Source organism: Siphateles boraxobius, unplaced genomic scaffold (genome assembly GCF_051911475.1).
Source record: "Siphateles boraxobius isolate OS27281-9 unplaced genomic scaffold, OSU_SipBor_1 7, whole genome shotgun sequence".
NCBI lineage: Eukaryota > Metazoa > Chordata > Actinopteri > Cypriniformes > Leuciscidae > Siphateles > Siphateles boraxobius.
The window spans coordinates 14303668-14364615 of record NW_027509197.1 but is presented as its reverse complement, the minus strand read 5'-3'; the positions used below and the strand labels follow the sequence as shown (position 1 = coordinate 14364615).

The window sequence follows — 60948 nt, the reverse complement described above, 5'->3', positions numbered from 1 at the left end:
CCATTTTATTGACAAAAAACATGGACAAAATTAAGTTTTATTTATATTTTTAATTATTCTTTTCATAAATTGAGTTTAGTTTTTATGAGTCATTGTTATTTGCTTTTGTCTTTTTTTAATTCATTTTATTTTTTTATATTACTATTTTGGTTTAATTTACTTTTATTTAGTTTCAGTTTTTCTTTACTTTGAAATTTCAGCTTTACTTCAATTGCTGTTTTTGAATAATTTTAAGTAATGGTAAATAACCCTGCTCAGAGAAGTCAAACAGGTTAGGTTTGGAAGTAAATTCAATTTAAGACTAAGTAAAATGTTCATTTTTGGGTGAACTATCCCTTTAACAATGTTGTCCACAGTTTTTATTTCAGTTACTTTAAGCCAGTGGATCACCTTCAAACATCTACTTTTCCTGCATTCCCAATAGTCTTCATCATACAGTACAATATTGTTTCTCTTCATTTTATTTCCCTTCAGGTTGTAGGCTAAATATTAATAATACAATTATCAAATCACAATGGAGCTGTTTTAGTGCACACTCAGGCTCTTCAAAATGCAAATTAACAGGTGAAACGTTACAAAAATAAAAGTGCTTATAATAAATAAAGTGACAATCAATTTTGTATAAGTATGAGCAACCTCTGTAGAGCAACATATTACACAACACAAAATACTGATAATAACAGTCAGTAGTGTTGAAGGTGATATTTGAGATTCGTGTGATTGAAAAAGTCAAGATAAGCTCAAAGAAATATCAGTCTCTGAAACAGAAACGATCAAATGCGTGTGTGCGTTTACTCAGAGCTCCCTGTGATGTGCAGGAGGAAGATAAAGATCTGGACGATATCAACGTATAGGGAAAGAGCTCCGAAGACATATTCCTCAGGGCTGATGGCATTCGCTCGGTTTCCAATGAGCAACTGAGTGTGGTAGGCCAAAAACTAGAAAAAGAAATCATCAGTTAGTATTCCCTTGTGTAAATGTACTAAATTGCAACTTCTTCATTACAAATGTCACATGGGTTCGGTTTCATTTTTAACAACCGGAAATAAAATCCTAAAACCCTGTTTTGTAAACTCACCAAGGTAAAGACAATTGCTCCACAAGCACCATACAGCATCTGCAGCCAGGGCACCTGAGACATCGATGGTATAGGTATATTATCATAGAACATGTATATTACAGGTTATTTATTCATTAGATGGGATATAGGCCTGACTTTGCAAAGACAAGTTTTGTAAGCAGCTCGGCTAGTTGGTGTAATGTATGCAAAATATGTAGCTGTTACACTGTTTTGAAAGAATAACTTGAACCCTTAAAGCAGTGGTTCTCTGAAAAAAAAAATTATTCCAAAGCCCCCGTTATAGAAAACAATATTCAAAGGCCCCCTAGCCTGAGTTCAAAACTTATTTTAATTTTGGGCACTCCTTGTTTCTGTAAATTCAAAAAAGTAGCCTAACAAAATAATTGTAATTAAAATAATTAAATTTCAGGATTTCAGAAGTTTTAGGATCTGAATGTTCTGGAGGGCTCCCTTTTTTTTTTTTTTTTTTTTACCAAGGATTTTACATGACGACTCCAGTCATTCATGATTTACTTGATAAGGATTTTTAAAACATATTTTTAAAAGAACTGGCACACTGATATTTCCAAAAGTATTTAATTAAGTGCAACATTTCGACCACAAGCGCACTTCATCAGGCCTCAAAACAATGCAATTTATTCAATGTCTTTGGGAGCATATATCAGTGTGCCGGTTCTTTTGCATTTCAGCAAAGTTTTCTTTTGATCGAGCACCTGCTTTAGTGATGTTTGGATGTGCACATACTACTTTGAATTTAAAAATGTTTTTAACTCCATTTCTACCTGATAAAATACTTAAGAGCTTGGACAACTGTTAAAATGTATATTAATTATAAAAATTCCCATGGAGTTTTAAGATTTGGATTAATTTACATTAATTTCCAAATTTATTAATGACACTTTTATAATTAGGCTACCTCATATATCCAGGTTTTTTTGTGGTTCATATCTGCAAACTCATTATTGTGATGGTCCTCCAACAGACACTCTACTGACTATAAGTAACTTTGCAACTACATGTCAACTTAATCTAACCCTAACCCTGCTAGTCTACTAATACTCTACTAATACTCTAATGAGAGTCAGTAGACATGAAGGAGCAATGTTACTTATAGACAAAAGGAATGTGTTAAAGGGACAATCAAAATAAAGTGAAACCCAGAAGACAATGGTGTCGTTATTCAATTTGAGTTATCAGGAGTCAATTTGTTGCAAAAATCGTCAATTATGAAACTAAGTCAATTCAGCTATAAAGCAATCCTGCAGAAAACAGTGATGTCATCATCCACCTCAATTCAGTTCAAATTTTGTTCTTAATCCCATCCAATAGTATTAGTGCAGTCAAATCAATAATATTACTGAATATTGAGGTGTCCCCAACTAAGCAAGCCAAAGGCGAACGTGGCAAGAAACCCAAACTCCATCAGGTGACAGAAATGGAGAAAAAAAACCTTAGAAGAAACCAGGCTTAGTCAGTTCTCCTCTGGCCAAAACTGTATGTTCTTTAATACAAGAACTTCCCTTAGAAGTTTGCTGAAGCCCCCTGGTTGAGAAACACTGCTTTAAACTGCAACATCATTCACAATGACTGAAAGTGCAAACCTGGCCATAACGGTCCCACTTACATACTGATAGGAGAGTACAATGGATGTGATAATGCCAGTCACCAGGACAACCACACAAAGAGCACAGAGAAGACCCGTACAGGAGGTGAAGTCAACCTGCACACACACACACACACACACAAAAAGACACTTCACTACAACTTGACAGCATGACTTGATTGAAAAACCTCAGTAGTCACAAATTTTAAAAGTTGTAGTAATAGAAATGGAGATAAAAAAAAATATTTCATAATTTGGAAAAAAAATATTACACATGTAGGCTATATCTACTGTATGAACCACAGCAAAAATCGATCCATTAAAAACCAGGGCACATTAAAAAAAAACTGTCTTTGTCTCTAGCAAGCATGAGACATTTACCAGTGAGCCATGAATGTTTAAAAAGAAACAGACGATCATTGTAATCAAATACAATAGGGTTATTTTACACACCCAACAAAGTGGCATTCACTGCCGGCCAGTCGATCAGAGCCTTGCCTTACCTTGGTCTGAAAACAGAAGACTGTGACGATTACACACACCATTGCTGTGATCCCCAGGGCCAGAAACACTGCTTTGGTGTCAAAATAACTGTAAATAATGCCAGACGGGGAAAAAAATTGAGCTTATCTGGTGTTTAAAACTAACCATGCAGTGTGTGAAACTCTAATCGAACCTTGATATTGTTCCTGTCATGTAAGACAATGCTAGGGTCTGTGGAGGACAGAAAACATGTTTTCATCAATTATAATGTAGGTGTCTAAGAAAGCATAGGTAAATGAAATCATCACTTACAAAAATGAACAGGAGAATTAAATTCCATGGATGACGTCTCCTAAAAAAGAGGCAGCGTTTCCATAATTAAATAGATGTTCTGGTACTCATAATGTAAATAATCAAAAAATGACTAAACTCACCTCGGCCCCTCACAGCAAACCAGCATAAGGTAAGTAACAAGATACACAGGGCTGTGAAAAACATTCCACTGTTACTTCAATATAATATTCATTTAAAAGTTTGGGGTCAGTAAGTTTAAAAGAAAAATAAATCAATACTTTGATTCAGCAAGGATATATTAAATTGATAAAAAAGGACAGTAAAGATATTTATAATGTTACACAAATTTTCTATTTCAAATAAATGTTCTATTGTTGAATTTTCTATTCTTCAAAGAATCCTGAATAAATTCTTGTTTCCTCAAAAATATGAAGCAGCACAACTGTTTTGAACATTGATAATAATAAGAAATGTTTCTTAAGCACCAAATCAGCATATTAGAATAATTTCTGAAGGATCATTTGACATTGAAGACTGGAGTAATGATGCTGAAAATTCAGCTTTACCATCACTGGAATATTAAAATTGAAAACAGTTATTTTAAATTGTAATAATATTTGACACTATTACTGTTTTAACTGTATTTTCGATCAAATAAATGCAGCCTTGGTGAGCATAAGAGAAATCTTTCAAAAATTATTCAGACCTCAAACTTTTGTGTATGATATTTGTTTTTGTCATTTATTTTTAGACTTGTTAGACATGACAGTAAAATAACTCACAATGATGCCCAATAAATGGCAGGATTTTGGACCACAAAAAGACGCACAGGCTCACTGTAAGTCAGAAGAGGAATGTATGCAAACACACCCATTTAATTACATTAGTATGCATAATGTATGAAATTCAGACAGCTGTTCATCAAAAATCAGTTGTGTGGATTTATTGTACTCACACAAACGCAAACACTGCAATGATTGAAGAAGTCATAAACAGCTGGGCGGCTAAAATAAGGTAAACCTGATACAAAAGTGCACACAAATCAGTTTTTCTACATGAAGCCGTTGCTTATTTTATGGCATTTGTAGATTGTTATATTTATAAATCTGTAGTTCAAGTTCGGACAAATAGTTGAAATACCTTTCTAATGAAAGCATGGCGAACACTCATGCTGTCCCATATGCCAGTCGATGAGATGCCCTCTGCATCTCCTACAACAAAACAATGAATACACACACACGCACACACACACACACACACACACACACACACACACACACACACACACACACACACACACACACAAAACATATCAAATGATAAACATCATACACAGTGGCCCAAAATTTTTCCAATATTGAAACACATAGGTCACATTTAAAAAATGTTCTGTACCAGATATATGCCGTACAGATTTAAAAACATTATAAGCAGTTCAGCTTTATTCATAAAGCAGACTGATGCATTTTAAGAGAGAGAGAGAGAGAGAGAGAGAGAGAGAGAGAGAGAGAGAGAGAGAGAGAGAGAGAGAGAGAGAGAGAGAGAGAGAGAGAGAGAGAGAGAGAGAATATGTGTATGTCATAACTAAATAGTACAAAGGTTGGCTGCACTATGCAACAGGTTGCTGGAATGAAACTTACATTTTCTAAACAAAACACATAAATACTGTATAGAAGTAATAGAGAACAGTTTTATTTGATTCTTACTTAGGTTGGAGGAGAATATTGCTGGTGTTATAAAGGATGGCATTGCTGAAGGGGAGTATCCAGGGCCCTGCCACAGCCCAGTCTGGGGGTGTATGCCTGGCTGTCGCGGGCCCGTGTACACTGCTGGCTGGGCTGGATATCCATAGGGAGGGTATGTGTAGTTTCCATGCTGCTGAGGGACATAAGGCTGCTGTCTTGACTCTTCGTAACTTGGAGGGGGGTCTGACTTTGACATTGTTATATCCCTGAAACACAAGACAATAATGATGTCTATATAAATACCCACCCCAGTCCAAGAAGTTCCGTAACAGTTAACGTTAGCCTACATAAATAATACAGTAACTTATTTACACTTTATTTTCATCTAAAAGTTTCTTAAACAACAAAAGTAATCTGTTCTTAGCTGTTAAATAAATGTAGTAATATTTGGCTTACCACGTTAGCTGTCACCTCAGCAACGGGACTGCAGAGAGAAGTCGTTCGGCTCTACGTAAATGACGCAGCGGGTGATGTTGTGAAGAGAGCGAGGTGCACATTCTGATTGGCTGGAACTAAGCAACGCAACTCGGAGGAGTTGTTGCGCTCATAGACATCATATGATGATGTCTATGGTTGCGCCGTCTCCAGTTTCCAGGGTAGACCTACTGTCCCATAGGGTACTGTCCTCGCTGGACTGCGCTCAGTATCTATTTACCGAATTAGTCTAGTCGTCATCTTACCAAAATACCGTATTGTGTGACCACTGTTTAGATTTTGAAAAAATATATATAAAAACATTTTTTTCTTTTGTTTTGATGACCTAAAAAGATTAGGCTACCTTCACATTACCATATTGCCTTATCTTAAAAAAAACCCCGAAAAAACAAAACAATGAACAGTTTTTTTTTTTTTTAATTTGTTGATGACCTGAAAAGATTATCTTCACATGACCACATACTCTTAAAACTTTGCGTTCAACAATTTCAGAAGGACTTGTTTACTTTAATGTAGGCTAATGATGATCATCATTAGTTAATGTTTTTGTAGTAAAACTTAACTAACAACAGACGGCGCTAAAACATAGCTGTTCGTTTGTTCATCATAGGCTACTTTTTAAAAAAGAAATATACGATCCAAGTTTGCAAATACCTCATTGACTTACATTGTCAGATTTTCCCCCATTCAGACAATAAAACACATTTTGGTCCCCATGAGGAAAACAGCGTATACATCTTTTTTGTCTTTCTTTCTTTCCTTCTTTCTTTTTCTTTCTTTTTTTGTATGTAAAAATGCAGAAAGTTTTCTCTGATGGGTAGTAGGTTTAGGGGTAGGGTTAACGTAAAGGGAAAGAATATACAGTACAATATAAAATCATTATGAAAAGTCCCCATAAAACAAGAAAACATAACATATGTATGTGTGTGTGTGTGTGTGTGTGTGTGTGTGTGTGTGTGTGTGTGTGTGTGTGTGTGTGTGTGTGTGTGTGTGTGTGTGTGTGTGTGTGTGCGTGTGCGTGTGTGTGTGTGTGTGTTTAGATTTTATTAATTGCAGGCAATGATCTACTTTAGGAAATGCAAATGTTTTTTTGTGTAATCCCTCGCTGCATGGCTCTAAATTATATGGGCAAAGGTAAAATATAATAGATCAGATTGATATATATATAGGCTATATTAGATTAGGAAAAAAAATCCAATATATTAGATTAGATACGTTATGTCTTAAAGCTCATTGTTTGAAGCATAACATTTTATTGATTGTAAATAAAAAAGGAAGAAAAAAATGCTGTGCATGCTGTGGATTGAAGAAATTAAGAAAATGAGTGTATTCAGTGTAACCCCTTATAATTCTGCACTGGCATGAAAGCGTCTGAAATTCACCGCAGAGGACCTGCTTATCAGAGTCCTGCAGGAGTCACAAACGGCCTCTATTCACAACTATGATGTACCCCTTTTTGAACCCTTTTCTGTCAGTTTACTGGACACAGCATTACAATTGAGCATTTATTTGCACATCATTCAGCATAATGCTTCTGATACTGCACACCACAGCACAATCAATTATTCAACCAGTTTTTGCATTATTTTCAACAAGCAGAAACATAACATAACTTTTAGAACTATTTGAGTAAGAGATAAGAATGAACAGGAACTCTCAACCATTAATAAAGAGCAGGAAAAATCAATACTGTGAACGGAAATTATTTTTGTATGTACAATTATGTAAAAAAAAAGAAAAAGAAATGAAATAAACTTAATGTATGCCAAACAATCACAAGTGATATAATTTTATTTTTTATAAATAATAATTAAAAAATTCAACTAGACAAGGCAAGGCACGTTTATTTATATAGCACATTTCATACACTATGATAATTCATAGTGCTTTACATAGAAAGGAATACAAATAATCACAAAATAAATGCAAGGATAAAACACTTATTCAAAATGCTTTGCATAGAAAGGAAATAACAATAATCATACTATGGGAATTCAAAGACCTTTGCATAGAAAATAAACAAAATAAAAGCAAGGGAACTTAAAACAGTTATAAAAAGAATTAAAAGAGAATTAGAGTGAAATTAATTAAAGTAGAAAAAAGTTGATACATAGAATAAACTTCTCATCTGGCAAAACACCGGTGTATCTTATTTTGCATATGGTTTACTCTGACACCGTGTCTCTGAACTATGTAATTCGGATGTCTTGTTTATCTGAATATTTGTTGTCCTTAATTATACAGGACAGTTAGGATTAGGATTACTTTTATTTTGAAAACCTCTTTAATTTTGAATCTCTGGCACTTCCGGAACTGTCGCTGTGTGTGATGTCTTTTGGTTTTACTATGCTGCCATGTTGATTACCTTGGAATTGGATAGATAAAATATTTTTATAGTATTTTTTCCACGTTGATGCCAATAATGTAATGACATTTATGCATCAAAGTTATTTTCTGGAGGAGCTTGAGAACTTACCTCTTGCTCAGCTACCCGTTTAACCCAGTCCAACGTCAACAATACATATATATATATATTTATAGCTTTTTGGTTTTGTCATATATATATATATAAATAAGAAGCAATTAAGCATGCTGAAGGCTGTCATTCTTATCGGAGGTCCTCAAAAAGGTGATGTCCCTCACACTCGAATCATTGAACATTGTATAACTACTAGACAAATATAAAACACACATTCAAAGGACTTATGCACAATTCACCTGGTATGTGTATGTCTAATAGCATAATCAGTGAATAGGTGGATGTTTTATTGATCTTACTGTTTATGACTATAATATATCCATAGAAGTAGCCTAGGACTCGTTCTATAATTGGAGGTACATTTCATATCAACAAAAAAAGTACCACAACAAAATGCTTTCTCAATAAAATGACTATTAGTTTCAGTTTATATATTTCATATATAAATATATCTGATAGTTTTCCCTGGTAAATTTGTCAAACTGTATGACACTACACAGTCTGATTAAGTGCTACTCTTCAAATATCGCATGTATTTAGGGCCTCTTTTATCTATTATATTACAGTGGTTGTTATGAAGAATTTGAAGAGTCATATTTTGTGCAGATACTGTCACTAAATACAGGGCATATTCTCTTTGTCTGAGACTATGCTTTCCCTTAATGCATAAAATATGATTTTTGTGAAGAAAATTGTTAGAAAAATATCATTGGACTTGAAATGTAACCTACATTAAAGAAGTAATTCATAAAGTATAGTGTATGATTTTGTGAATTATGTTTATTTTAGAGTATATGATTTTGTATTTTCCTGCTGTTCATACAGGGACCCGGTTTCGCCCTCTGTCTTTTGAGGTGCCCAAACCTCTGTTTCCAGTGGCTGGAGTGCCAATGCTGCAGCATCACATTGAGGCCTGTTCTAAGGTATATATGCTCAGTTCATATAGACTTAAATAGATGCTTTATTGAGTCCTGTAATGCACTTGTTAAATATTTCATATATTGTTTGACCTTTTTTTTTTTCTAAAGCTTCCGAATATGAAGGAGATCTTACTCATTGGCTTTTATCAGCCCAATGAAGAACTTAACAGATTTTTGTCATGCGCCCAACAAGATTACAAAATATCAATAAGGTAAGTTACTTAATTATATTATGTTTGTATTTATTGTTGGAAAATCAGAAAAGTTCCTTTAATCAAGTCTTTCATTTACATTGTCCTAAATCTTCCTCAGATACCTTCAGGAATATGCTGCTCTGGGCACTGGAGGAGGAATCTACCATTTCAGAGATCAGATCCTGTCTGGCGGTCCAGAGGCATTTTTTGTCATGAATGCTGACGTGTGCTCAGAGTTTCCTCTGCCAGAGATGCTTGACTTCCAGAAGGAACACGGAGACGCTTACAGTTTCATCATCCTCGGCACCACTGTAAGGAGTTCTAGTGTCTTGTATTTTTGTATCAAACCATTTACGTTTTATACTGCAGACTTTTCCTTGGCACAAGCCACAATCAAACAGGATTCTCACTTGAGTATTAGCTTGTTTTTAACTTAAGGTTTGGTAATCGATCCACGATATTATGTTATGATTTAGTGGTTCTTGAAAATCAAATGAATAAACTTAAATCTGATTGTTTTAGGCCAACAGAAAACAGTCCCTGAACTACGGCTGCATTGTTGAGAATGAAAAATCTGATGAGGTAATTGAGTTTTCAGTGTGGAAGGATACATTTGATATGTTAGGGATTTCAAACATTTTACTACAGTTAAGATTTAATTGATAATGAATAAAATATGTTTACATGATAACAAATGAGATCATAATTGTCTCATCATATCCCCCAGGTCTTGCATTATGTAGAGAAGCCCAGCACATTTGTGAGTGACATAATCAACTGTGGAATATACCTGTTCACTCCAGAGATATTCCAGCACATCGGAGAAGTTTTCCAGAAGAACCAACAGGACATGCTGTTGTGAGTGGGACAAATCCTGTAGGGTTCTTGAGTGGGAGTGCATGCATACTTAATCCATTTATTTTCCTTGGTTGTCTTCATTTGTCTTCCCCCCTCCAACTCCTTCCTGTCTGCCATCATTCTGTTTCCTGTTCCATCATCAGATATTCGTATGAGGGGTAAGTTTGAACGTGGGCTGCAGCTCTGGTTTGGCTATGATGTAGACTGATTAGGAGCAAGTGTGATGTAGGTTTTGTAGTGAGCGCACATGCTTGTATGATCTGTGAACTAGATTCATGTTAGCATGTTGTGGTGTGATGATAACGACACGACACGCACATTTTTTTTATACCATTATGAATAGGCTGTTTTTCAGGTTTGATCTCTGAAATCCACGTAGAAATGAATCCAGCAGAACCGCTGCCTGAAACACAGTTTGTTTTAATATTCTTTCATCCAAATTTAATTTTCTTTTTTTCTGAAACTACTTTTCTTTTTCTGTTGACTTAACCAAAGTCTGGTGGATGAGAATAATAATATTATAGCCTAACAATCAATATCCAGTCAAATCCTAATGGTTAAAACTAAGTCCTAACCTACATTATTTGCTTTATCAGCGGCCATGGTTACGAAAAAATTTGTTTTACCAAAGGGATTTAAAAAAAGTGTTTGGTAAAGCTAGGGTAGGCAATTTTGGCAATTGCAAGCTAGCTTTGAAAGCATTAGATCCCCCCCTCTCTTCAGAGCGTACTCTACAAAGCCACTCCTCCTTCAAAACTCATCAACACACAACCAGAGCTGAGTCTGCAAAGCGTCATGAGAATCACATGATGTTGACGCGTGATGTCTGTGCTGTAGGACAGTCAGGTAGGAGATCCGATTATTGCATCCAAATGCAATGATTGGACGAACCTTTCTTGGTCCTGAGACGTCCAGAGAAGATATATGTAAATATATATGCGCTTTTAACCAGTATAACAAAAAGTGTTCATGAAAAACATTGCCTACCATAGCTTTAAAGCATTATAAGTTATGAACCACGTGGTGAACCAAAACATTGCAAACTTTGATTTGAAGCAATAAAATAATTGAAAATCAGACAAAAACATAAAGGTACAAGACTGTGTACTTAACAGCTTTAGTAAATTACGTAACATTAAAAACGATTATTTAAAAGTGTTCATTATGTACATAGAAACAACTTATTTTAAGTTTATTGCAAAACATATATACATGTATATAAGGGGTGTAACAATATAATGTGTCACAATATATCATAATGCAAAAATGCAACAATATGCATTGTGAATGGTGACAATCTGTATTGTGAATATTTCACCCAAAATAAAAAATAACTGTGTAAGAAAAAAAAAGTGATTTACACTTCTGGAACCAGACTGTTGCACTCTACTAAATACTCTGATTTCCTCATAAATGTGACACGTTTTCATGTTGGTTTTAACACCCTGCATATGCAGCATTTACCTTTAATTTTCATTCATTTATTCATTCATTAATCCATTTGTACCCGTTTAAATGATCCTTCTTAATTATGACTGTCCATCATACTGTCATTTTATGTCATCCTCGGTCCTGGATATTAGAAAAAGTTTTTTGACATCAGCAGAGGGTGAAATGAAGACTTTCATTTACTACTATGCATTGTGTGCTGTTCTCAGAGAAGAGCAGTCCAACGGCTGGCATCGGGCAGAGGTGATCCGTCTGGAGCAGGACATCTTCACTGCACTGGCAGGACAGGGCAAGCTATATGTGTACAAAACAGACCGCTTCTGGAGCCAGATCAAATCTGCAGGGTTAGTTCTTGACATATGTTGTATCATTAGACTTATGCACTGATTATGTTCTCTGTAACCACATTTGATAATATTTGTATTATTATAGCTAATGTTATGCCCTCCCCTCTGCAGATCTGCGATCTATGCAAGCCGCTTGTATCTTAACCAGTATCATAAGACACATCCAGAGAGGTTAGCTACCAATACAGATGGAGGGCCGAAGACCAGAGGTAAAAGCTTTGTGGAAATATGAAATTTGTATGCCTATACTGTAAAAGCTCTTCATGCAGTCCTTCTAATGCATTTTTATTTTATTTTAGGAAATGTTTATATACATCCAACTGCCAACATTGATCCAACTGCTGTAGTAAGTGTTTATCTTTTATAGTTAAATTGATTAGAGTTTCTCAACACAATACATTTGCAATGTATTAAACATTTGCAACTTGCACTTCTGGGATGTTCAGCAGGAAATGTGCAAAATATTAGCAATAAGTATTTGATTGTATCTTAAGCATGTTTGATTTGATATTAACGCGCTGTCAAATCGATCAATTGTGATTAATCGCATCTAACATAAAAGTTTTTGTTTACATGTGTGTGTATATATTATTATATTTATATTATACATATGTCTCTGTGTGTGTATATAGACTGTATATATACAGTTCCTTCTCAAAAAATTAGCATATTGTGATAAAGTTCATTATTTTCCATAATGTAATAATAAAAATTTTACTTTCATATATTTTAGATTCATTGCACACCAACTGAAATATTTCAGGTCTTTTATTGTTTTAATACTGATGATTTTGGCATACAGCTCATGAAAACCCCAAATTCCTATCTCAAAAAATTAGCATATCATGAAAAGGGTCTCTAAACGAGCTATTAACCTAATCATCTGAACCAACTAATTAACTCTAAACACCTGCAAAAGATTCCTGAGGCTTTTAAAAACTCCCAGCCTGTTTCATTACTCAAAACCGCAATCATGGGTAAGACTGACGACCTGACTGCTGTCCAGAAGGTCATGATTGACACCCTCAAGCAAGAGGATAAGACACAGAAAGAAATTTCTGAACAAATAGGCTGTTCCCAGAGCGCTGTATCAAGGCACCTCAGTGGGAAGTCTGTGGGAAGGAAAAAGTGTGGCAAAAAACGCTGCACAACGAGAAGAGGTGACCGGACCCTGAGGAAGATTGTGGAGAAGGACCGATTCCAGACCTTGGGGGACCTGCGGAAGCAGTGGACTGAGTCTGGAGTAGAAACATCCAGAGCCAACTTGCACAGGCGTGTGCAGGAAATGGGCTACAGGTGCCGCATTCCCCAGGTCAAGCCACTTTTGAACCAGAAACAGCGGCAGAAGCGCCTGACATGGGCTACAGAGAAGCAGCACTGGACTGTTGCTCAGTGGTCCAAAGTACTTTTTTCGGATGAAAGCAAATTTTGCATGTCATTCGGAAATCAAGGTGCCAGATTCTGGAGGAAGACTGGGGAGAAGGAAATGCCAAAATGCCTGAAGTCCAGGGCTGCTTCTCTGTAGCCCAGGTCAGGCGCTTCTGCCGCTGTTTCTGGTTCAAAAGTGGCTTGACCTGGGGAATGCGGCACCTGTAGCCCATTTCCTGCACACGCCTGTGCACGGTGGCTCTGGATGTTTCTACTCCAGACTCAGTCCACTGCTTCCGCAGGTCCCCCAAGGTCTGGAATCGGTCTTTCTCCACAATCTTCCTCAGGGTCCGGTCACCTCTTCTCGTTGGGTAGCGTTTTTTTGCCACACTTTTTCCTTCCCACAGAGTTCCCACTGAGGTGCCTTGATACAGCACTCTGGGAACAGCCTATTTGTTCAGAAATTTCTTTCTGTGTCTTACCCTCTTGCTTGAGGGTGTCAATGATGGCCTTCTGGACAGCAGTCAGGTCGGCAGTCTTACCCATGATTGCGGTTTTGAGTAATGAAACAGGCTGGGAGTTTTTAAAAGCCTCAGGAATCTTTTGCAGGTGTTTATAATTAATTAGTTGATTCAGATGATTAGGTTAATAGCTCGTTTAGAGACCCTTTTCATGATATGCTAATTTTTGGAGATAGGAATTTGGGGTTTTAATGAGCTGTATGCCAAAATCATCAGTATTAAAACAATAAAAGACCTGATATATTTCAGTTGGTTTGCAATGAATCTAAAATATATGAAAGTTTAATTTTTATCATTACATTATGGAAAATAATGAACTTTATCACAATATGCTAATTTTTTGAGAAGGACATGTACATATATATACACACACAAACATATTTGTACATATATATAACCATATAGGGTCCATTTTTGGAGACGACGGGGGAAACTTGTTCATCATTATTTTTGCAATTTCACTTAGTGATGTTAGTGGCGCAGAGATTGTTGTGTGCAAAATATTTTTGCACAGTTGACTTGTTTTATCATTCGCATTATATATAACCTGTAATTCATGTTATAATGGTTTTTATTTTCCCTTCAGTTAGGTCCGAACGTGTCCATTGGTACAGGAGTAACCATTGGCGCAGGAGTTCGTGTGAGAGAGTCCATCATCCTCCATGGTGCTACTTTACAGGTGAGTTCATGCCACTTTCTCTCCATATTGCTTTGTCTGGCAATCGACCTTTGACTCATAGAAACACAATATACAGTATACTGACTGTCTTCTGTAGGATCACAGCTGTGTGTTAAACAGTATTGTGGGCTGGGGCAGCACTATTGGCAAATGGGCCAGAGTAGAAGGGACCCCTAGTGATCCGAATCCTAATGACCCATATGCCAAAATTGACAGCGAGACACTCTTCAGAGATGGAAAATTAACACCCTCCATTACAATTCTAGGTAATTTTATAGGACGCCATCATGAACATATTATGTTATTTGAGAGTGATTTTTCTAAACAAATACTTCTCCTTCTGTCTCATCAGGCTGCAATGTAAATATCCCATCTGAGGTCATCATACTTAACTCTATCGTCCTGCCACATAAAGACCTCAACAGAAGCTTCAAAAACCAGATCATACTGTAGTTTGAGTTTATGGCATTTGCATACAAATCTACAAAAAAAAGGATCTTTGAAATTAAACATTAATAATGGATGAATCATCTGAAGATTAAGTGGTATTCATGTAAAAACGTCTGGTGCTGTATTGTTCACATGGATTTACCACCAATGTCATGTCAAAGCTGGATAAAACAAATGCTAACATAATTCTGCTACAGAAAATCACTTTGTCAAACTGTTTCTGAAAAGACTTGAAATGTATTTTATTTACAGCTTGTTGGCTCCCACAGTGAAATGCCAAAGAAAGGTGCAAAAAAGGCAGTTTATTTGTGCACTCTGTTACCATTTCGTTACAGCATTTAACATGTCATGTAAAACAAAAAATTGTAAGACAAATGGTAAAATCTTGTAATTGGATACCAGTCGTGTTGGTAATTGTTTTGAATAATTGATGTTTCTGTGACTGCTCTCTGTATGAAAGCCGAGTGTAGTGCAATAGTTAGACGTCTGCAATAAATTACATTTTGATTAAGTCACATACGGTAATAAAGTAATTTACTGCTGCCCTTGCAGAAAATCACAATGTCTTTATCGTTAAAAAGCAACAAGACCATCAATTATCTTTCTTAACCTTGAAAGGCCAAGACAAATTATTCAATTACAGACATCACATTGAAAATATAAATAAAATGCCCCAAAACATTTTTGCAGTTTGGAATGAGTTAAAATCTCCCTGAGCTTTTTATATTAATTTATAATACTGCCTGATTTCTGAGGGCACTAATGCAGACATTGCCATCCATATGTGACTTATACAAAATACACAAGACATGAGTTCATCTAGTTTATTTCAAATCAATATTTCACTGTGTTTATACCACCTTTAGATATTTTTCAGGACATTATTTTTTATACATGATTATTACAAAAACATTTAAACCCTTTACAAAAACAATACAAAGAGTGCAGTCTCATGTTTCAAGGTTCTTTCTTTCTGGACGGATTTAAATTCATAAGAAAAGTTATTTTCCAAGATAGGATATAAAGTGCTAAAGAGTTTCATTTCGTGTGGTGGAAAAAAACAACTATCTGGTACACAAAATACACATTTATACACACACATAAATCATTTGGGGGATGTGAAGAATTTCTTTTTTCCTGGTTCATTTTTTGGTTTGCTTCTAGAAAGGAGAGAATGGTTATGAAAGCATGCAATACTAAGCTCAAGACCAATACAATAAAAGCTGCATGAGGATTAGTAGCTTACGGGTTATTGAAAGTGCCACCAAAGTGCTTGATCCGACCCTTGATTGAGCCGGCGGATGTAGTTTTAGAATATTTACCCATCTCAGGAGAGGTCAGAGGTTTGAATATCTTATCTGAAAGACACATTCAGGAACAAAGGTAATGATTAAAGCTAAAATGTACAAACTACATCTTAAAAATCCAATTATATAAGATCACAAGAACAATTTAAATGGCATGAAATTTGCAATAAGTGAGCAGTTTAACTTTAACCGACTGACTTTTAACTCAACACATTGTGTATACTAATGCATGTACCTCTGCTAGTGCTTGGACCGACATTGCTGATGTTGGAATCACCCACAGGAGGGACAAGTGGATCCTTCTCAGCTAGCAGGCCTTCCCAGAAATCTGAGGGGAACGACAGTAACCGAGCCACTACCTGTTTCAAAGTAGTAAGAATAGGTTTATTTCTTGAAATATAAGATAAATACACAAGCAATTGATCACATCCTGATTTTCTAGCAACTCACTTTGGGTTGTGTGTTTGTGTCTCTCATAATGGTCATTGGAGAAGGTTCTATCATCCCGTGACCAATGATAGTGGGGCCAAACACTCTGGACAAGTTATTCTGATCCATCTGACACAACGGACTATGCATTACCCTAAGAAACAACATAAATGCGGTTGCAAAACAAGGAAGCATGCTTAAAAAAAGTATACGAAGGCAGAATTGCAGAAATATCTATTAGAGCATTTTACCTCTGCAAATGCAGTATTAGGAAGGCCAGGGTGTCTTTGTTAGGCTTTGGCAGCTCTTTGATATGTTTTATTAATGTTTCTATGCTCTTGTCTTCATCAGCCATCTCTGCGAGTGAAAAAATGACCGTTTTGTCGAGACAGCTACAATATCAGATTTAATTACAAAAAAAGTATTCAGATACTCCATTACAAAAGCAATATATCCAATATTATGGGTGAATTAATCACTTTATCAACTTTTCTGACTTTTATAGGATATCAGTTTTCAGTGAGCAGGAACAAACACCTATAGCAGCGATGCATTATGAAGGACTTTCTCTCATTTACATGCTACAACCATTCCTATCCAAGGAAATTAGACAATATGACTCTCCCCAGACATCCAATCCAATTTATAATTTAAAAGGGAGGTACTTTACCCTGGAGTCATCCTGAATCTATGAGGGCTAGGGAAAAAAAAAAAACCTCCATAATAATAGCAGAAGCACCCTGACTGCTCCTAAATCTGCCACTTACCCTCCATTCAGCAGCGGCGACTGAAATTAAAACGCTGAAAAAGACAAGCGCTGGTTTGGGAGATAATGTTCGACATTGATTGTTTCCGAGTCATCAGGGACTTGTCAACTATATCACAACTAATGGGAAATAACCATCCGCCCTAAATGAATGAGGGTAACATACGTCCTCATGCCTCAGGCATACACAAGCGCCAGACGCTTGTTATAAAATCCACCCTCTGCAAAATTGCAACCATTTTGGATAATCTAGTCAGACTGCTCAAAGAATACCAAATTGTGAAAGTCAAATTGAGACTATTAATGTCAGGACAAGATGGGTCTCCTGACAGACTTGATGATGATGATGATGATGATGATGATTGAGGGGGAAAAAAGTTTTAAGGAGTAAGAACAAGACGTTTGGGACAGACAGTTTTGAAACCAATTCAATGACTTGGTGCCGCAAATGTCAGTTTTTCTGCAATGAAAACATTTCACCCAGTGTTGTAGTCGAGACCTGTTCATTCGAGTTTGGGTTAAGATCAGAGTAGGGCGAGTCAGTCAAGACCGAGTCCAATTGATCATATGATTTTTTGTTGCATGGTTTGGAAGGAATGCCTGAATGCCTGCTGTAAGAACTACTGTAAGTTTTAAGTGCCCTTTAAATAAACACTGTAAATATTGAATTATAATATTTTACCATGAATATTTTAGTCCAAAAGCTTGGGGCCTTTAATATATATATATATATATATATTAAATAAATGAATACTGTGAATACTGCTTCAACACTAATTTGATCAAAAGTGATAGTAAGCTATTATAAATGGACAAAAAAAATCAATTAAAAAAATGCTTTTTTGAAAATTATATTAAATAAATTCAGAAAAAAATATATCACAGTTTCCACAAAAATATTAAGCAGCACAACTGTTTTTCTGAGAACAAGTAGAAAAGAAGGATGAGAAGAGGAAGTAGGAGGAGAAGAGGAGAAGGAGAAGAATAAGAGGAAGGAAGAGGAAGAAGGAGGAGGAGGAGAACAAGAGGAAGGAGGAGATGTTTCTTGAACAGCAAATCAGCATTAGAATGATCTCTGAAGCATCATGTGACACCTGAAGACTGGAGTAATGATGCTGAAAATTCAGGTTTGCATCACCGGAATACATAACATTTATAAAATATATTCAAATAGAAAAGTTATTTTAAATTGTAATAATACTTCACATTATTACTGTTTTTACTGTATTTTTTAATCAAATAAATGCAGCCTTGAGCAGAAGAGACTTTTCAAAAACATTAAAACAAATCTTACCGACCCAAACTTTTGAACAGTAGTGCATATTTAAATTTAAAATGAAATTCTTCTCCATAATAGCATTATTAAGAAAACCTACCAGAAGCTTCCATAAATGTTTTGTGAAGCTTAAATGTTATAAGAGGCTCCTTGAGTTTCCTCAGGAAGTCTTTGAGGAGTCCACAGACAGCATGAACCTCTTCTACTTTGTGGAGCATCATCAGCCCTTTCCCACACATGTATTTCTCCCTCAGTTCCTTCACCAGTCGCTCTCCTCCCGGCACTCTGTAAATACCCCTCTGCATACCGCAGTCAGACAGAAAATATCAGTGAGATAAAGAGAAATTTCATACATCAACTGTATACACTGTATCTGGATGTTGTAATGTACTGCAATATGATTTGAAAAGATTTGTTTCTTGAATCCAAATTAAACTCATTATACAGTGCTGTGTTGGTGTATTTAAACACCTCTTCAAGTCCTCTTCTCTCAATTTCATGAACACACTGAACAATCAAAGAGGGAATCCGTGGACGTGTGGAGGGGGCAAAGCTCTCTAATGTACCCTATAAAGGGGGAGGGGGAAACGGAAATTTTAACATGTCATCTTTACATAAGGATATGCATGTACACTACTACAGTATGAAAGGTGAATACCTCATTGGGCTGAGCTGAACCATGAGCATTAGGGCTGCACTTCTCCAGACATAGTTGTTTACACTCAGGATGGCTCACCACTCGACAGTCTCTGCATTTTACCGCCATCTTCCCAAAGCGAATCCTCTTCCCACACGGTATGCATGTCTCTGGACGAATCACCTAGACAATAGAAAGCGCTGACTTAGCGGTCAGTCGCAACATGCACAGTGCCATCAAACACAGACCCTGTTTACACCTGGTATTTCTTTCTTTACTTTTTATAATTATATTTATTTTAAATAATTCCAAAGTCAATTTATAGTACCCTGCCGTATTACTCTGACAGTTTAATAATAATAATAATGATAAAAAACAAAAACCACAATAAGATGTGCAGTACAGCATAATAAGGTCAGATTGGTGTAATCATGGGTCTTGTTTTTTTTTTTTTTTTACCTCAGCCACTTATTTTAAACAATAGTGAAATAGAAACAGGACGTTAGGTAGACTTTCCTAATTGCACTTTATTTTATACTTTATATACATATCATTATATACTGGAATAATAGCATGATGAACACTGAATAGTAACTATTTTATAAATTATATTTTATATAATAAATTCATGTTTATTTTAAATATCCATAAAATGAAAAAAAAAAATATTTTTAGATTAAGTTTATATTAAATTGTAGCATTGGACGACCAACATAGTGAACGGTGATCAAGTGAGACCTATTAAAATAAATAAAATAATAAAAAAACATTTTGTATGCACTTCTTTACAGATTGTGATGACGCATTTTCAGTTATTAACATCGTAAATCTACCAACATTTTTTTTTTTTACATTTTCTTTTATGTACATATATAGAACTATACTTTGTGTTATATTACTTTGGCATTAAATTACAAAACTAGTTAAAGCTGCTGCGTGAGTGTTTCTAATACATCAGCTGAGGGAGTGATTACATGGAACTCCAAATCTGACATCTTTCTCTCTTCTGACCAATGTAATCAATCTCTTGTAAAGTCATAGAAACTAATAGAAAAAAATAAAAATTCTAATACTTGTTTGATACATGACTCAAGACACAGATGTAAATACCAGGTGTAAAAGCCACCCAACATGTTGAGAAGTACTACTGAATAGCCTCCTACTGTTTTTTGCTGAAATACATGCTGGGAAGTCTTATCCACGGTGGGTGTGAAGTGCTGAGGGACGGCCGGCTCAGGGGCGATTACCTCCATTTCAACAAGCGTTTCAGCCTCTGTGACTTCACCATGTGCCCACACAGACGTTTGTTCTACATGTACGACTCTGGTTAGTTTGGGAAGGTTAGAATGTGTCAATGAAAGTGGCGCCTCCGAGGCTTATTTACCATCAACAGACGGGAAATCTTCATTTCTGAAAGCCCTGGATGGATGTTCTGGAGTCTCCTGGGTTATGTCTATTACCATGTGAATCTGACCTCCAGTCTCTGGGGTAGTGACAGACGCCTTCACAACCGTCGTCTCAATTTCCTTAGCACATACACAGACAAAAACACACAAAAAAAATCCATTTGAAGCCAATCATTCTTTCTGCTGGAATGCAAGACCCTTAGAGTAGCATAACAATTGGTTATCAAGCTCGTGTCCACGTTCCTGGCAACAAGGACAAATGTAGTTTCAAAAAAGTGCCAAATTGCTTTGCTTCTCTCTTAGTGATCAGTGCCAGCTGAGTGGGAGTGATATGAGTCCCATGGAGGGAGACAGACAGGACATGGTCCACTGCTGTTCTCATCCGAGCAGTGTAGTGGTGGGTGTGGCCAATATGATGGCAAGCAGTCGGATGAGGGACTGATGAACGAACGAGCTGATGAGAAATGACACCAGACTAACCTTTAGAGGGGATATTATGATCCCCCTGCTGATAGAAGGGGGAAAACATGAAGGAGACTGTACATTTCACAAAACATACCTGACATTTTGCTAACTGTGTGCTACAATCCCAACTGATATCTAAGCCAGGAGGAGCCATTTCATTAAATGTAGTAATGGGTCGGTCATGAACGATTCGTTCATTTTGAACGAATCTTTAATATGACTCGGGACTACCGAGTTGTCTCAGAGAGTGATTCGTTCATTTTGTGTTGACCGTGCATGCGCAACATCCTATGGGTTCTGTACTGGAAAGAGAAATGATTAGTTCTCCTCGAGTCTTCTGGTCTGAGTCTTCTGGTATGAACGAATGACTCAAACCCAAAGACTCAAAAGATGAACCGATCAATTCTGTATCCGGTACAGACAGCATAACTCAGCCTAAATGGGGCGGTCACGTGATGAACGAATGACTTGAACCCAAAGTCGATAGACTCGAAAAGTGAACTAATCAATTCTGTATCCGGTACCACTACAGACGGCAAAGCTCAGTTTATAAGGATGTCACGGGATGAATGAACAGCTTCGGGAGGTGAGGTAAACTAACAGACTGCATAGCCTGAAGACCAAGATAAATTAAGTCATCGTTTCGGTGCCTTTCCCTGCATTGCATTTTTTTTCTTATTCTAAATGCGACCAACATTTGATGTGTTTGGGGAATTTAGCTAACATTTTAAATACATTCTGCTGAAATGAACGAAATGACTCGAAAACAGATTTGTTCATTTTGATGAATGAGATTCAAAGATCCGAGTCAGTAAAATTATCCCAACTTCCCACTACTTATTAAAATGGCAATTTAGGATTACTGAAGATTTTAATCTGACTTTAACAGGATCAGACATAGTGCCTTATCTCAAAAGTTACGATGCATAGCGGCATCAAATATTCAACATTCAGATCCTTTCCGCTTAATGTTTCACTTTTCGTGGATTTTTTTATACTGAAACAAGCTGCATTTACAAATGAGATGGAGAAAAATAAATATTAGCCTTAATGAACTTCTACCAACCTTCTCCAGTGGTCTTGTCCCCAGTAGATCTCCTGAACGGCCGCTGACTCTTCCCCGTTTTGAAATCGGAGGACCAACACTTGGGCCCATTGATGAACGCTGAAAACAAGCAGTGATAAAGTGAGACACATTATGACTAACACAAAACTATAGTTGCATCCCAAATGAGGAACTATGCACTATGCACGAAATCGTGTATGGTTATTTTGTCATTCAACATTGGAGTCTGGTAGCCCCTCCCCCTCCACTATGCAATTAAACCTGTGACAGTTGAGTGTATGTGTGCACCATTCTACTCTTAGGATGTGTCTGAAATCACCCCCTATAGTACACTATTTGAGCGGACAGCCATTTGTTGTGGTGTCCGAAACCAGTGGATGTTATTGAGAGCACTCATTCAATCCCACAATGCACCACAATAACGTGTACAACCGATTTACGCTTAACAGCAAGATAATACCCATAATGCATTGTGATTCGCGCTGAATGAATTCCCGCGTCTGACCAGAAGACGGCATCCGCAGCTGAATCATCCATCCATCCATCCATCCATCCATCGGTCCAATGTGGTTTCAGCGGGATATCATTCAGGTATAAATTCCTTTTTATTTGATTATTAAATTGTTTAATTAAGGTTTATACATAGTTTCCATGACAGAGTTCAAGATAAATCTTTTTATCTTACAACTGGAGCTGCCTGTTTGCTAAGTTTCAAATGATTAATAAACAGCAAGCACAAACTATGCGAAAGTGGCAGCCCTTCCGGCGCACTCACTGTCCGAATTCACGTACTCATTTTCATTCACCCGCAATAGTGCATAAGTGCGCACATTATATATACTATATATTAACACGCATAATGAGATCACTTTTATAACTTGAGAAATCTGAAAAAGGATTGGGAATATCAAATTTAGTAGGCTATACATTTTTATATTATATTATAACAACAAAACACAACACATTATATTTTAATGACCCAAATACTACTTATAAGCCAGAATTAGTGCAGAACCTTAAATATTTCATATTCATGTTATAACTTTTTTTTCTACTTAAAACTATATTTGGAATCCAAGCTTTTCCAGTTACATTACCGTTCAAAAGTTTGAGATGAGGTAATAAAAAAAAAATTCAGCAAGGATGCGTTAAATTGATCAAAAGTGACAGTTTTGTCAACTCTTACATTGTTACAAAATATATCTATTTCAAATAAATGCAGTTATTTTGAACTTTCTGTTCATCAAAGAATCCTGAAAAACATGCATCCCAGTTTCCACAAAAATATATGTGACAATATATAACAAATGATAATATGAAATGTTTCTTAAGCAGCAAATCAGCATATTACACTGATTTCTGAAGGATTATGTGACACTGAAGACTGGAGTAATGATGCTGAAAATTCAGCTTTGTCATGACAGGAATAAACTACATATATATACACACACATATACATACATATATATATATACAAAAAGCAGCAAGTATTAAGTACTGTAAACTGTCAGCACTTACTCTTCTCTCACGAGCTCTTGACTTGAGAGGCTTGACAAAAGTGCTGTCCAAGTCCTAGAAATCATAAGAGTGAAATTTTAGAAACAATTGCTTTGAGCTTTTCAGTGATTTTTATGCATATTCACTTTGCTTGTGTCTGACAATAATCCTACATCATGAATACAAATGATACTAAATGTGATACTTCACCAAATCATCATCCGTTCTGTCATAACTAATGTCAGAGTGCGACAGGAAGGAGGACTCATCAATCACTGATAACCTGATATAAAGACACATGATGGAAAACAGCATTTCGAAAGGAAAAAATAAAAATGGCGAACTGAGAACTAAATGAAGAGCATGCTGAACGTTGAGGTACCGTCTTCCTCTGTGTTGTGCGACACTGGCTCCTTTATGACTGAAGCTGGTCAGCATTGACCTCTGCTCATCATTGAGACAGGCACTTGACTTGCTGTCATGCACCAGTACGTCACATATCAACTGCATCTGCCGCTCCTGTCAGATGAATTAATAAGTGACAAGACACCATAACTATCATTAATATACTCTAACATGGATAGTCAATGTCTACTGGCCCTCCACTAAATTCATATGTTGGTCATGTAATGCTGGACTGACCAACTGGACACACATAACATAACATAACATCTTAACTAACCAGGCACTGATAGTCTGCCTCAGCTTTGTAACGCTTCTTGATCTCCACGTCTAGCTGGTTTCGAGCATGTTTGAGTTTGACCTCCAAAGCAGCTCGAGCAACATCAGACTTCACTAGGAACTCCTTCTGTTTTTTCAGCTCCAGCTCTGCATGCAGCCATTTCTTCCGGGCAGCTTCAAAGTTCTTCACCACCTCAATCAATTCTTGAAGATAAGAGACAACTGTTGAGAATTCAAAATGGCGGTAACTATTCTGATAAAAGAAGGACTATCAAGGCAAAACATGCATATTCTAAAAGCAGTTGTTTCTTATAATCCCAGCACAAAGATAAAACGCCGTTACAAAACGTTTAACGATAAAAATGTGGGTACTTTGTGCTGAAATAAGTGCTTTTTAAAAAATAACTACTTTCCCTTTTGCCTCTAAAACCCCCCCAAATGTTAAATAAGATGTATTGCTGGCTTTCAAACGCACCAAACAATTCACCTTACATTTTTTATATGTATAAATTATCCCTCACGTTACACTGTAATTGACTTCCCTTCATTTTGACCTCCATGTGAAAATAACAGTAATTTCAAAATGATTATTCTACCTCCAAATGATTTTAATATAGCTCTGCTGCAATGGACTGGCTATCCATTCATGGTGTTTCCCTACGACCCGAGATGCTGGAATAGGCTCCAGCATCCCTACGACATATGACAAACGGGTGGTTTTGGATGAATGGATGGACGGGTGGTTTTAATACGTTCCTCTGACACAATGAAAACCTAGCAGACATATTATTGAAGTTCAAAGCACTATTTTATTATAGACTGGGCATGCAATTTTCAGAGTTGCGATTGCTATCCGAGACAGTAATGTTGTTTCTGGTTTGGATCAAATGGGAGATTAATTTAGCCTTAGAAAAAAAAGTACTTTGTAGAAAAATAAAATTTTACATGACTATTTCTGATGGATCATGTGCCACTGAAGACTGGAGCAATGGATGCAGAAAATTCAGCTTTACAATCACGAGTAAATTCGATTTAACAAAAAAAGTCGTTTTAAATTCTAATCTTCACAATATTACTGTATTTTTGATCAAATAAATGCAGCCTTGGTGAGCATAAGAGTATTCATAAAAACAAAAACTCTGATTTTAAACTTTTGAACAGTAGAAACACTGGACAAATCACTAGTGAACAACAGGTCATCATCATCTATCAATTTCCTAATTCATGGAAAGGAAGTTGGTTGTGTACACCGAATTTCTATCCACTGTCAGGGATCTGAAGAGGCTTTTGGAACCAGGATCAATTAGTTTTTGAACACTTTGCTCAGAGCAGCATTCAAACCAGAGCAAAAGCAAATATCAGCATGCAAAAACAAATACAATATATCTTACACTGTAAAAACTGCCATCTGCACAACACACATGTTTGTATGGCCCACATGTTTAAATAAACAACAAAGAACAACCAACTATGAATGCATTAGAAATAGATAAGCAACAATACTAAAAAGCAATCAAGCAAAATTATGCTTTTCGAATGACAAACGTATTGGACCTAGCTGGGGACAGGTAAATAGGTTTTAAATTGGGTGCAAGGTCAAATATAAGATAATATAATATTACAATTTTAAGAATTAAACTAAATAGGGCCAATAATATCTTACCGAGCTCAGAGTAAGTAGCTTCTTCAATAGCAAGCCTTTGCAAACACAGACTGAGGACTTCTCTTACAAAATGATCCCCCATGGTCGAGTCAGCTGATGATCCCGCATCGAACTCAAACAGGTCGCTTTAAATGCGTCACGTGAGTGTAATGTCACGGTCAATGGTCACATGGATGTAGTTGCTCATGCTACAAACTGAACTTCATCGTTTATGAAACTCTGTCTGTGGACTATCGTTCCGGAAGTCCATCCATTCGCAACAGTTGGAAAGTTCTTCATCAGTTTTCAGAGCAAACCTGCCCTCAGAGACAAGGTAAGGACTTTTAATTTACTAAAGGTCCTACAGTGATTTGAAACTTTTAATTACCGATGTTTAATTACGATGTTGCTCTTGCAGTGCATATTATGTGTGTGCATTTTTTTATTATGCTCTATTCAATAACGTTACAGTTAATACCAGGGTCATTTCCAGTATATGCCCATAATCTAGTCTTGACTGGCTATGTTTTGAGTAATTGGCACTGTGGACGATGGTGTTTATGTATTTATTTGTTTACTTACATTTTTTTTGTGGGCAAATATAGGCTATTTTATTCTTATATTATGCTATGTACCCCTAATTGGAAAAAGAAAAAAAGGGCATGAAATTACATGTTTTGTCAAAGAAAAAATTTGATTTTTTATTTCACTCCCCAATCAATTTTTTTTATCAATCAATCAATCTCTGAAAAGCCCTGAATCTGACTTAAAACTGTGACATGTATGATGTCAGAGAAATTCATGTCCACTACAGAGGACAAAAGTCTATTCGGATATAACACAATCAATATAAATCATCTTTAGCCTAATGCATGTTTACGTAAACAGTTTTAAAGTCAATGTTTGGATATGATTTTGAATGGATAAAACTGTAATAGAAACCTCTTTTACTCTTATATTGTCCTAACCCAAGCCCCTCATCCACTGTAGCCAGTAGAGGGCAGTCAAGGCATTTTGTGTTGGACATCCACTGTTGTTGTACCTTCATATTGGGCTGTGTGAGCTTGCTAGTGATTAGGGAGGTGTTTGAGCAAAGCTTTGTTGTGTTTGCTTGACTCAATGCTGTTCACAAGAAAATAAGCTTCTCTGTGATATCATGCTCTGAGTCTCCACTCCAAATGCTCCATTACACAAATAATGGGTTCTGCTGCTACTGGAGTCACTTTAATTTAGCACCCAAAAATCTTATTACAGTCATTTTTAACATGGCTGCTTTGAGCATGGGAGATCAAGAGCGGTGGTTTTTGGAGAGACCGAATTCAATTTTGTTGGAAATAAAAGACTTGCAACACCAGGTCTTTCTCATTGTTGAAACTTTAACTGGCTTGCATGGCCTTGGTCACTGTTTGTGGAATATTGCATTTGAATTTTAGTGCTTTATTGGGTTTCATATGTCGTCCCTTTCATCAATAAAATCAGTGATGTTCTTCAGCCATAATGGCAAACATTTACTAGGCTTAGCAGGCTGGATTTGATTGATCTGCTTCCTTTTCTTCTCATTTAATATTTAATTCAGCTAATTTGTAAGACTAGAATAGATAAAGATATAGATAAGATAAAGTGGCTCTTCTAATTGTACTTCAATGAATATTGTTTTGAGTTATTATCCTCATGTCCTGTCTCTGTTTACAGCTATGGACTACCTATATTTTGTGCTACATTATATATGTATATATTAGGATTAATATTAAGGATTAATACAACATATAAACAATATTTTTCATGTTTTTCTCTATTTGTCTTTTATGACCCGCCTTTTGCTGTGGATTTCGAAATGTTATGTGTTTAGAAGACCCCCCCCCCCCCCCAACCTAAAGCTCGTTTTTACTTACTACATTGATAGAAATGTAATTGTTATCGTGTGTGCTGTGTGGAATGCAAAATCTGTTTTTCTCTGGGGGCGTTGGGGTATTTGCATTCTTTAGAAACTCAAAATAACCAGTTTCTGATGGCAAATGCACATTTGCTTTAGCAAGTGAATGTTGTGTTAATCTGGGGAAACATACATTTATAAAAGTAATTTTTTTTTTAATTATAAAAGTAATCATTTTTTCATAAATGGACATGCCATGCAGTTGTTTTCTGATTAATATATTTATCTGCTGTTGTTATATAAAATATAAGATATCCTGAACATGTAGACTATTTTATTTGACTCTTGACTTGATTTGTATTAATTAACCATTTTTTTAAATACATGTTTTTTCCCCCCCTATGTACTTTTATTTTTTGTTTTCTATAGAGATGTAAGTTATGCTCATTTGGATGGCACTCTACAGCAAAGAACAAATAGATTTCTGGAGTTCTGCCCATAAAGATTAAAAAAGCAATGTATTGTCTGTTGGCTAATATTAATGTTTGCTTTACAGTGCATTGGCTCATTAGGAAACTCATTGCCTTTGGCTGAGTATATTCACAGCTCAGCAGATGAGATGCTAATCTGAGGACCAGAGACAAATTTGTTTGATACTAGTCTCTATTTAGTCAACACAGTTTTACTGAATGAGTCATTTCTCTCATTAAGTGTTTACCCAAGAGAGGCATTTATTATGAGAGCATTAGTCTTGATTTGTTGATCCTTTTTATGAGATGTGCTGCTGACCATGAATATAAAAGTGAAGATGAAAGATACATGGTGCTTCGTAGTTCGTATTTGTATAAGTACAGATTGTCACATATAAGATTCTCAGAGCTGTTGAGACATTGTAGTCCTCTCATGAGGGTGCCAGGGTCAAATCTGGTCTGCTTCATGTCCTAAACACAGGCCATTTTTCTTAACTGTCTTGTTGTTGTAGAGTAAAAGGGAAAGCAACCAAAAGCAAAAGCTCAACACAAGCATATGAAAACAGACTTTAAATTCTGACTTTGTGTCAGAAAGAATGCAGCGATACATATTCTAAAGTGATTTCAGTAATGAGGTTCACTTCACAGGGTTTTGCTCCAACCCTAATCAAACACACCTGAACAATGAAACAAATGAATGAATTAATTGAACAGTCGAATGATTGAATCAATCAATCGAACAAACAAATTAATGAACAAGTAAATCGAATAAAAATGAATGGAGAAATCAATTGAACGAATGAATGAATCAATCAATCAATGGATTATATGAATGGATCGAATGAATGGATGGATGGATGGATCGAATGAATAAGTGAATTAATCAAACGAATGAAGGAGTGAATCAATTGAGCGAATGAATGAAACAATCGAACAAATGAATTTATCAATCAAACGAATTAATTAATCAATCAATCAATCAATGACTCAATCAATCAAATGAATGAATTAAATAATGAATCGACCTAAAATAACTGAATGAATGAAAAAAGTAGTCTTCTTGTAAAATGAAGATACATTTCTTGCTCTGTCTGACCAATGTAAAATCGTAATTTTGGCCACCACTGAAATGGGTCATTCTATTGACATTACCTGAGCAGTTGAATTAAATACGCTATAAAAACCCCACTCATTAAAGGACGCATTTTTTTTTTTTTTGCATGGACGGAGCAAAAACATGTTTAAAATGCTTGTGCTGTGTTCAGTTGAGTGATAATATTTGCCCTCTTTAATGCGGTTAATCTGTTTGCTGAAATATCCACAACATTAACAACAACAATGAAAAACACGTTTTTCAGAATCCTATCTATAGCCATATAATGTATGTGATGTATGTATATATGTGTATTTGAATTTATTTTATGGTTAAGTTCACAACTATTGTGTTGAAATTCACATTGTAAATAATTTCAATGAAGTCACCATTTCCTGTTGAGTTAATTTAGAAGACCGAATTAACTTTCATAGTGACAGTGCGCACTTATCTGCTGAAAAAGCCTGAAATTATGCACCTAGGGAAAGAAAAATACAAACCTCTGGGGACTTAGATATAAATACATAAATAAATAAATAAAATGTGCCTATTCCCAAGCTGTTACTGAAACTGTCAAAAGAAAAATGCCTCAAACTAATTTGCATAGCAGGAGTACCTAGTTGAGTTCTTATAATCATTTGTTTGTGAAATTCTTCCCTGAATGTATTCTAATACCAATGTAAGCATTGATTTCTGCACCAGGTACAGTACATCTGTGAAGTTCTTATGAGGTGAGCATGGAATAAACAAGGAATATGCATGCATGACTTCTCTAACTCCACCGGGACCCATTATCAGCATCGCTGATGCAGGAAATAGATTGAATGCTGAAAATAATACCCTTGAATAATTAATCAGATGGGTTTTAAATGTGCAACAAACACACTATCTTCTCTCTAGGGGAAAGAGAATGTGTGATTTTACAAGTGCAAGTTTAAAAGCTGAACTCAGTTTACATCTGAAACCGGAGAGAAGCAAATAGGCGGAGGAATCCGTTTGTTAAGTTGTGACGTAACCACTCTCCGATAATGCTGTTTCCAGGTCTAACTAAAGGCTAACTAGCTAACGTTAGCTTTGGCAAAAGTCTATAGACAAGCTGAAGCACGAATATGTGTGTATGTAGCAAGAAAAAAACATTAGACCAGTTAAAATATGATTATCTGCTAACGTTTCTCATTTCTATAATACATCCAGGACATTTTTTATTTTAACTCTGATTGTATTCGTCTGAAAGACGAATGTCATATACACCTAGGATGGCTTCAGGGTGAGTAAATCATGGGCTAATTTTCATTTTTGAGTGAACTATCCCTAACTGTATTGAACATTAATTTCTGCATATTTGCTTGCATAAATCAGATTAAAATTTAAAAAAACAGGTTAATGGGTGTAACGTAAATGAAAAACCTTAGCAGATTATCATACTTTAACTGGTCTAATGTTTTTTCTTGTTATAATAATTGAGTATTGTTGGAGGGAGTCTGAAATATAAGATCAGAATCATGATTAATGTCCAGATATGTTTACATATTTGACTCTGATCTTACATTGCTCTCAGTGTACATACAGGTGCTGGTCATATATTTAGAATATCATCAAAAAGTTGATTTATTTCAGTAATTCCATTCAAAAAGTGAAATTTGGATATTATATTCATTCATTACACACAGACTGATATATTTCAAATGTTTATTCCATTTAATTGTGATGATTAAAACTGACAACTAATGAAAATTCCAAATTCAGTATCTCCGAAAATTAGAATATTACTTAAAGGTACAATATGTAGGATTTTTGCAGTAAAATATCCAAAAACCACTAGGCCAATGTTATATATTTTGTTTAGTTGATTACTTACAATATCCCAAATGTTTCAAACAATTTGTAAATCGTGAGAAAATTGCGATTTTAACCAAGGAAACGGGGCTTGTGAGCGGGGGTGAGGAGTCGCCAGTCAATGATGTCATATCCGCGTTACCCTCGGTTTTCCGCCAGGTTTGACCTCGTACTGCCATAGTAACCATGGAGACAGACGTTGACAACTGGCTGTTATGCCTAGCAGGACGCTCACGCTGTTTTTGTTTTTTTTCAAACATTTTGGAGCATGGCAAGTAGGGCTGGGCGATAAAATGATAACGATAATTATCGCGATATATTTTTTCTCGATAAAACGATATCAAGAGGTCGATAAATGTTCGTTAATGTTTATATGCAAAAAGGGGAACGAAACTCGTTTGAACCACGCGCCAAACGGACCATTTATCCGCTCGGTTCAAAGTCCAAACCGCAGCGCAGCGCGAGCTCACTAGAGCAGAAGCGTTTACTCTGATCGGTCATAGTGAAGCGCTTCAATTCAGCGAAGAACACAAATGTCCAGTTTAAACCAGTTTAAAGGCAGATGAAACAGCGCTGACTAAGACAAACGGAGAAACACTGTGCTCAACGATACAGTCAGAATCTGAATTGATACTGAATCCATTTACCATGGATTTACTAACTGCACCATGAAATGTGGGATATACATATTGAATTGTATTATATTATTAATGTAGACAATGTATTATATGACTAATGGAATATAATTACAGTATTTAATAATGTATTTAGTTGAGCAAGTAAAACTACAGTTTTTCATACAAATACCATATAAACCATAAAGTTACATTTTGCCATGATAGATGTGCTTTAGGCTATGCCTGGTTTTATCTGTGGTTATCATGATATAAATGCATGATACTGGATGACCAATGGTTCATTTTAATAAAACTCAAACAGTCAGAATATTACATTTTGCCAAATAAAAATGCGGTCATTACTTTTTTTTAACAGATGTTACTGTTTTTGTTAATGAACATAAATTTAACATAGTAGTATTAGCTTGAGTTAGGGTGCAGATTTACTGGCAATTCACTGTCAAATATGCGTTTTGAGACAAAACATGTAATATTAATATTGCAAATGCAAACTGTGCTGAAGATACGTGCCATTAAAGTCAGGCAACACAAACCTGTTTCAAGACTTGAAACAATATCCTCCATTAGCACATGCAGAAACTAAGAAATATATTTTTCTATTCAGATATTTATTTTGTTAAGGAAAAATGACAAATGTTTGAATGTTCTACCTGAGATTTGTGAAATGTTCACCTGTTTGGCAAGTGTTTGTCATGATATGTTCTGACAATAAAGAGAAGTTTAAAACACAACACTTGTTTCTACAGCTTTCACTTAGGAGCAAAAATCTCCCTTTAAACTTGAAAGAAATAAAGATTTGACATTTATCGCGATAATTATCGATATCGACTGATATAAAAAAATTTATCGTGATAATTTTTTTGGCTATATTGCCCAGCCCTAATGGCAAGCAGACTTTAAGACAAAAAGAGGACTAAAACGAAGATCAACATCTTTCGAGATGTCGAGAGCTCCACGTCTGCGACTAAATTCGACTTGACAGAGACGCGAGTGTTGCATGTACTTTTAGACAGGTGAGCAAATGTACATAAAACAAATGTTATCAATGTTAATCAATGTTATTTAGTTCAACATGATGAAATGTTAGAATATGATCTGTATGTTATTCTAATGTTGATCTAGCTTAACGTACTTAGTCTCATACAGTCAACACACAACCTAACTAACAACATTCAACACACTCAAATGCCGTTTAGTGTGATAGTTTAACTGTTAGAGCAAGTGAAACAGCGCTGCATTACCTCAAGTTTGATTCGTATAATAAACTGACCTGTGTGAGTATTAATTCAGCACTTGCGTGTAGTTCGGTAACGTTAGAATGAAATGTCCTTATTCTTTTATATCCGCGGGACTCGCGTTGCGTGTGGCGCTGGTATACGTCTAGCAATCGCGCCCTGCTTCATACCACAGTCATGTTAAAAACATTAATGTATTCACTCATCCATAAAAGATCCATCAGCTTGACGACAAGATCCATAATTCAGCTTAATGTGGAATATACGTCATCAGTTTACGCCTTTGTTATTGTAAGAGGCTAGCGACCCCTCGTGGTGAAAAATCCTTGCATATTGTTCCTTTAAGACCAATACAAAATAAGGATTTTTAGAAATGTTGGCCAACTGAAAAGTATGAGCATGTACAGGACTCAATACTTAGTTGGGGCTCCTTTTGCCTGAATTACAGCAGCAATGCGGCGTGGCATGGAGTTGATCAGTCTGTGGCACTGCTCAGGTGTTATGAGAGCCCAGGTTGCTCTGATAGTGGCCTTCAGCTCTTCTGCATTGTTGGTTCTGGCGTATCGCATCTTCCTCTTCACAATACCCCATAGATTTTATATAGGGTTAAGGTCAGGCGAGTTTGCTGGCCAATTAAGAACAGGAATACCATGGTCCTTAAACCAGGTACTGGTAGCTTTGGCACTGTGTGCAGGTGCCAAGTCCTGTTGGAAAATTAAATCTGCATCTCCATAAAGTTGGTCAGCAGCAGGAAGCATGAAGTGCTCTAAAACTTCCTGGTAGACTGCTGCGTTGTCCTTGGACCTCAGAAAACACAGTGGACCAACACCAGCAGATGACATGGCACCCCAAACCATCACTGACTGTGGAAACTTTGGATAAATAAACACTGGACTTCAAGCAACGTGGATTATGTGCCTCTCCTCTCTTCCTCCATACTCTGGGACCTTGATTTCCAAAGGAAATGCAACATTTACTTTCATCAGAGAACATAACTTTGGACCACTCAGCAGCAGTCCAGTCCTTTTTGTCTTTAGCCCAGGCGAGACGCTTCTGACGCTGTGTCTTGTTCAAGAGTGGCTTGACACAAGGAATGCGACAGCTGAAACCCATGTCTTGCATACGCCTGTACGTGGTGGTTCTTGAAGCACTGACTCCAGCTGCAGTCCACTCTTTGTGAATCTCCCCCACATTTTTGAATGGGTTTTGTTTCACAATCCTCTCCAGGGTGTGGTTATCCCTATTGCTTGTACACTTTTTTCTACCACATCTTTTCCTTCCCTTTGCCTCTCTATTAATGTGCTTGGACACAGAGCTCTGTGAACAGCCAGCCTCTTTAGCAATGACCTTTTGTGTCTTGCCTCCTTGTGCAAGATGTTAATGGTCGTCTTTTGGACAGCTGTCAAGTCAGCAGACAACTCTGTTGGAGTTAAAATAATTAAAACCCTTTTTGACCGCCAGGGGTGCCTCACTAAAGAAGGACGTGATCGTAAATAAATGTAATTGTTCAGGCATTGTTTTTGGATATGGACGAGCCGAGCGCTTGGACCCAGAAGAGGCTAAACGTCATGCGTGACATCAGACTTGACTTAACCAGATTAGATTAAACCCCTGTTTGCAGTAGAAAGCACTCACAGCATGTGTATGTTTGCTCTGTGCTTTGATAAGGCAGGAACAGGTTATAGGATCCAACACACACTAGAAAAGGTCAGAGTCGACCTCCATCTTCCCTCCTGATTGGGTTTGTTTCAGTAAGTGCTTCATTCGATAGAGCAAATCACACTTTATCTCCATATGTTCTGATTGGAAAGTTGGGTGTCGTTTGATGCACATAAGCGGAACTAAGTAAATATTGGATTTCCAAGAGCACTTGTCCATTTGTGATCACTTATCAGTTTATGTGATGACTAATATCTCTCAGACTCATTAGTCTTAGCAGGGCTTAGATAGGATAAAACCAATGCATTTTGAAAGTACACTGAAGAGAAATGTCAACATTTAACAGTATAGTTTTGTTCAGACTGCATTCCATTTCTTTCTTCACATTTAGATTCATTTTATTGTGTCTCTTGTTTATGAAATTACAAATGTCAGTGGATGACCTTTCGAGTGACATTCCAGTTTCAGATAATATCAAAGCAACTAGTTGCATTCAATGAGGCAGAAATGCGGTTAACTTTACTTTGAAGAGACAGATCACTGTGAAGTCTCTGTTAGCGGACTCGCATATAAGCCAGACTAGACTAGACAGAATCTAAGAGTGTAGATATACTCAAATGTTTCCTCAGGGTCTCAGCTGGTGTTCTATTGAAATTCTATTCTATTGTATCTAGTGAATGTGTTGTTTTTTTCCTTCTCATGTTTGGTATATTTTTAAATGTCTCGATTGTTAAATGTGCGATTGGTAAAATGGTTTCAATTTCACAGCAGTCACTTATATTATTAGAAAATGTAAACCTTAGGATAATTCTGTCCTCTTTTTGGGTGATGTCTCTTCAGGATATCATGATAATCATTGCTCCTCTTTCCTGAAACCAGGTGTGATCTTTTGAGGCACGAGAGTAGGACAACCAATCCAAAAATATTGGTGTAATAAATATTTACAACTCTTTTGTTCTTGTTATTTAATGGGAAGTGGTAGAGCAGTCATTGGAAATTCTGTAACCAGAAAACCCACACACAGTGCTGTGTCAGTGTCTTCCTGAGTTCTGCACTCAGAACACTTACACACCGCTGTGTGTCCTGCTGTCAGGTATGCATTTCTTTGTATTTTCTAATTTGTAATTGTGTCAAGCACACTGTGCTCATAGAACACACATTTTAGTTGTTTTGTTTGTGCTACTACTTGTACACCTAGACTTGAGTTTATTTTTTAAAACACACAACTTATTTACTGTAAGTGTTGTATGCAATACTTACATTAAAGGTTGTAGATGCTATGCAATCTAGACCATGTTGCTTGAGTAAATCGGTATAACTGTAACACTGAAATTGTCCAACAATTGCAAGTTACATGTGTGACTATGTTGCATCTGTTTGTTTTGTAAACATAGTTTTGTAAAAATAGCTGCAATAAAACCATCATATTTGCATTATCATTTTAAAATTGGCTCCTAATTGTTTAATTGTATAATAATTGGCATGATACATTTTTAACTGACAAATAAAATGTTAAGTTCTGATTCATTTTGGACTCTCTTGAAATCATTATGACTAGTAGATTATGAGGTGGCGGATGCTACCGCAAATCTGTATCCAGAATATGTAAAACTAAAGACTCATGAATGAATGGAGCAGTTGGCACGTCATCTGAAGACCTTTTGATTTCTCCATCACTGACTTTTGGGACTTCATCACTGAAGTTGTGCGGAAGTGGCTAAATAAACTACACTTTTTTTGTACGAGTAGGCAACCACAACAAAAGGTAATAGCTAACCCTGCACCTTCTAACTAAGATCAGACTTGCGAGTTTGTGTCCATGAGATCCACGTAACCCAGCCAGCATGTGACTCTGTGTGGCATCAGGTCCCTAATGAACGAATAATTGAAAGTATGGGATACCCAGAATAATCAAATGTCTAAATTATTGTATGACCAATATTTATGATTAATTCCTAATTAGAAACAATCTAAATGTAATTCATTTGAAATGAAGGGTCAGATTAAGCACAGAGCTAGCCTGGCAAGCCAGACCCACATCAAGATGTTAGGTCTGGGAACTCACCATTGATATGCCTCAATCCGAGGGGCGGGATGAACGGTTGTCTTTCAGATTCCCTCTGCACGCAATAGGATAGCGCTACAACCAACCAGAGCAACGAATGGTTGTGGCTGAGTGAGTTTGCAAAATTCTTTAGAAGACCTGCTCTACATCCGTCAGGCTGTTGGTCCTGATGGATGTAGTGCAGGTATTCTTAATAATTTTGCACATGAATTAGCACTGGTGTGGCAACCAGTATTTCAACCTTCTGTTGACACACACACTGTTCCTGTGATATGGAAGACCGCATACATTAAACCATTACCGAAAATGCCATGTCCAAGAGAATATAAAGATTTTAGACCAATAGCCCTCACCTCTGTGATTGTGAAATGTTTAGAGAGATTGTCATTTAGTTAAGACAGTTAAAGATAAATTAGATCCTTGGCAGTTTGCCTATAAGAAAGGCTGTAGTACTGAAGATGCAGTTGCTGCTTAGTAGGCTACATATCATCTCTAAACATTTATATAAACCTGAAACAATTGTAAGAACTTTTGTTTTTAGATTTTTCTTATGCATTCAACTAGGGCTGTCGCGGTGTAGGAATTTCCCTTACTCAATAGCGCGATATGTGGTTTTACCGCCATTTATTTATTTATTTATATTTATTTGTTGCTATATAAATACTTGTTATTATGTGGTCAGCATACACAAAAACAATGTAACCAATGTAACCGAAACTAAACAGCGTCTCTGCGCATTGAAAGACTGTCACTCAGCGCGCAGTTGTTACGCCAACAGACTGTCTTTGAGTGAGTCATTAAACCGTTCATTCAACGAAAACGTTCAAAAAAGCTGATTCCTTAAATGATAGATGTAATGAAACAAGGTGTTAATTATTTTTTAACTTTGAGCTCAACTTTTCAAGACTCAGCTGGCCAGCAATGCTTCACTTTTGGGCAAAGCTGAAGCAATATTTAAAATAAACATGCTCAGGCCCTATACTTTAGATGGCAACTTCTTGAATCTGCAATTCTATTATAGTATTTTTCACAGATAAAGTAATTGTTTAAAAATATATGAATATGTGAATAAAAAGGAAGTAAACACTGTAACAGGGCGCTCAGTAATCTGGTAATTTCATGCGCACTGATAATCATATTTTTTTTTACTTTGACTTTTGACAAGGTAACTCTAATTTTACAAACAGCACACAGTGAAAACGACATGAATATGACACAGTGGGCGACTGGATATAGCACAGCATATTTTACAATGAAGGATTTAAAGTTTTTCGATCGCGTCTCCTGTGAAGCTGATCTTCTGTTCGCATTTACTCACTTCGCACGGACCGTCACTCGCAGGAACACGTTTATGCAGGATACAAATGCACACTTCACAAGATTTCACAGCTGGATTTGATTAAATCTGCGAGGTTTGTGAAATTAAATGTTTATTAGATATTCAGAGATTTGTTTAAATTATGTAGATGCGCATTTGCTGAATGTTGACGGTAAATGAGAAAGTATTTTAGCCTGATTGTTTGCCTTTTCGGTTACAAATAATATAAAAGCAAACGCATTACTTTTTCGCATACCATTTACTTCCTTTGTTTACCAGTTCTGTAGCCACCGGTTCTGTCTAACAAAGTATTAGATATGACTGATAGAGAGACGGAGAATGTGAGTGAGCGCTGTGTGATCAGATTCAGGTGCGGCCGTTTTCTTATCAGGTGCTGGTGTTCTCAGCGCCACCCGTCAAAATAAAAGTCTGCAGCGCCGTCAAAATGAAAGTCCCGCTTCCAACACATCGGCCAATCAGAAAAACTGATCGGCCAATGGCGATATTTTAAAAAAAGGGCCGTGGCGATATATCGGTCGGCCACTAGTTAAGACATATAAATATTTAGGAGTGATTATAGACGATATGCTATCATGGAAAGATCACATTGATACTCTATGTATAAAAACAAAGCAGATAATTTACTTTCTTCGTCGTCTTAGGTCATTTGGAGTAAGAAAACAGATTCTTCTGTTGTTCCATAGGTCTGTGATAATGAGCATACTGCAATATTGCAACTCTATTTGGTATAAAAGACTGCCTGTTATGCTGAAAACAAAGTTGTTTAATCAATTAAAAATTTCCTCAAAACTCAGCCTTTACGACTCAGCCTATTATAACAATTTGCTAGAGCTAGCTAATATTTTAGCTTCTAACCCTATGCATATTTTGCATAAAGAGTTTGAACTACTACCATCAAAGAGGAGCTATAGAGTCCCCAGATTTAACAAAGTGAGGCTGAAACACTCTTTTGTGCACCAGGCTATCTTAGCGTTGAACAAAAACATTTAATCAGAAATCAAGAGTACTGTGAAGGTGTTAGATGTATAAGTGTTGTATTGATGTTTAAATGTATGTCGATGTAGAATGTATGTTAGATGTTGTAAACATAGACACTGTTATGCAAGAAAAATTTCAGACATGTCTGACAACAAAGTATAAAGTAAAGTAAAGAGTCCCATGCGTTTTCCCAAGAGCGGAGCTAGTTGATATATTCAACTTTTGCCGCCCGCCCACCAACTCTATACGCGATGTGATTGGCCTGACTAGAGTTTGTTTTTTCCAGCTCGAAAGCCACTTCACAGAGGGTCTAAAAAGATCTACGCATTATACCTTCGCCCACGCCGCTAAACGTTACGTTGTTGGGCCGACGGTTGGTCCTTACAACACATTGAACATAAAACATACTGATGCTGTTGAACAGAATGAACATCATACCTGCATGCAAATCCTTAACAGTAGAATGATAAATAGAATCATAACCACATTTACATCTAATATGACAACTATATCTATCGACATAACAGTCAGGGAAGCTAATGAAATAATTGAGGATGTGCCTTACTCCTGATAAGAGTTTCATAGTCTGGGGTGAAATTAGACAGAGCTATCCTAAGATTGTGCTCAATGTCCAGCCTCTTACTCTTCTTTTACTTAAGCTGGATTTAAGAAGTGAAGCCACTTTCGCACAGATATGTAGTGCTGAATGGTAGAATGATATTGATTTGATGAGTGGCGAGGGACGGATACTCAAAATTCCCATCATGGCACCAAAACTGGGAAAGGCTTCCCTCACCGAATTTCATTTTTAGTGTCTGATCACATGGCAGCATTACCAGCTGATTTTCTTTGTTGCTTAGCAACGTGACGCTTTCCATGTCGATTCCAAAGGGATCACGTATCCAGGGATTATCTTCATGTTTCTGAGGGAAGTAGTTATTAAATCGTATTGAGCTGCGCAAAGCCGCAAACACATCAGCAAGATAAGAATCTTGTGCAAGTCAGATTTCATAGATAAAAAGATCGGCATAGGGACAATTATTTTCCAAAAGGAAGGCAGCAATTTCTGTTTTAAGTTCGTAACACATTGACAAAACTTTTCCCCTCGAGGGCCAACGAACTTTGGAGTGGTACAACAGCTGTATGTGCTCAGAGCCCAGGTATTTGCACAGATTTTTAAAACACTGAGAGTTCTTGGCACGACTTCTTTTAATGTCTCATTCTTTCCGGCTAATGCCTCTCAATGCTAAAAGCAGTGATTCCAGGTCACATTTGGTGCCCTTTCAAGAATTCTCTTCACCACCCCTGAGTGTTTTCCGGTCATAGAGGCTGTGCCATCAGCCAATAACAAATCCACAGTATTGAAAATGCCCTCTGCTGTTGTAGTGATGGGGAGATCTTTGCTGCAGAGAAATTGCTCCTGCAAGTCCCATTCCCACACTTCTCACATAAAGTTGCTTGATTAGCAATGTCCATGGATTCATCCATCTGAAAAGCGTAATAAGCACTTGCCTGTACGTGAGTTGAAGTCTGTTGTTTTATATCATCAGCCATTTCTTCAATGTGCCTGCCTACATATCATTTGACGGTTGTATGGTCTTCAGCTTATCTGTTGCAGATTGATCCAGCACCTCTCTGACTATGTCCATGGCTGCAGGTTAGATGAATTCTTCTGCTATTGTATGGACTTTCTAACTCATTGCAATACGGTGAGCTACATAGTTAGATGCGAGTTCCTGCACTTGTTTTAACCCTTTCACACGTACGATCACACCGGTGTGATCAGTCTTGGCTGGTCCCTGGAGCGTACGATCACACCGGTGTGATTAGAACGGTCAGTGCATCATGTGATCAACTGCTAAATTCAAACGTGCTTTCACGCGTTTGCTGGCGCTGAGCCAGAGAAGGACCCACTCAGTGCTGTCATATATCACAACTATTGAGTGTTTTCAACCACATAATGTTTATTTTAGGTTTCAGACATTTAAATACACACAAGTACTAGCAAAACAATGATTTTGAGTTTGTAAAATACACACTGATGTCTATGGAAGCGGCAATAATAATCCTTTACATTATAATAAGACGACACGTTTTATTCATATCAGATACACATTGTGTAAGTAGCTTTACATTTGACCCTATTCTTCTCCCAGTTCACCGGCCACTTACTTTCATGCATTTCGTGAGAAGTGGAGGAATTGACGTGTAAATCCAACAGATCCGATTCTCTGAACTGTGAAACAAACTAACATGGCGCCGCCCATCGCGCATACAGCTCAACTAACGCGATCGTTATAAAGGTGTTTAAACATCAAAACACATCCACTTGCACATATTTGACAATCGGAATATCAGTGTTTCATGCTATGGCTAATACATTTGTGAATATTTTTAATAAAAAAGGGGAAATGACATAAAAGCAGATCATCATTCATTCAGCGCTGTGTTGTGGTTGCGCTGTGTCACGTGACAAGCAATGACGCGTCACCATGGAAACATTAAAGTGATAAGTTCTAAATAACGGTCGCCTTGAAAAACTCACGCTGGGGGGTAAGTTAGAATATTTTAAACTTACGTGTGAAAGGGTTAAACACCAAGATGCTAGGCACTTATTCAATGCCCTCAGCTCCACAGCTTTGTATTTGCAACCCGGATGTTTTGTTTCTAAATGACGTTTCAATTCAAATGGTTTCATGCTTTCTTGTGAGGGTACTTCACTATATATCACACATTGGGGTTTCACACTGAGGCCCTTTTTGTCGTCAATGTACGTAAATCAGTGTTTAACATATTTGGGGTAATACTTGCGCTTCACTATATATATTGCTAGAATAAAGTAATAATTTCACATTGTCACCTGTCAATCTGGATGGTTTTTACATGCATAAATAAGATAAAAAAAATAAAAGTCCTGCATCAGAAAAGACAATTTGAAATTAAGTTTCTCTGACTGCACTCTCTGTGACCCACTCAAAATGGTCCTGCAACCCACCATTTGAGAAAAATAACTTGTTTTGTAAACCATGGTAGCAGTATTTCATTTGACTTTTTGTAGCTGTCTTAATGGATTAATATCTGTAATATATCAATTTGATTGGCCGAGTGTTACAAGAGTGGTGTTTGCATCATTACAGACAGTTGTGAGGATTTTTGAACTCTTTCTGCATGAGTGAATCAATGATTTAGTAAATTAAATTTAAGTTGTTGTATAAAAACAATATCACACTCATAATTGTGCTGTTAGACTCTATATCAGCAGGCGGTGGTTACGTGTGGCCTTGTACCACAATTTAGAGTTTGATATAGAGTCTAATGTCAAATTCACACTACAAAGATGGCACAGAAACACTTCGGAAAGCTTCGTCTTTACACACTGTTTATTGCAACTCAGAGCTGCAGATGCATTAACAGAGCAATTACAAATGTATACTTAGATTCTGAGATGGGTCAGAGCTGAAATAATTTACTCTGACTTTTTATGCTGCATTTGATCTATACACAGAATTTTGAGCAGGCAGAAAGCAGCCTTAACTCAGCTGTGTAAAGACACCTTCACAGTACTCTTTGTGGGATGTTGCTTAAAGGACTAGCCTAGTTCACAAAATAAAAAATAAAAAAATGACCAATTATCTAATAAGTTACTCACCCTTAAGCAATCCTAGGTGTATATGACAAAAAAGCGCATCCATCCATCATTAAAGTAAACCATATGACTCCCGTGGGTTAATAAATGCCTTCTGACATCCTAAGGAGATCCTGCCCCCCTACATGCTACCCAAAGTGAGAGTAGTATGGGTCAGTGACTGTGGATGGAGGTTGATTGTGTCTGACATCTCTCTTGCTCTGCTCTGATACCCTGAAGTATTTTGTTTCCCAGGGTCGAGCTATGTTTTCTATATATTAGGGTTTAAAGTAAAATTGTATGCTCCCCTTGCGGAGGGCTGCTTTTGAAGGTACCCTCTTAGGGTTGATGTAGGGTGAATAGAGTTTTGGGCGCTTTTCCACTGCATGGTACGGCTCAGTACGGTTCGGCGCGGCACAGTTCGGCTCGCTTCGCTTTTCCACTGCGTGGTACGACTCTGGCGTGCCGCGGCTCGGTTCGCTTTAGCTTGGTTGCTTTTCCATTGCAGTTAGTACCGCTTCGAAGTGGGTGGGATTATGACTGATCGTTAGTTTATCCGCTCCTCGGCAACCAACAAGAGGAATGTCTGCACTTCTCGTCAACTGACCACGATACAGCCATTTCTTTTTTGGAAGTTTTTTTTCTTCAAGCAATTCAAGCAAGTAGTTTGTAGCGACAATGAGTCTTACATTAAATTAGCTCAAATTATATATAGGGAATTTAATAATTAATCATGAATGATTAATATATTGCACATTACAGTTAAATTATCGAAGCTGAAAATAGATCGATTGTATATATGAATGATCACCATAATGGGTTATGGTTCGTCATTAATATATCAATAGTCTTATTACAGATCGATTATATGAGATAACCTTAAATGGAATTAATTTAGTTATCGAACAATCTGTTTGTCCAGCAAACGGCCGTAAGATTAACTTATCAATTTTCAACAAAAATGATCTCTTTCTTATAATTCCAAAAAAGCTATTTTCTGGCCATGAAAAATCACCTTCTTGTTATTATAAAATTTAGGTTACTGAAATTGTAACGAATTGTTAAGCTTTGTAGCTAGATCAAACATTTCATTGACTTTGTAAAAATGAGCATTTTAGACAGAAAGCAATCAAGAATATGGTTTTAATAAAATGAAACTACGGATACAGAATTCTACATTTAAACCCGGGATACATGTATGTACAGTAGACAGTAAAACTAACGAGACAAACGAATAACAACGGGAGTGAGAGAGAGAGAGAGATTGAGTGAGAGAGAGAGTGAGAGGTAGAGAGAGAGAGTAAGAGGATGAGAAAGTGAAACTAATGGTCAGGATGAGAGAGATCACCGGGGTGATCACAGCATGGCAAAAATCAGAGACGACGTAACCCTTAGAGAGACAACAAGAAATCACATCAATCAAATCAAATCAATAACCTATACTTGCGTATGGTTCTCTTTGTGTTGCTGAGGAACGCAGAGTCGTATGCGTGTTTGTCCTTCGGCGCTATAGGCTTGTTCTCTCGTGTCTTCCGGGGCGAGCAGACTCGCGGGAAGTTTTAAAGGTTCACCGAACGTGAAGTTACCAAGGAAATAGTTCAGAGTTCATCTCCCTCGGGAGGGAGAGGCGAAAATGAGACTGAAACTTAGTAAAGACAGGAAAAACGGAGATGAGAGCTCACACTGCCATCTTCTTCCGTTGAGCGCAGCTTGCGTGTTTCCTTTAAGAGCCGCGGGATTTCAAAGAGTCCTTTTAAAGTAGGAGTTGCAGGCTGTTCATTTCACTGAACCTAGGAAAGGTCCGAAGACGAAAATAAAGAAAAGACTTAAAGAAAAGAAAATAGAAACGGAGGAAAACTCCCTAACGGGAGTCGTGGGTCTTCTCTCTGGAAACGTAAGTGCTCTCTAGTGCTCAGTGAGAAACTTCTGTGTCAGTCTTTTATGGAGAGGAGGGGTTCACGCCTGCTTCGCGTACGTGAACCAATTATCTTAGAGTATCTCGAGCGGGAAAAGTTCTTCTTTGTCCAGTCAGAATAATTTATGATGGTATGAAATTGTGTCATTTCTACCCAGAAAGATTGTACACACAGAACAATACATTTTACTGTAATATCCTATGTATGACTTGTTTAGTCAAAACGAGACGGTCAAACAGGTACCAAGAATGGCCGGAAAGAGTAGAAGAAACATAAAGTTACATTCATATGCAGAATTACACACATTAAATGTTCACTCACATGACTATAAAGCCATAATACCGGCTACCATGACCTAGGAAAGATCAAATTCATGTTTATACATTTCTTAAGTGGTTATACTTATAGAAAATATAAGATTGCAGAGTCTATTCCTCTTTCTTTATAAGAATTCAAGTGGGAGCTGTGATTCCCTTGGAATTCCTTTTGGGGATCATAAAGTTTTATGACCTAGCAAGAGGGAGAGTTACAGAAGATTATCCTGTTAGGTAATCTTTCTTTAGAAATACACTTAAGATTCGAAGTTACAGACCAGTCTCCAATTACATCTATAGAATAAGACAAAACTAATTAGATATGCATGCATACAGGAAGGTCAGATACAATTCTGTGTTATATAAATTAAGGACATTTCTATCCTAAGTTGCACACAAAGGATGTTTGTGTGCGGGTATGTGTGGCGTGTGTGTGTGGGTATCTGTCAGGATTCAGGTTCGGAGACAGAGGTAAGTGATAAACATAAATGTATCTTTATTTAACTCAAAGGTAAGTATGCAGGGTTTCGGGAGTTCAACGGTGATCTCGAAGAGGATATATGTGGCAGGAATGCATCCAGGTGAGTGAATCCTCTTCTTGAGGAATAACGTGGCGGATAACACAGATCAATAACTTGAGTTTTTCTCTCTTTTCAGATCGTTCGTGGATAGGCGTGATTCAGGAAGGATTCCAGGTGAGTAGATCCTTTGAAGTGCACTTGACAATGAGCTCACCAGTTCAGTGATACTTTCCCTTTCTCTTGCAGCTCATCCAGTTGGAAACGGGACTCGTGGCGGATTCCAGGAAACGGAGAACATGAGTCATGGAGCGGATCCTGGGAACATCAGAACAAGGACAAAAAGGTTAGTTTCTTTCAGGTAAGTATACTTTACGTCCGTTGCTGAAGGATGGCTCAGAGTGAGACAAGTGGTGACTGGTAAGGGTCGTTCCTGTTGGAGGCTTGACAATGACTGGGAGTGAATCGGGTGCTTTTGTGCTGGCTGGGAAGTGAGTGCTGAGTGGAAACAGGTGCAGGTGATCAGTAATCTGGGGACAGTGATCTTTGGGTGGTGACATGTGAGGGATCTGATTGGCTCCTGACAGTATCCTTATGGTCAGCATCTGTCCATCCGTGGTGTGTACCACGTGAGGGTTTCGAGAACAACGGGGACCTGTTTCTTGATTGCGCAATGCGTCATAAATGGAGTTAATCAATGACATCACATTTTAGTATCGGTATGGTACGCTTGGAACCTCAACAGAGGTGGTACCATTTAAAGCGTGCCGAAGCGAGCCATGCCGTACCGTACCATAAAGTGGAAAAGCGCCACAAGTGAGCCGTATCGAGCCGAGCCGTACCGTACCATGCGGTGGTTAATCGCCAAAGCGTGCCGTACCGAACCAAACCGTACCATGCAGTGGAAAAGCACCATGTGTAGGGCAATTATTTCCCCCTACTTCATTTACCTCCCTCCCCAACTACTGTTGGATCTTGAAGTAGGAATATACTCCCCTTTGGGTGGGTGATATCTAGGCCTCGCTAGTTTGACCCATGTTACAGTGTAGTGGTGTCACGATTCTCCAAATCCTCGATTCGATTACATTTTCGATTCTAAGGTCACGGTTCGATTCGATTCTCGATTTTTACTTTTTTTTTTTAAGCACAGGTTGCTGTTTCTCCTAAAAAGCTGACATCAGTACACTTTGTTTGTTATAATTAGAGGATTTGCCAGCATGCAGAATTCAGCACTGAACAAAAAGTCAGTTTTGAGCGGTGAGGAGAGTCTATCTTAAATGCTTCTGATTGGCCATTGCGTTCAAGAAATCAACACATATGTCTGTGATTGGCTAAATCGCTCAACGCTGCAAAATTGTTATAAATAGAAACTCTGGCCTGTAAATCTATTCTATTTTGTTTTAGGTGTTCTTGTTGCTTTTCTGCAACAGATAAATAAAATTGTATTAGTTTTTATGTTTTATTCATAGATATTTTTAGTTTGCGGGAGTCCCGCAAATCGTTTTATTCTCCCGCACACACAGAATGAGTGCATTACCACCCGTGCTCGCACTCGGCCATCAATTCTAGTCCCGCGCCGCACTCTATTGCGTTGGGAGTGCACGTCTCTAGATCAAGGCCCGGCCCGAGGATAGTGACGGGAAATATCTGTTCGGGTCGGGCCAAGTTCGGGCTCGGGCATAGAATCTAAGTTAGAGGGCTCACAGCCTTTCAACGCGTGTGTTTTTTTTTTCCCCGCGCCGTGATGAGTCGTTCATGCACGATCCGTTCATTGCCTCTGTCACGCGACAAATGAACAAAAGACTCGGAAGGTAAAGTAATTATTAATGTACCCTATAAATTATTTTTGACTGCATTATAATGATTTCTTAATTCAGAATATGATCAAGATTGCGTAGGTGGATGTGTTCCGGGAATTTGCCTGTTAAAAGTATAACATTTAAAGCCCCTGAAATTAACGAAATGACTAGAAAAAAAGATTAGGCCTAGTTAAATTTGATGAACGAGATCGAACAAAAGAGTCAGTAAAATGATCCGAACTTCCCATCACGGGCGTGACATGGGGGCGTGGCAGCATCGACGATTACATTTTTGAATTCGAAGTTCGAGATTGTGACTTAATTTTGGTCGATTTTTATTTAAAATCGAAATTTTGACACCCCTATTACAGTGGGTCATGGAGAAGTGAATTTATTTAAGTTAGGGTTGAGCTGCTCTCCCCCAATGTACTGGGGATTTTAATTAGGACAATGTTCCCCTATAGTCTCCTTGGTATGTGGATTAGAGTTATTTGCAACCTGTAGCTTGCCTTTTTTTTCTTTTTCTTTTTTTTTCTTTTTTCTTTTTTCTTTTTTTACAAGGCACATATCTCCCCTATGGATGGGCCCCAAGGGTTTATGCTTGGTGATCGAAGTATATGGGCAGTATTTACCTGGAGGGTGGCCCTCCTTGTTCTTAGCTCTATAAGGGTAAGGTTGAATCCCTTACTCCCCTTTTAAAATCATAGGTATGCTATTCCCATTATGTTTGTGCATATTCTCACCTAGAGGCAGGCATCCCCGGGGCACGGCAGAGTGTGTATTTGTTCCACATAGCGTAAGTCCAAGACGTAGTGTTGAGTTCCGCTTTGAAAGGGAACGTCTCAGGTTACGACTATACTTATGGTTCCCTGAGAAGGGGAACGAGATACTGTCTCGTTGCCTTGCCATTGGGTCTGCCTGCACGTCTCCTTCAGACAAAGATGTTGATGACGTGTGCTACAGGGGCCCTCCTATGCTTCTGGGTGCTCAGCTTATGATGTCATGGGCTGTTGCCAACCAATGAAATTGGTGTGTGTTTACACATGCTTCACGTGATGGCATTCCACATAGCGCCGATCCAAGATCCATTCCCGTTCTCAGGTGAACCATGTTACAGTCATAACCTAAGACATTTTAGAATGTAAAAATAGATTTAAAAATAGATTTTTAAAAACCTGATGTGATTTACCTTAACATTTTCTTGTCATGAAAATTGGCACAGAAGCTGGCATGGCATTAAAAACAAACAATAAAACTAATTAATTTTAAAGAAAAAAAATATATAGTAGTTTAAAACCAAATGGCAGGTACAGCTGCAGTGATGTTTTGTCCAATGTATCATGAATCAGTGAAACAATTGTATTTATTTGCCATTTCTTGTTTTTAAGATGGATTATGTATAAAGACCAATATTTGAATTTTGGCTTATCTAATTGTATATGCAGCTGTGAGCTTTTATTGCAGATAAAAATAGACAAGACAGACATGATGGATTTTAAAGCAAAGCTATTCCATTACTAACAATCACTCTTATGTTTCCTAAAGGTAAAGTTTTAATTCTGGATCTGTATAATGGCATTCTTGGCAGAGCACTGTATGTTTTGAGTTATTTGACAATGGTGCGTTTCCCTATATTATGCCACTTGAACACAGCCACCCCTTTGCTACTGTTCACTTAGACTGTCAAATGACTTTCAAGCATGAAATGAATAGGGTACATCTCACTGGAGATTTTTTTGTATTTTTATTATAGCCTACTCTGTCCTTTTTTTCCTCTGAGATGGTTCTCTAGAGAGGAACTGTCTGATAGCCTGAAACAAACACAGTAAAAACACATGCAAGTCAGACTAAAGTGAATAGGGAGAGAAACTCATGTATCAGATGAATGTAAATCTTGACTGAATGGAGGACAAGTCTCTCAATTCCACATTATGTGATTGAAGATGATGTCAGCTTCCCGTATGGCATACACTTGTTTTAGTTTTGGAGTAGAGTTCCCATGACTTTTGAAAATCAGTATTGACTCATCATTCTGCCAAGTGTTGACTGCAATGTTGTCAAACAAAGACATTTAATACAGAATACTCTATTATCGGCAATTAATGCAGCCTACCTTAAATGTACAATACCTAATACCTTGACAGAAAAGTCATATATATCAGTGGCTGGCCGTGTATTTCACACCTAGGCCTTCAGTGGTGTCCAACCTGAATTAATAACTTTTAATAGTGTAGCAGCTCACAGACTCTCTATAATTGTTGTGAAATTGCTGTTTTTATGTTGCGCCTGCAGTTATTGGGTTAGTTCAGAAACGGCCGCTACAGAGAAACGAGCGAGTGAGTTCGGCTTGTGCGTTAGTGTTCAGTTGTTCTTGTGTTCTGATATATATATATATATATATATATATATATATATATATATATATATATATATATATAAACATGTTATTAGATTTTGGTTTTATTTTAGGCTACACTGAAAAAAATCTTATGTTGACTTTACTTTTGCACAAATTTTTTTTTATCTAAATCCAATTGAGTGTACTTATATTTTGTAAATTGGTTGTACTTATATTTTATAAGCAATTTCAGATTAATTATATTCATAAGTTTAGCTAAACTATTATGAGTTGAATTTACTCAAGTTTTTCAAGAATCAGCCTGTGAATCTCAACAATGGTGACAATTATAAAGCATGTTCCAGTTCAAATTAAATTTAATGATTCAGGTCAAATGATTGTGAAATAATGATTGTTAAATATCAACCAACACCATCAGATCACCTTTTCTATTTGTTCATCTGGCTGTTATGACTCAGGTACAGCAGTCAATCAAAATCTAAAGTTAATGAGTTAAGGGTCAAGAGCCCAACTAAAACAAACACTAAAATCCATAATGGTGACAAAAAATTACGGTTTTCTCCTTCAGTGATTCTGCTTGTTAACATCAGGTGTCTTCAATGTTGGCAATAAAAATAAAGACTTCTTACTTCTTTGACTACTGTCTGTATTGAACATAGCTCTGGATCACAGTGTCATAGAGACAAGGGGGCGGGCTCGTTTTACTCAAACGACCAATCAGTCTCTCAGTTTACTAATTTGAAAATGGTTAACTTTTAAGGAATTATTTTGATTAATTATTACTCAATTCTAATGTGTTAAATTTAATTAATAATATTGCCTGTTGCCACAATTTTAAATTAAACATATTTTTTTCTAATTACTTTTAATTGAATAAAATTAACTTGTTTTAAACAAGGGCAGTGAATTAGAAAATTAATAATAAAAAATAAGTAGGATTAAATTACACATTAAAATCAGTGAAATTAACCAGATAAAAACATGTAACATTTACAAGGGGTCAGAATATTTTTTTTCAGTGTATCTTTACCACAACAACAGATGAAACAAGCATTATTTCAGAAACTGGCATCTGTTCACAAACAACGATCAAATGCAGATTGATGGATCTTCTTCCATCTGTTCTACTAAATATAATCAAATTTATATTTCTGCAAGCACGTTTAAACTGGTTAACTGTGTCTAAGGCAGGCAAAGGCATTCGTTTTCAAGACGAGTTTGCACACAACTGCACAATACTCACAAATTACCATGGTATGGCGGGTTTTCATTTCATAAACCATGAACAATGGTAGCTTATTTAATGTATACATTTAGGTCCAAAAAATGGTAATGTCATACTTTATAGTAGTGGTATCGTGGCGTAGGCTAATAATCTGTTTGGTTGTAAAATGTATTACCTGAATGAAATTAAAATGAATGTATCGTCCTGTGGAATCATTCATTCACAGCATACAAAGATGTTCAACTAATAAAGATCTTCATCGCTGGCTAACAAAATTATGCATTTGTAAATTTGCTTTCACTTGACTTTAGGTCCACCATCCATGGCCACTCCATTCCACGCTCATGATGTTCTTAAATCTTCCTGTTACGACTCCGAGGGTGAAACCGCTTCAGACGATTCAGTGCGTGCAGGAAACTGAAAAAAATCATTCAAACTGATTCACAAACCGATTTAGACAGTTCTGCCAACTTGTTTAAGTCTTAAAACAGAATCGACTCAAAAGAGTGATTCATTTGTGATTTGAGCATCATTCATGCCCAGAAAAAAAAAGATACAACGCACTTGGAATAAACTATGCATTTAACAACATATTGCTGTAGCGTCTGGACCAATCACACACAAATTATTCATTATATTTAATAAATAGTCTGGCAAACTCACTCTCCCAACTAAGATATGTGGCCAACTTCCCCTGAAACTAACACCACTGGCAGAACTCAGTGTCCAGTTACATTGATAAGAATTTTTACGACCCTGGAATTCCTGAGAGATGTGACTCTTCTGAGAAAGAGAAATAAACCCTGTTAATCCTATATATTGTAAATGTATAACCACTTGAGAAAGTTATAAACATGTATCTAATTTTCCCATCTCATGATTTTCCTTTTATGTTGTTTTTCTTGTAAACTCTAATGGGTTAATGTTTCAGACTTAGCAACTATGGTTAACCAAAATCATATGTGTGGCATATTTGGTCTCTATAACTTGTTACTTTGAAGATCAAAATGACCGTGTACATGATATGTCGATAACAACAACATATTAGTATGACAAGAATCTTTCATAGTTTCTTCTTTGCTAAACCACCCACCAGCATGCACATGCAAATGAGCACCCTTGGAATAAAGACCCATAAATCAAACTCTCCCGCTTGGAAACTCCACCTTTCTTATTGGTCTAGCCAACCCTGAAAGGTGGGGCCTTTCTAAAGCTTTAAATTGCATCGACTCCCACCATTGACTCTCTTGACTTCTCAGAACGTCCGGGGTGTTGTGCTGTCCTGCGTGGCCTCGCCAGGGCCCCAGGGCCCCAGCAGGCCTTGACCAAACCAGCCATGTGCTCATTCAGGAGAGAGAGGACTCTCTCAAGCACGACAAAATCATGGACAACCTCAGGAGTTGGTCAAAACGTCTTCATTCAACGCAGAAGAAGCCGTCTCAACTCCCACCATCCGCGCTGTGCCGTGCCGAGGCACAACCCACAAGTTGATAATTCCGCAAATAACTGCACATTTCGAACAGAGATGGTGACAAAAAGGAAAAACTACGGCCTGCAGCTTTAACCGAATGTGTTATTTTCCTCCATCCTTTGTGTTTTGGTCTAGCGCTCATTGGGGATTGCAGCAGTGTAGCGCTGTCAAAGGTAAAACATAATTTTGTCACTGAAGACTGACAAAGGCCTATTCATTAGTGGAGTTTCATTAATCCAGGCAGCTAATTATCCCAGGAGCATGATTTGTGAGCTTATCTGGAGAGATAAGGAGTTAAATATGGTGATAGTTCTGCTTATCCCTGCTATGGGTAATTGTAATTACTACAGTATAGTGTAAATGAACATTGGCAAATTGTCTCAGATTAAAAAATCATTATCGTTCTCCAATGAACATGCAGCCTGGTCTCCTGGTTTATTATGAAAACAATGTAGCAATTTGGCATAAACTGAGACAGCAGATTATAGCTAGCAATTAAGATTCATTCTTTCACGACAGCTTTTATTCGTAACTGGCATAATGTCATGGGCTGTCAACAGCGTGACAAGGGTTTCTTATGAATCTGACACAGGTATAAATGACTACATATCCTGGCTCTTTACCACTAGGTAAAAGCTGTAATTAAATGTCCTTGAATTCCTGCACTGATTCAAACATACGGTCTATATTATTCTTTCTGCGGACAGTTATTCATGGCTCATGCTCTGATCTTTCAAATATTGGTACCACATTGGCCTCATTCCTTTCCATCCATTATATGTATATTTTTGGATTTGATTTGATTGTATGCGAAGTAGAAAGAGACATTCATCTCAATGGATTGGCCACACTGCAGAATCCACTGCATGAAGCTGGAGTTTGTCTAAGAATGAGAGTGGTTTGGTGGAGCAGCAATTAGAATCAGCTTTGATTTATCTTTCAGGCTGCATGATGAAAGCTGGCACTTTTAAACAATCATATCTCAAAGCCATTTCTAAGGTCCATGACCTGCTGCTCATGTTACTGATGCAGTTACTGTAATGCAAACACATTTTTGGGTAACATATGGTTTTATGTTTTGTTCATCTTACTGTTATTAATATTAGCTTTTTGTTGTTTTAACATTGTCTACAGTTCACTTGTGGGTCAATATAACTATTATTTGGGTTAGTTCAGGTTGTAAAATATCAAAACATTGATATTTATTAATTATTAATTCATATGTTTTATATATATATATTATATATATACGGCAATTTGTAAAAATTTTACGAGGTGGCTAATTCGTACGAATTCATACGACCTCACTCGTACGAATTAGTAAGATTTTTGCTAAATCGTACAGATTTTATGAGTTGCCCAATTCGTATGAATTTGAACGAATGACCTACCCCTGACCCCGCCCCTAAACGTAACCATCACGTGGGTTTAGACGAATCGTACAAATTCGTACGAGTGAGGCCGTACGAATTCATACGAATTAGCCACTTTTTAATCACTCGTACAAATTCGTACGAATTGATATATGCCCTAAATTACTACATGATTAACTAACTGTATTTTTTTTCTATGTACATTTCTGAAATGCACTTTCTGTAAAGCTGCTTTGAAACAATATGTATTGTGAAAAGCGCTATACAAATAAAATGAAATGAATATATATATATATATATATATATATACATATATATATATATATATATATATATATATATATATATATATATATGTGTGTTTATTTGGATAAAAGTTTCTGTTAAATGATTCAATGTAAATATTATTGAGTCAAATGTTGGCGAAAGAGATGCGTTTTTAGTAGATTCTTAAAGATGGCTAAAGACTCAGCAGCTCGGGTATACTGTGATGATATATATATATATACAAATTCGTATATATATATATATATATATATATATATATATATTAGATATATAGAGAATTATGGTTAAAAGATGTGTACCATGTATTGAAGGCCTAAGTAAAATGTTATTACTTTTATGATTTCACATTGCATAACATTTTTAGTGATTTGATTTATTTATTTTAAATAATACCATCTAATATGTAAATAAATAAATAAAATCACTAAAAATTTTGTGAAAGTTTTTAAAAGCCATATTCAAACCACTATCAATACAAGTCAATCAAGTCTCAGTCTACCTCTCCATAAATGTAGAAACTCTCACCAAAATACTTCAACTCTTAACTATTCATTTCTGACCCAATGTACAATATTGAGGCAAATCCCTTTATTAACCACTTTCCTTTAAAATAAGTAGATGCTACATTGTATTTTATCCTGTGCAACACATACATGACTGTTTTTTTTTTGTTTGTTTTGTAATGCGCTTTGTACCCTTTTAAAATGTGATTGTTCAAACAATTCTTCTACTGACCAGCAGTGGCTGGTTGCATTGACTGCTTAGACTAGTCTTACAAGTTAGTCATCTAATTATTTTTTCTTCAAGATTGGTCATAACTTTTAAAGTCAGTTACATAAAAAGGTAGATTGGTCAAATTTGTATCCAAAAAGTAAGATTAATTACCCCTTTGTTAACTGCTAGTTGGTCAGACTAGTTCTTGGACACAGACTTAACATTCCCCAGGGCCAGTGATTCTTTGGCCTCTGATCTGACTCGACCTAAAAATGCTATTGACCGTGCTAAAGTATTTTAAAAAGACAGACAAGGAAAAAATTGCTGCCTCTACTCTACTGGGTCAAGTCAGTGTTGTCAATCTTCCAGAGAAGATTGGGATCAATTCTACTATGTGTGCTATTCTGACTTTAGCACGGCTCCCATTAGATGTTTACTTCACCTCAAATCATAGAGGAGAGAAGTGCGCCCACAACTGTCAAAGGATTTAGCACCTGAGAGTAAGAAAGCTGCAGCATTCTGAAACAATCACAGCGGTGAAAATGGAAGCAGATTGGGCCTGCTGTGGTTTGATTGATTTGTCTCGGACGAGGGTAAAATAAAAGTTCCTTGTGTGAAGATTTTAAAAGATGAACCCTATATGGGTCACGTTGTGAAGACACACCTACTTTACTCGACAGCTCAGTGCAGCTTGATCTTTATTTTCAAATTGTTACTGGCGATGTTTTAGTAACAATTGGGTTAAACTTATCTTGCTATCTAATTCTGACAATTGGAAGGATCACCATCCTCTCATGGAGTTCATCGATTATGACTGTTGTGTATGCGGATTCTCCCTCTCTGTGGGAGTCGTTGAGGACAATGACAACATTAAGTCTGACTCCCCAGGGCTATCAACACCTCCAGCAGCCATCTCTCTTCCCACTACAGAAAAAACACATTGTCCCAGCCTGGTGTGTGCCAGTAGAGAGATCTCCCACATTGGACCAAGAGACAATGCCCATGCCCACCACAGAAACCTTGGCTGAACCTGTACCCACTGCGGAACAAAAGTTTAAGCCTCCTCCATCACCGGAGACAGAGCCGGTCGCCACATCCGTCCCAAGGTTGGGGTATATCATCACCCTGGTTTCGGCGTGGACTTCCGCTTCTCTAGCTCAGCCCACCACACCTTCGACTCCACCAGGCTCCTCCTTCCCTCCGGCTCCACCTTGGTCCTCACTCCCTCCGGTGTCACCCCATTCTGCCAGACACTCGTCCTTGCCTTGGTCCCTCAAGTCAGGGGTATCGCATAGGACTTCCGGGACTACGATGTTGATCTGGACCATTGTCCTCAATGCTTTGCATGCGTCTCCAAGGTTGATAGCTATGCCCTTGTCAGTAGGCCCCAAGGCTCTGCCCAGGATGTCCATCAGGGCTCCATCTTGGCTCCTCCTTCCTTCATCTCTGCTATAGCGTTCCAAACCCCAACCTCTTCCAGTTCCCTGAACTTTGCCAGTTCCTCATCCAACTCCAAGACCACCTCCCTCCCTCCACTCTGGTACTCACGTCTGGTTAGAGGGGGGGGGGATCTAATTTCATAGTCAGGTTATGTTTCTTAGTGTTTTTGTTCATATTCCTGTGTATGCTTTCAGTTTAGTTCCTTGTTTCCATTGTTACTAAATTATCCCTGCTTGTTTCCTAGGTTACTTAATCCCACCTGTTTCTAGTTTATTCTCTGTGAATAAGTACTCCATGTTTTGTTCAATCCTCTGTCGGTTCTCGTGATTAAGTGTGGTTTATGTGATTTATTCTTTGTGTATTTATGTTCTCCTGGTTATATATATATTCTAAAAGAGTCTTTGTTAGAAATCATGCATCTATTGTTTTGTCTACCACCATACACGTGACAACAGGCCTAAACTGATTTTAACAATTTAATGGATTTAAAAAAAAAGAGAGAATGCAAAAATAAAGACATTTTCTCTAGTGGTCTCTGACTTTTGGACCCCATTGTATGTGTGCGTGGAAGTGTCAGGTATAGAGAGACCTGAAGTGCTCTGGCTGTCCTTACATCTATGCCAGTGAAAGTGACATCATACTCGCCATCTTCCTGTGTGGGAGGTGGCCGGAGGGCCCCCAGTTTCAGACTTCAAGAAGAATCATTGTCATCTGAGCATGATGGTGCCACAGAGGTGAAAACTCTGAATATGTATATTGGTGCATGTATACACGTATGAATCTAAACTGATACCTGCTTTCATCATCTTGACTACACATGTTACATTTTTTCACTGGTGCTGTTTAATAAATCTTGCAAACAATGTAACTCACTCCTTATGAGCTCAGCATGTTTCAAAGAAGCCTGTCAATCACACTATTGATCAGTAAACCTCTGTACCAGATATCTACATTCTATCTGTGCAAGAGGCATTAGGCTATACACTTTGGTATTTTTCTGGAAGCACCTTTAAAACTGTTTAGCTTGCTAAGCTACAAGCTACAGTACATTAAAGTTGCACTTGTGAAAAAAAAGTGAAGCTGCTGGAGTGGAAATTACAACTATTATAATTAAGTATATATTTATTATTATTGTGTTATAAACAGTTTAATCAGATCTGCTGGTAAATGTACTGTAGTTAACAGAAATTCACTGTAAAAAAACAACAAGGTGACTGTTTCAGGTATTACTAAAAGGACATGCCAATTTGTCTATTTCATTAAGTGATTTAATGTTCAAAATCATCAAATACAAAATACCTGGATCTACTAAAAGCTGCTTTTTAGCTTAAAATGTAACTGATAACCACTATGATAATACAGGCGGTATAATATGATGAACATGATGAAATTCATCATGTGGCTTTCTAAGTGCCTGCCTGTCCATAAAACATGGCCAATACTCGTAGATGGTCCGTATCATACAAACACAAAACACCATCAAGATAACATACAATATTAAAATAATACTATAAACATTAACTAATTAACAGAATACGTAACACAAATACCCTAAGTTCATGACTGATAACACAAGAAATAAGAAACTATTTAATTGAAATTGTATTATATGTGATGTACATATATGATGTATATACTGTATATAATGTCATGTGATACAGTAATTAAAAGTTTGAAAGTGTTTCACCATTTACCATTTTTCACCTCTTTGTCATTTTTGAATTAAAGTCCCTGTAATGTCAAAATGAAGTATGTGTTCTGAGTTTGTCATATCACCGAAAAATGTGTTATTAGACAACCAGCCAAATTTGAATGATAAAAAAGCCGGCAAGTACATAAAATAAGCTATCAAAATCTTGAAAAAATGAGCAGTAGTCTCTGCTTTCAAACGCTGGGGGCGTGTCCCCTGGCTGCGCTGAAACCACGCCCACTCGTGGTAAAGCTGCCGTCGCCACAATCAACTGTCACACGCTACAGCCGGAATGCAGACTGATCTCATGAAATGGCGTATGTATGACACGCCAATTCGTATTTCCATTTTTGGCATGCTATCAACACGCATAATCGCTTTTCAGCGTGTTTATCAACGCCTTTGACTTAACGTTATATTACTGTATTATGTATATATAGATATATGACCTACCCCAACCCCGTCCCTTAACCTACCCGTCACTGGGCCAGCCACAGTCGATTCGGCCCCATTCACCAGTAACACAACAGCGCATTATCAGTGAATCCCAGTTGTCTCCGACGAAAGTTTATAAAACTATCCCGTGTAAAATGATCACTACAGAGGTGGGTTTTGGTGGTGTTCCTCAGCTCTCCATCAAGGTGGCTCTTCACAAAATTAATCCACCTCTTCTTGATGTGATCGTATTTAGGAAATTTAAATAAGGACACCGATCTGTTTTGTACGTGATCACATCCAGATAGTACGCATTTCCGTGACGAAGGCATAGCTAACTAGCAAACTGTAAGCTGTAGTAACTAATAATACTGACAGTAACTCGCAATTGAGCGGAAAACTGATGCGAATGTGCTCTATTTATATTGTTAGGGGAGCGGCCAGCCTCAGGGGCTCCAGTGCGTCATCAGGTAGGGGCTGGGCCAGGAGCTCAGGCACTCCAGTGCGTCATCGAGTACCCTTTTAGCCCCGCCCAAAAAATCCGTAAAATATCAATGGTGAAAAACTGTTTAACGGTCTAACTCGACAATTCAGTACTTCACAGTTCACAGTCTTTGTAATGTTTTAGCAATACATTTCTAACATTTATAATGTGTTTAGATTTTTTTTTTTTAATTGCCTTTACAGGGACTTTAACCAATTTTACAGGTTTTTGCGGCCTTCTTTGGAAAAATGGCAAACATTTATTACTGTGTGTAGTTTCCTGCTAAAACAATGAGGGGTTTTTGAGTGAATGAACAGATACATGTACAATAAATACAAGTACAACTGAACACTATATTAATTTGCATAACTAAATATTCTGCTGTAAAAAGACAACCTAAAAGCCTCACAGTGACTAAATGTTGTATTGAATCTGACCTTTTACATGAACAAACCGATTCATTAGAATGACTCAGACTTGTATTGCCTGATCTGATCATGAGCTAATGTGGCTAAAAAGAGAATGTAATGCTTGAGAAACTATTTGTTGTTAATTCAAATTTTTAGTGGTGCCATATTTTGTTAATTTATTTTCGTATTAAGTTCTTTTTCATACTAGAACAAGAGTGTAACACAGTTCAGATGTTATGGGAAGAAGGAGGCGGGAACTGGCGGACATTTAAACAATTTAATAAGAAAATAAAACATACAAAAACGAAAGTAAAGACGGCAGTCCCTCACGGTCGACTGCCGCCACACACAATAAAACAAAAGATTAAATAAATCCCAGGCCTGGCCTCTCTCGATCTCCATTTTCGTCGCTCCTCCTTATGCTTCCGCTCCTCCGTGAGAGATAGGAGACCGGTGTGTCGCTCTGTGGTGTGTGTGCTCCGCTCTCTCACGGCCCTCGGCCTCGTCCTGCTCACCACAAAGAGCATTTGGATGAAAACCAAGATATCTCAGAACTAAGAGTTTTTTAGCCACAATCATTGTGATGATACATAGTAGATTCATAGTGAACTTCAGTTCAACTCATTTACACCTTCGCTCACTTAAAGGAAGTCTTAATGAAGTTGTAGATTAAATTGCAGTGAGATCAATGTATGTAATGTATCTTTAGTTGCTGGCTTCACTTAAAAAAATGTCAAACTAGATTATATTGTTAGATTAGACCATGAACTCTGAGATTTACAAAAGGCTCATGACCGATGCTGCTTCACTGCAAGTCTTCCAATAGACGTAATTGCAATGTCAGTGGGTGGTCTAAAAATGTTCTCCGACAATCACACCCTACAAAAGCCGGTATAAACTCGCAATCTGAGAGCGTTGGAGAAACAAACCTCTCTTCATGGAATCCAAAAATTCCTCCAGCCAAACATGGGCTCCATCAGATACTCTCTCTTGCTGCTCACCCTCGTGGGATCACTGGGCTTCCTTCTACATTAATTCTTTAGCTCTATTACTTTTCATTTCCAATACCACCATGTCACCCAACTAGATGAGGAGACCAGAAGCGAGATTGACTTTCTTGAAGTTACACTGTGCAACCTAAACCCAGCCCGGCTGTCCACTTTTGTGTAACACATTGGAGGGATTTGGGGCATACCTGTGGACACTGTCCTCACTAACCGCACCAGCCAAAAAGGTGACGCATACATGCCGCAACTCAACATCACAGAGCCGAAGTGCGACCTGTGCAGTTTTGACTGGCAGGAGTTGAATGATCGAGCCACTCGCCGCCTCTGGGACATGGTAAATCTTGTTGTTTTCAAGGGCTGCACTGCACTGTTGAAGACTTTGAATCTGTGAGTAATCCCTGACTCTTGCCTTTGAACTTTAATCCATTCAGCTCCCTGAATGTAGCTGTAGGCCAGTGTTGTCTACGAGACCTCCTTGTCTAGGAACCTCCTTATTTGCATATAAACCTCCCTCTACGGAAGAATCAAATTTAGCAAATAGGTTATGACGAGAGTAGATTAAGATGAGAGTTTTTTCTGTAGGTAGTTAATCTGACGACATCTAAGGCCTTCGCAC

General features: G+C 37.2%; 3 protein-coding genes across 4 annotated transcripts; 1 reads left to right on the top strand and 2 right to left on the bottom strand.

Moving 5' to 3' along the window:
- Positions 1–445: 445 nt before the first annotated feature.
- Positions 446–5682, bottom strand: LOC143723567 (protein lifeguard 3). The gene is made up of 12 exons (XM_077216185.1): positions 5603–5682; positions 5168–5412; positions 4602–4672; positions 4417–4481; positions 4244–4297; positions 3602–3652; positions 3480–3519; positions 3361–3398; positions 3188–3275; positions 2706–2801; positions 1079–1132; positions 446–938 (listed from the first exon to the last, which is right to left on the bottom strand). Exons 2-12 carry the CDS (start codon positions 5400–5402, stop codon positions 792–794), a joined length of 939 nt encoding a protein of 312 aa, XP_077072300.1. The 5' UTR covers positions 5403–5412; positions 5603–5682; the 3' UTR covers positions 446–791.
- A 2259-nt stretch (positions 5683–7941) lies between these two features.
- On the top strand, positions 7942–15840 carry gmppaa (GDP-mannose pyrophosphorylase Aa). 2 transcript variants are annotated; one of them, XM_077216181.1, is made up of 13 exons: positions 7942–8270; positions 8946–9043; positions 9149–9252; positions 9353–9545; positions 9757–9816; positions 9962–10092; positions 10236–10250; positions 11751–11885; positions 12000–12097; positions 12188–12234; positions 14364–14456; positions 14554–14722; positions 14809–15840. In XM_077216181.1, exons 1-13 carry the CDS (start codon positions 8231–8233, stop codon positions 14907–14909), a joined length of 1284 nt encoding a protein of 427 aa, XP_077072296.1. In that variant the 5' UTR covers positions 7942–8230; the 3' UTR covers positions 14910–15840. The 2 variants fall into 2 exon arrangements, with proteins under 2 accessions (XP_077072296.1, XP_077072297.1); XM_077216182.1 differs by lacking the exon at positions 10236–10250.
- Positions 15717–26272, bottom strand: LOC143723561 (rac GTPase-activating protein 1). The gene is made up of 16 exons (XM_077216176.1): positions 26100–26272; positions 24438–24640; positions 24138–24274; positions 23966–24038; positions 23777–23830; positions 22259–22357; positions 20706–20847; positions 20485–20630; positions 19343–19504; positions 19156–19251; positions 18785–18983; positions 16894–16999; positions 16664–16796; positions 16449–16572; positions 16153–16264; positions 15717–16066 (listed from the first exon to the last, which is right to left on the bottom strand). Exons 1-16 carry the CDS (start codon positions 26179–26181, stop codon positions 16012–16014), a joined length of 1923 nt encoding a protein of 640 aa, XP_077072291.1. The 5' UTR covers positions 26182–26272; the 3' UTR covers positions 15717–16011.
- Between the last annotated feature and the right edge of the window lie 34676 nt (positions 26273–60948).

Bases quoted from the DNA above. Each gene is read 5' to 3' on its own strand.
- gmppaa (XM_077216181.1), top strand. From the start codon at position 8,231: ATGCTGAAGGCTGTCATTCTTATCGGAGGTCCTCAAAAAG. The intron at 12,098-12,187 runs GTAAAAGCTTTG...ATTTTATTTTAG, and splicing joins TGGAGGGCCGAAGACCAGAG to GAAATGTTTATATACATCCA. The intron at 12,235-14,363 runs GTAAGTGTTTAT...TTTTCCCTTCAG, and splicing joins ACATTGATCCAACTGCTGTA to TTAGGTCCGAACGTGTCCAT.
- LOC143723567 (XM_077216185.1), bottom strand. From the start codon at position 5,402: ATGTCAAAGTCAGACCCCCCTCCAAGTTACGAAGAGTCAAGACAGCAG. The intron at 4,673-5,167 runs GTAAGAATCAAA...GTTTTGTTGTAG, and splicing joins AATATTCTCCTCCAACCTAA to GAGATGCAGAGGGCATCTCA. The intron at 3,653-4,243 runs GTGAGTTATTTT...TGTTTTTCACAG, and splicing joins GCCATTTATTGGGCATCATT to CCCTGTGTATCTTGTTACTT.
- LOC143723561 (XM_077216176.1), bottom strand. From the start codon at position 26,181: ATGGGGGATCATTTTGTAAGAGAAGTCCTCAGTCTGTGTTTGCAAAGG. The intron at 24,641-26,099 runs GTAAGATATTAT...CTTATCTTCAAG, and splicing joins AGCTACTTACTCTGAGCTCG to AATTGATTGAGGTGGTGAAG. The intron at 24,275-24,437 runs GTTAGTTAAGAT...TTCATCTGACAG, and splicing joins AGGCAGACTATCAGTGCCTG to GAGCGGCAGATGCAGTTGAT.